The sequence below is a fragment of the Petromyzon marinus genome, chromosome 13, assembly GCF_048934315.1.
Source record: "Petromyzon marinus isolate PM22_M1 ecotype Great Lakes invasive population chromosome 13, UKy_Petmar_22M1.pri1.0, whole genome shotgun sequence".
Lineage (NCBI taxonomy): Eukaryota > Metazoa > Chordata > Hyperoartia > Petromyzontiformes > Petromyzontidae > Petromyzon > Petromyzon marinus.
The window spans coordinates 8,897,692-8,969,780 of NC_133679.1; the positions used below are offsets into that span (position 1 = coordinate 8,897,692).

The following is a 72,089-nucleotide window of genomic DNA, read 5'->3' on the forward strand; positions in this document are numbered from 1 at the left end:
CAGCCTGCTCGAATCAGTGCACTCCTCTTTCTCAATATATTTCCAAGCATGCACTTCTCCATGCTTCTATGTGCAATTTTCAGCTTCCGTAATTTTTTTTCGTGTCACTGTCCACGTTTCTGATCATGGTGCATACATTTTTTTGTTATTATCAAATGCCCATGTAATACAACTTTTAACACACGCCCAACTCTGGCCTTAACCGAAAAGTAAAGCGAAATACAACGCCGGACCAAGGCTAAGAGTGGAACCCTTTGTCTGGAACCCCTGCCAGGCTTCCAACACGTGCACACTCCGCCACACTCCAAGCTTCTCAAATATTTTGCCTGCCGAGAGGAGGGAGTCTCGGCAAAGTGGGATAATGATTTATTCTAGGAAGGACTCTTGGGGCAATCCAAGCCCAGGCAATCGAGTCTCTCGCAGCCTACCAATGCATAATGAGCTTGCGTACAACATTGCTTTTTTGTTTTAAAGAGGACCCCTGTAGTTTAGATGGAGTGTTTTTTTTCCCCAATAACACCAAGCAATCCGACAGTGTACGTTTAGCAAGCCTGACTGCTGATGAGACCCACGAAGGTTGAAACCAGCCCAGAGTTTTCTCACTCAAACAAATGCTTCTAGATAATATAGGTTTGGAAAGACAATTTGCTGATGGACGAAGTCAATTTTTGTTTCCGTAAGTGTAGACGCTGAACCGAGTTCTGCTCATATGTGCTTTCCGCTCTAAGCATTAAACCAACTTTGCCACTCTCAATGTTTTCTCAGCAAACCTCCCGCTTTCCACTTTCTGCCATATCTGCTACCCAATATCTGCAACCCAAATTGATCTACAGGAAATCCTAGTATCTGTAAATTAACTATTCCTTTTCTTCATCGCCATTAGCCACCTTGGTCAATCAACTGCTGGATGGAGGTCTCCACAAGCCACACTGCCACTTCTCAGGATCCTGCGTTTCACGCAAGCTGATTTCATCGCTCCATCTCCTCGGCCAATGAATTATCGGACGTGCTCCATCACTTCGCTGCTGCTCTGCTATTACTCTTGACCTCTCATTTGTGCGTAAGAGTGGAGCAGTGGACCAGCAGCGCGGAGGTCCGTGCATGACTACGCTACGGACCCATCGATCTGGCCGCGAATAACATCAGCAGAGCGTGGTATTTGAACCGGTCCCTGAGTCTTTCATCCCACAGTGGTATTTCTAAAGGACAAGATTAGTCGCCTGTCACCTCCATTTAGCACCTCCCATAGCACGGTTGGCTACGTACGGTGCGAAAGAAGTTCAACATAAATACATTCATCCACGGGTGACCGCACGGATATCAGGAGTTATTTTCCTCATGTGTGTGCGGTAACACCCATCGCCCCCCACCCCGCATCAATGCAGATAAGGGGGAGTTTCACTGTATTGCTTCTGGAATGCCGTCACCTTCAGGAATTCTCCCTCTGGTCTCCATCGCCTCTTTCTATCTGAAGCCCCAAGCATTGTCTGGCCGGACTCCTCCTCACCGGGATAGGGACTGGTCGAGCAGCTTCTGTCCTCATTAACAGAGGCGCCCGTGTAAAAATAAAAACCAACAAAGTTCTGCATTCCTCGTGACGTAGCGAGTGGCACTGTCTCCAATTTAACGTCCGAAAGTATTTAGACGACGACCTTCCTGCGACACATCCTGGCGATGACTGCATTCCTGTTCACCAGGCACGTCAATATTAACCACCCTCCGACGCCGCTCCAACCCAAGTCGATGCATCGTCCAGATTTGGGGGGGGGGGGGGGTCACGATTATATTCAAAGAAGGCATTCTCTTTTTGCGTCTAAATGTTGGCGTCTTGTTTGTATTATTACATGGGAGGTTGTTTCTTTTCGTCTTGTGTTTAGTTTTCTTTACTCCTCTTCGCCTCAATCTAACGTTAACATACTAGTCGTACCTTGACTCTTACACACGCACGCGCGCACACACACACTTCAATACACGTTTCGTGAGTCTCGGTCTACAAAATCGTGAATAATATCGACCAAGTTCAACACAGAGAGAGAGAGAGAGAACCCCGGACCCCACGGGTGGAAGCCACGTGTGGGGAAAACAGTTCAGGGCCGAGACCAGGAGAAGGCGATTGTCTTTTTTTAATATTCGCAGAGAGATGTGGGAGTGTGGAACTGGCTACCCACACAACAAGCTGATTCTCCCGCGACCCCTTGAGAAATGCCTCGATGAGAGTTCTGGAATCGATCGGCGACTGACAAGCGAACGGGTTGGATGTACCGAATGGCCTCCTCTCGTTTGTAAACCTTACGTTCTTACGTTCTTAATTGGAATTGATTTTAGCCGATGAGTCGATCCATCGTTGCCCACGTGACGTGCCTCGCTGTGCATTGTGCAATAACTAGATCGCTCGTTGTGTGCCCTACCTATTACCTGTGAATGCATTTTTTTGTTGGGGTACAACGTTTACCTTTCCACAGCATTTTATAGGAGCTGTCCAAAAAGAGAGATATTTGGTCTCCGTGACAGCAACGATAATAACGATGAGAATAACGACGTTCATGAAAAATCATCACATTTTCTGATGAACTTGATAGTAAAATGTGTTAATTTGGTTTGAATATGCATGACGAACCTGTTATGCTGCTGCATTGTCCTGCTGCTGCCAAAATGAATGAAACCTTTATTCCACAAACCTCGGCTCCTCTGAGCCCTGTGACCATCACAATAAGACTGTGCACAAGATGCATGCGCATGAATGATGATTTCATCAGTGTTTTATAGAGTAACATTCATGCAAAACTGCATCTCACAACGCTGCTTCATCGGCAAGACACAGAGGTGCATATAAAGTGTTTGTATATGTTGAAGAATCCTCTTTTTTTAATATTATGTATGTCTTCCTTGGTTCTTTCGGTAAAGTCATGTAGAATGAGAATAAAATAATAAATTGATAAAATAAAATAACACAATAATTTATTATTTTATTCTCATTCTACGTGACTTTACCGAAAGAACCAAGGAAGATGAATCCTTGCAGTCACGAAAGCTTTAAATCGAAATTATGTATGTATTAGGCTGGATTTACATCGCATATTCTCACCTCAAAGAAGCATTTGGCACATGTCAATGATACAAAAAAACTTTGGGGTTGCCGGGGGGGGTACTTTAATATCAAGTCTGCTTTTGTTATAATTACCCTCACTCAAGTTCATCGATGAGTCAAGGCGAGAGCTATTTGCGACTCTTGTGAAATGGAAACATTTGCCGTAAATGACACCGCTAAGGTGAGGGCGTGTTTGGGTGGCGCGGCGGTTAGCGCGTTGAACTCTGAACCCGGGGACGTGACTCTTGGCAGCTGACATCAAGCGGCGAGTGACATTACTCCCCAACCTGAAGTAACAATGTTGGTGAAGAATGGTCAAACGCGCCCGTGACCGACGCTTTCATTCAGCAGCGGTTTGAGAAACGGCTCTGGATGATTATTGATATTTGATTAAATCCTATTAACAAACAAAAACACAAATATATGAATATTGATGAGGTGGGTTTGCATTGCATTTGGTGGCTCGAGAATGGTTGGAGGTGACTTATTTATTTAAGTCCGTATTTACACGGGTGCATTGTGTCACCTACTTTCCTATTATTAATCTCCTTTCTTGATTCCTTCAGGTATTACCTCACCGCACACAAATTACTAGGTACAAAGGCCCTGTTTTGTTAAATCATAGACATTTGAAAAAGCAAATGTCACAACGCCTTTATTAGTAAAAAAAAATATGAACAAGTTTCTGCTTTGATCGAAACCTGCACGAGGTGAGTTGCACAATGTTTTGCCGAGCCTTCAAGAAGCCCATCGAATGGTGATACGCATCACGGTGTTACACAACATTAGTCAGAATTAAGTTCCCTGCCATATTTATATAGAACTAGGACAAAGAGCCATGAGGTCAATCACTTGCTAAACCGATATTATCTTTTTTTACATATACAGTACTACCTTTGGATTTACAATGGCTGATGATGATCATAATGGTGATGATGATGATGCAGCTGTTGTTGTTCATATTTCTATTTGCTTCATTGCTGTACTTTAATTTATTTAATTGTTTTGCTTTTGTCAGTGTGGCTACGCAGGTCACTCTTACAAAAGAGACTGATCCTGGTTACACAAAGTGCCCCTCCAGCCCGTGGGCCCTGGTGCAGTGGCACCTCGTGCGCACTCCATAGCTACGCTACTGAGTTTTGGGAAGTCTGGGGATACTGAGTGGCCGTTGGCTCCTGTGGGTTTAAGAGACCTGTCGTTATTTTCGAGCGATTGCCACACGCACGGAGCACAAAGGGCTTCTGGCAACACTCGAGCAATGTCTGAAATATGCCATGGGCTGCCCAAGATCGCTCAGCCTATTGTATCATCAGTTCGCAGCTTAGCAAGCGACCCATGGTCTGCTCCCCACCTCCAAGAAAATGCATCGTGAAAAACAAAACAGGTTTCATTAGGAATCTTCTCAGAAAATGTAAAAGAGGTAAATGATATATATTCAGCTGTGTAATTTGTGCATAATAATAGTGTACAGCCCTTTTGTTGATGCGCTGTTGAATGAAGGCTCGTGATTTTTATGGACATTTCAGTTCCTCTGCAGTTTTGCAGAATGAGTCATGAGTAAGCGTGTAATAATTCACCCCCCCCCCATTAATGTGATAAATTGTTTCAGTCACCATTCGATTTAAAAGTCAATAACATTTGACTCATTTTTACCGTCTCGTTTGTACCGTGTCTCATTTGTACAGTCTCGTTACACCCAATTATACGAGTCTAAATATATCGTGGACTTTTCATCACCATATAATGTGCATAAATTGATCATAATCAATTCTCGCACGCACTATGTGCATGCATGGATTGTGATCATAGTAATTGATTTTAATCGATGTTTGTCGTTCCATGGCTCGTCATGAATAAAGTGCTATGAGCTTAAACCTCAAGGGTTTAAGTAAACCGGTTCAGCCCTCCCACGAATTGAGCGCGATACATAATTTTCTACCGCGGTATTGCCAAACGCAACATTGTTAAAATGTATGAATAATTTACGTAATGGCAAATCGGTCAATAATACAATCACTTGCAAGCACTGGGCAAAACTCGTGACGTTAAAAAAAAGATACGTTCCTCAGCAGAAATGCCTCCTTTAAATTCACGAGCCACGCTCCCAGCGATCCTTATCCAAAAGAATATAATTAAAAAAATATTTGTTAAAAACGCCATTATTTTATACATATTGGTGATCAAACTGCACGGAGGCCATCGCCCCAGCGAGAAGCTCGGCGAGAATATTCTCACTTCTTCTGAGAATATTCTCGTACGAGACAGCGTTGAAGGCAAAAAAAAACAGTGGTGGCATCCACCGCGAGACTTCCGTAGCCAAGTCGCTCTGAAACGCGGCTAAGTGCCGGCGCGCGCCAACACTTTGCAAAGGTCCCGATCTCCGGTAGTGCCTTTTGCTTCATGGCCTGCCAAATGAGATTATAATGAGCACGCTGAATTGAGGAATAAAGGGGAACTCAGACCACGCAATTGGCTCAGGGATATTCCATGGATAAAGCCGGCGTCTGGGCATTAGCAGAATACGTCTTTTTAAAATGTATATACGGACTTGCCGCGCCGGATGAAATGCCGAGATGGATGGCATCTGGCAAAATTCATGCCTGGGAGGTGAACTATTAAACTTCTGTCCTCTACCACTAAACATTCTTATCTCCTTCTGGCACAGTCATTTTTTTTTTTTACAAAAGCCAAGATTGTCGAGTCCCCGTGTATCCTACAAGCCACGACTGTGTTTAAAAAAACACGTGAAAAAACGAACATACCCGCCTTTTGGCGTCATCTGGTCCAACACCAGTGGAGACAAGGCTCTAAGAAAAGCCGTCTCGGGTGTGGACCAATCAATTTCAAGGACAGTGCATATTATTATCAGAGTTGTCTCTTTTTGTTTGCATTTTGACTGCTTGTGTTGTGGTTATTGCAAACATGATCCCTTGTATAAAGGTGTCAGTTTTCGTGCCAGATAAAAGGGTACAACCCTATTATTATACCCGAGTGTATTTGTCTTGAAACAATGACCCGCCCTGGAGCATTTGGAATGTGCCAAGCCAGCGGTAGAATTAGTACATGTACTGTATATACGCACGGTGTCCATGGAGGTATCATCATAATCTTTGTTAGCCACGATCTATCCACTGCTCGATGAAGCCCTCCCAAAAGCTATCGCTCTCGTGATCTCGTGATGCAACGCATTCATTGGGCATCCGCAAACAAGCTGATGGCATCGCTCCATCTCCACGTTATAGTTGTACTCCGGGGCGTGTTTCCTCCTTCGGCTGCCATTCCGACGTGAGTCTTGACCACCGGCTATCGTCCCTGCGAGCGTCTTCTTTTCCCCATGCCCCCTTACTTTATAAACAGTCAATATGACGTAATGTTTCACAGTGTGGGGGTGGGGGTATCGTGAATGTACATGGATGCTGATGGTTATTTTGTTTTTAGTTTGTTTTCTTTCCCCCGCACCGCTGGTTAGGACGGTTGGCTACGTACGGCGCGAAAGAAGTTCAACATACATACGTACATCTTGCTTTGTCAGAGTACTGCATGATGAGGGCGTCCCCACGCTTCGAAGTTGGTGGGGGATGGTTTGTCCATACTTCACCACGCTGGTCAGTGTGGATTAATGGTGGGACGCAAATACGTGGTGTCACATACAGTACAGGACAACAATGGATTTTGCTTCACTGCCCTCTGCTGCCCACAACGTAGCTCAGAGTATATAAACCTTGCGGCGGTACCCCGGGTTAACATAGGACCCCGGCTCTCGCATGATGTCCGTGATGCAGTCATGTTTAGTCTGTTGATAGTCGGCGATGCGGCAATCGACTCATCTCGACGAGCTGTACTCACGATGCACCACCACGGTGCGTGCCGCGAGCGTTCAGGGTTTCAGCTCAATCGTTCTCGCTGCGTTTCGACATCGCGGAGTGGCACTGATTTCGGATTGATTGGTACCTCAGTCGCGGAGTTAAGTAACACTCCTGGGAAAAATAGTGTCCCAGAAATAAAATATTTAATTGCCATTTTGTATTAATTGGTACCCCGGAGTACCGCCATAAGGATCATCTATTTAAACTCGAGGGTGACGACGCCTTAAATAGGAAGAAGAGATATCACTAACGAGAGAAACAATATTACCTTCATCCTGGGAAAAAAAATCGAGAGCACTCGTCACCCTCCCTGGGGTGGCCTTACGGAGTGTAACTTTTTCTGGAGGAGATGATGATGATGATGCCTTCCTGTTAATTATAGCCAAGTGACAATTAAGGTCACTAAATTCGGGTCCTCTTGCCAATGGACCCCGTGATACATTGCAAATAATTTGATGACAACTACCGTATATAATGAGAGCGCACCCTATCTCTAAATAGCCAGCGGCTTTCAACACTTGAGTCCATTACTCTTTGTTTTTTTCGGTAAAGTCACTTAGAAAGAAATGAATTAAATTATAGAATACGACGTTTCGACTGCAGCACAAGCAGTCGTCATCAGGCAGAACAAAATTGGAGAGAGAGAGAGACAAAACACAAACACGGAGACACACAAACAGACACACAAGCAGAGAGAGAGACACAACATGACTGCTTGTGTTGCAATCGAAACGTCGCATTATATTTAATTTATTTTCTTTCTACGTGACTTTACCGAAAGAACCAACGAGTAATTCCTGCAGTCACGAAAGCTTCAAATCTAGTTTGACTTGAGTCACGTTGCATGGGAGTCTGGGGTGGCGCTAGCGGATATTTAATCCTCACGCCTCTGCTGGGTTCATTGTGTTGGCTCAAAGCCAGGACGCAGCCCTGATAACACCATCCGTGCGTTATCACCGGTGGTTGGTGACAATGATGTGCGGAGAGGTGCATGCTCGCTCGGACTTCCCGTGAAAGATCGGAAGAGAAACAGATGGCTCAGATTACACACGCCAGTTAAATACGTCACGTGGACTGTCAAATTCTTGCAAATCGCCTGATGAAGCTGATCGTTTTCACAAGCGCAACGCCTTGCTCAAATTGTCAATGTTGCGGCTTTACTCTCCAACGCGCCGGTGTGCTGAAGTAGCAACTAATTGACGCGTTTTGTTTACGTGACAAACCTCACAAATTGGCTGAGTCGGCTTGGGCAGGATAAACGTCGCGAGAAGAGATAATGGTCGGTGGTTGAGACCAACAACGACGGAGTGGAAGCCAAAGCAGGGGACACACTCAAATGGGCACACGCCGCACAGATGGCATGATGGAATCTAAACTCCAAACGAAGCTATTTTTTATTTTGCCGGGTAAGGCCCGCTGAGCTACGTAGCTCGTTTTCAGAAGCGACCTGGCGACAAATGATAGCCCAACAAAGTGACTTATGTGGAAATGTATATCAGCCAAATACCTTAAAAGTATATTTCTTAAATGTGGGGTGGGGTGGGTGGGGGGGACCCAGAGGACCCGGAGAAAAAAATCCACGTGACCACAGGGAGATAGACATGCAAACTTCAAATAAACAGGCGTCAGGGTCGGGATCAAACCCACGACCTCCTGTATACCAGGCGAGGTAGTTAACAGCTCGCCACCGTTGCGCTTGTGTACAGATGCGGGATGGATTTATGCATCGCAGGACCATTCTGGATGGTGACGGCCAGCGAAGTTCTTCATCCAACAGTGGATTGATCATGGCTGCTGCTGATAATAATGAAAAAAACATTGGAGAAAAAAGAAAACGCATGATGCACTAAGGAGATTTATTGGCACAGTACTTAATAAATAAGCATCCAGACACGTTCATATTCGCATACAAACAATTATTTTCTTGTTATTCGTCAACTAATTTGGTGTTCTGAAGTCATGTTTTTCGTAAGAGCATCTGTTAAATCGGGCAAATGTTGGACGCAACTTGGCCTTCTGGGTCTCTGCAGCAGATTTTGTTTCACAAAATCAGTTATCTCACCACTTGGTCTTGTCTAGTTAGTTATTCATTACAATGCATCGGGGGGAATCGGTTCATGCCCATGAGCGATGAGATGATTATGGCATTCCAGGGACCGTTAGAAACGACGGCGAAGGCATGGGTTGAGCCTTCATCATCCAGCAGTGGAAAACAACTGACGAGAATGATGATGATGTTGAACAATGTACAGCTTGCGAACAGGGGATCTCTTTTCAGCCGATACACCGAAATCGGGCCTCCTCGAATCCGATCGGCCACGAATCAAAACAAAAGAGTCGGTTTTTTTTTGCACGCTGACCATTGTTCAATGAACACAAATAAGCAAACATGAATGAGAGGAAGTCTGGATGTGGGGCGGACCCGGCGCTTTCTCCTCCCCACCAGCCACAGAGCTGCGCTCCATCACGTAGCCAAGCCACCTTTGCGAAGCCTCCATCTCCACCACGGTGGCCCCCTGGGTGCCCCCCCCACCACCACCCCTGCCCTCCGCTCCCCCTCCACCCCAACCCCCACCAGCCCTCCCTACCTCCTCTTCTCTGGCTACCCACTCCGCCGCCTCTGTGGGGGCAACAGTCTGGCCATTGCGTCTGTGGCGCCGCATGGGACGGGTCTGGCCCTTTCGGTCGGGGTGTGTGCGCTAGACGCGTTCTCACGCCGGTGACGTGGCCTCTACGCACAAGGCCCCCACAATCACGGTGACTGCTGCACGTACACACGCGGACGCACGCGTTGCTCATACACATGCACGATTATGGTTGGTATTATTGCGATGCTTGTTATATCCAGGAAGACCTCGCCGAATCTCGTGATTTTTTTTTAAGGATCCTGCCAAGTTTTGAGCAGTGATGGAGTGGAGGGGTGATTGCTATGCGTATTCCAATTGAGTCATTTGCGGTTATTTCTTTGCACATGCACGTAAAACCTTAACGGACCGCTGGGGGTAAAGTTATGTCGGCGAGTATCTATAAAGGCTTACACGGCGCACAAGGGGATGTGGGTGGCCAGCACCACTCCCGGCCGCCTTTGTCTCCCGAGTACTGATGTTTACACAATCGACCGGACGCTCATTTAAGTCTCAGTTGACGTATATTCTGAGAGGCCTCGGACAGTTTAATATATTACTCACCACTGACATTAGTCGTTGCTGGGAATCGAACACATATACAAAGACAAAGATCCCCCGCGTGGCCTTGATAAACCAGGGGCAAGTGCTGTTAGCGAGCACCTATGAAGGTACAAGAGGGGGTGGGTGACTAGCACGAACAAACACAAAGACTAAAAAATCCCCCGTATAGCCTTATCATACTTTTGGGGCAAGTGCTGTTAGCGAACACACACACAAACGCACGTGTTTTGTGGTCCGACATCTATTGGCTTCATCCTGTAATCTATTGCATCTGTTCTAAAATGTTGCCATTTTGATGGCTCAGGTGACTCTCACAAACGAGACTCATCTTGGCCTCTCGAGTTTTCAGCCGCGCGGTTCGACAAAACAAACTCAAAACTTGCCACTACGCATCGTGCCCGTGACTCTTTGCGATCAGCACAGCCGACAAAAGCGGGATTCAATGACGTTTGAGATGACCGATTATTTGTGCGCATTATTGCTTGTTGTTGTTACTAAAAATGTAAGCGTCAAATAATTATCCACATCCCACGGGGTATCAAGGCAGGCACGTGAGCACATTGCGTATATCGCGCACATATATGGCCCCATGCAGCGCGCACGTAACCAAACGCACGCCTCGTATTCCCATCACGTAGTCGCTATTAAACTTAGACAAAGGAGACCCCGCTGTCTGCTAACCGCGAGCTCTCAGTTGGTTAAATAATGGCGTCCATTCATTCGTGCCTTTGCTTTTTCCGCAACTTTTCACGGATGCAAACACACAAAGGATTAATTATTGAGAGTTCCACGCAGTTCGGGGTCGGACACAATTTGTTCTTCGCGGCAATGTGCGCTCGAGTATGCGTATTTTGGGCGATGTCTGCCCTCCCATCACCAAGCCTGCATTTACCAGCGTTGTGAAGTATGGTCAAACAAACCCCTTGACCAACACAGTGTGGGGGAGGCCTTGATGCAGCAGTAGGTTTGCAAAAGGGCTGTAAACTATATATTGTCCTGAATTTGGGGTCGTGTGAGAATCGGTGTAAACTTCCCCCAGCCATCCGTGTTGTTGTCTCTCTGCCCCTGTTCAAGCCCAGGCTCAAGGCCTTCCATTCCCCCTCTAGCTATGACAGACCGCCTCTTTCTCAGCGCAGAATAAACATGTCCCACTGTTTCGCTCTGTTGTTTTTTTTTTGCTGGATCGCCTTGTGTATTCCTTCCCCCGCACCTCCGGTTAGCACGGTTGGCTACGCACGGTGAAAAAAAAGGTCACACATACATCTTCACGTGAGGATATGGAACATCCACATTGCATTGTATCATTTAACAGAGATTTCTATGCATTATCTCTGTTCAGAATCGCTTTCAAACCAGCAAATGTGTGTTGTAAATGCTAGCTGGGCAAACCGCACTTCGGGTTCAATCGTGCGTCAATCTTTAATTTATTTTCTAGTCAAGTGAGCTATGCAAAACGTATTTCCCCTTAGCACACGCACACACACACATTCACACACTGTCACGTACATACATACATACACACTGACCAAGAGAGAAAGGTTTTCTTTTACAGGAAAACCAAAAAATTATTTTACAGGATATGGCCTGTCGGATGCTGGACGGGGACCAGAAGCAAAACGAACCCCGTCGAGTAGATCCCGTGAGAAGCTCACAATGGCCGGGGCAAAAATAGCCAGAGATGAAACGATTATGAAATAAAGGATGCATCCGCTAGTCGCTATTATGAATGGCAACGGCGGGCGCACACAATGATACCCCCCTTTTGTAAGAACGGCATCACAAAGTTCGGGCGCAGCATTTTCACTGCATGGGACGCGTGACCCCACGTACCACACTGGCTGGCTCCAGACATCGATATACAAATGCACGAACGCAGAGACGGGAGTGTCACGTCCAACCAAGGTTGCTGCGTCAGCACATTTTGTGAGTAGGGCCCCCCACCCACCCACTCCTCCCCCCACGGTTCAATAGCGAGCTGGGCGTGCAACGTCACTGGGCCGCGTTGTGTGAACGAAAGTGGCTTCAATCGATCGCGGGCCCCAGGACCTCGCCATCAACGTTGTTTCCGCAAGATATAATTACTACGCAGAGTCTCTCTATATATGTGTTAACTTAAGGATTTTTTCCTGGTTACTGATATACATGTACAGGCAATTAAGTGTACAGTCTTGTTCTCCCGTAACGCGGTAGTTGCGTTCCTGTAGAACACCGCGTTATTCAAAAATCGCGTTATAATAAATGATATGAGAAGAAGCACGGTGCGCGATCACACGTGAGATGCGTATGCAGGTTGAACAAAGGGTGGGGCGCGTGCGTAGCATCCAGCAGCATCCCGCCGTGTGCGATGCTATGCCGATGTAGTTTTGTTCACTCAATCGCGTTATGACCAATTCGCATCCACGTTAGGAAAACAAAAAAATGCGTTCCCTAATACATTCATCGCGTTATATCCAATTAGCGTTTTGAAAACGCGCGTTACAAGAGCACAGACTGTATCTATACACATGAGCATAATATCTCCATATATATGAAAGGCAAAGTTGTGATGATGTGTGTCTGTTCAAAATGTTTAGCGTACTTCCCGACATGCAACAAACTTGAAATTTGCCATGTGGGTACTTTCCAGACTGTACACCATGCAAACATTATAAAAATACAAAAAAAATTGGGGGGGGGGGGGAGCTCAATAATGCATTTACTTTCTGCACGGCAAGTGAGCTGTGACGTCAAATTTGTCACGTGACCCGCGCAAGTGGAAGCGTAACGCATTGTAGTGTAGTGGTTAGCGCGCTGTGTATGTGTCTGTGTGTGTGTCTGTGTGTGTCTGTCTGTGTGTGGAAGCGTAACGCATTGTAGTGTAGTGGTTAGCGCGCTGTGTGTGTGTCTGTGTGTATGTCTGTCTGTGTGGAAGCGTAACGCATTGCAGTGTAGTGGTTAGCGCGCTGTGTATGTGTCTGTGTGTGTCTGTCTGTGTATGTGTGTCTGTGTGTTGAAGCGTAACGCATTGTAGTGTAGTGGTTAGCGCTACGCTGCGCTACGAACCCGGCGACCCGAGTTCGATTCCCGCTCACGGCCGCCACCGGTGACGATTATTTGAACCGGCAATTGGCCTCCCCTAGGTCGACTCAGCCTCAAACGAGTAACTGGTGTGCTGTGAGAACACTGGGGAGACAAAGGCGGCCGGGCGTGGTGAATCCAAGTCCCGGGCGAAGCTGGGTAGTAAAGCTAGTTTCATTATATATAGATTGATGTATAATAGTAGAGCGGTCGTGAAAGGGTTAATGATAATTATTCTGGTTATTTCTATTTAATAGAGGCGGCCTTCCTTTACACCGGGACGTCTGAGAGCGCTTCACATCGCATCTCAAACTATTTTTTAAAGGGCACCCCTAGTGGCAGCTGTCCCTGTGCGGCAAGAGGCGTCTCAACACCCGTCCTGCAAACGGGCATTTAGTCTGCCAGCAGAGAGACGGTGATTGCTATGTGCAATACCAAATGAGTAGTTTGCGGATGTTCTGTTGCATTTGGAAAAAATTGAACCCCGAGGCTGCCAGACGATTGTCTACTTGTTTCGAATGACGTCATGGGGGTATTGAACGACCACTGTGAAGCAGTGTGGTTATTACACCCGCAGTAATAACCAGGGCGGCCGCCGATATTGAACGCAGAGGTGAGCACGAGCCTCTGGGCCATGTCACCGCCCATCGCGCACCGTATGCTATGAACCCCTGCTGCCTGAGTTCGATTCCCGGCCTTCGGCTAACATCAGTGGAGAGTGGTGTCTTAACAAGTCTTGGACCCCCCCCTTCACTAAACCGTAGTGACCAAGGTGGTGAAGTATGGTCAAACAGTTCTCATGACTGACATTGCGTGGAGCAGCATTCATTGAGCAGTGGAGTGACATATGAATGTCCATTTATATTGATATTTGTATTATCTCCATATATATAAAATGCAAAGTTGTGAATTTGTGTCCCTGTTCAAAATGTTTAGCGTACTTCCCGACATGCAACAAACTTGAAATTTGCCATGTGGGTACTTTCCAGACTGTACACCATGCTAAAAATATAAAAATACACTTTTTGGGGGGGGGGGGGGCACAATAATGCATAGATTTTTTTGCACAGCAAGTGAGCTGTGACGTCAAATCTGTCACGTGACCCGCGCATGTGGAAGTGTAACGCATTGTAGTTAAGTGGTGAACACACCGCGCTACGAACCCAGCAACCCGAGTTCGATGCCAGCTCACGGCCACCGCCGGTGACGATAATTTTTACCGTTCCTGGGCCTCCCCTAGGTCGACTCAGCAGTAACTGCTCTGCTGTGTAAACATCGCCACTGGGGAGACAAAGGCGGCGGGCGTGGTGAATCCAAGTCCCGGGCGAAGCCGGGTAGTACAACTAGTTTTCAATATATTATTAATAAAATAACAGGGCTTTTATATTTCTCAGGTGGCTGTGATTTCAGATCATCGAACATTATATCCAGGAATTGAAGGAACACTCAGTGTAGGAACGAGTGGGACGATTTGGCGATCTTCGGTGGTTGGGGTCATAATGCAAGTGTAGTCTGTTCTGCTTGTAACAAATAAAACACTCATTAATGTAGTCGGCCAAACATCTCGATTCAGGATAGTGCTGAAAGTGGGTCTTCCTGGGTAAAATACACATTTAATCTTGCCATTGGCATGTTTAAATGCACCATGATTAGCCTGAACTTGAACTAAACATGTATAATAGGGCGCAATAGTTCACACACTGCTCGACGAACCTGGCTCCGACCACGGCTTTCATCAGTGGCGAGTGATTTAACGGAACAAGTCCTGTGGACTCCCCCTTCACCAATCCGCACTGAACCTGCATGGTGAGGTATGGTCAAACACACCCGACGAATGGCATGGGGTGGTTGGAGCCTTCATCCAGCAGGGGATTGACCAAGGGCTGCATATGTGAAAAGTGAATACACTGGCAGTGGACAGTGGTTACAGTATGTAGTTCACTTCGCAGTAGATTTAAATTGGATCGTCTTCTTTAGTTTGGCAATTTGGAATTAGCAACATTTTATATGTGGATATCATGGTTATTAAGTCAGGCAATAGCTTCCGTGGAGGCTTGGGGGATAAAACATGATGATGAAATGTAAACTTACCTGAAATATCAGCCTATGTATACACAGCAACATTCATTTATTACCCGTTCAAAGTCTATGTTTTATTTTCTGCAGCGGGCTGCAACGTCTGTAAATACCTTAATCCAAGACGCTATTTCGCTTACATAAGCACAAATAAAGTGTCATTATTTTCGTCCTTCACAAAAGCCAATAGTAATAATATCAAAGACTTGACTTAATTATCCAATGAACATTAAAAAAAAAATACTTGGCACGTTTACAGGGCGGCTGAAACTTCAAACGCTCTAAGGGTCTCACAGGGCATGGGCCGCGCTCCCAAACTCCACGCGCAGGAGGCGCAGCCCCCGAAAGCGCTCGCTCGCGAGACTGCTGGCGGAAGGGCATCCACTCGAGGGAGCTCCAGAGAGTCCACCTCGACCCTATTCTCCCTCTTCTTCCACGCCGGCCAGATAATCTTGAAAGAGGTTGGGCACCACGGTGGCCAGGAGATGGTTATCTCCCTCGCTTGGTATGCTGGAGAACATAGGTTCGATCCCCGACCCTGACGACGCCCCTTGTATGTTTGGAGTCTGCGTGTTCTCGATCTCTCTCTCTCTCTCTTCCCGTGGTGGTTGTGTGGATTTTTCTCCGAGTCCTCCGGACTTTTGCCCTCCACATTTAGAAACAAGCGTTTAGATTATTTGGCTGCTGCTATATATTCCCAAGTATGATAAGGTATTTTACGAGCTATCATTTGTGGCCAGGTCGCCTCTGAAAAAGAGCTAATAGCTATATGGTTTTAAATTGATACCAACAATAGGTTAGTTTACCCAAACTTTACCCCCCACCAAACTCGAACTACCAATGGATTAACTGTGGTGTATGACGTTTTACAATACAGTTGAGCGGACAGAGAAGCAGGGCGGTTTTTAAAGAAATGTGTTCGTTGTTTTAACTGCCGTGCTGGCGGATCGAATCGAAGCGACGAGCTCTGGATTGCAAGTGTAGTGTGCTAACCGCCATTATACAAGTGTAGAGGAGTATTGTGTGTAACCAATGAGGGGGCGAGTGGAAGGAGGAGAGTCATGCGGGGCAGCGGATGATGTAACGTCACGGGTTACGTAAGGGGCTTTCGGAGAGCACTTTCAGGAAAGTGGGCGGGGCCGAGCTGGGGGGATGAGCCGCCCAAAGGGTTCTTAAGGGGGACTCCGTGACGGGGGCGTGGTCGTCATTGGGGGCCAGGGAAAGGACCGGCTGGAAGAGGGTCTCTCTCCTCGTAGCGGAGCGGTGTTGGCTGATCCCCTGCTCCGGGAAGACGAGTGAGAGAGCCAAAGGGATAGCCGGGGTAGGGTTCAAAATAGATAGAGTGCACCTACACTGGTGTGAGTGTACGATGCTGAGTGAGAAAGTGCTTTAAGAAACTGCAACAGCCCTTATAGTATTCCTCGTCTCCGCGTGGTTGTACTGCACAACACACGTGTAGTGTAATAGCGCCGGCTGGTGGCCAGCAGCGGGAACTGCGGCGGACAAACGGTACACACGCCGGTGAGCATGTGAGCGGGTGTGTCGGCAGGGCGGAGGAACTGGGGCAAGGGTCATGGGGGGCCCCATCTGGAAGCCCCTGGAACCTGCTAGTGGGTTCGAGAAGGGAGGCCCGGCCAGGGTAAAGCCAGGCCGCACTGGAAGCATAAAAGGGGCCGAGAGCGGGAGCTCGAGGCTGCCGATTTTGGAAATGGATCGTCTCGTCGCCATCGTCGCTGCTGTCTTCGCTCGACATTGCGCTGCTAGATAGTTGTTGGCTGTCTCCGTCAGTGCCGGTGTTAGACGGCTAGCGTTGTGTATAGGCTAGCAAACGTAGAGTGTACAGGCGAGATAGTGTGTGTTCAATAAAGAAGGTGCCTCTACGAACCTCGTCTCCGATTCACTGACACTACACATGTATTCGACTGCGTGTAAATTAAAGGGGGCTGTAAGTAACTCGCTCTCGTGTTTTGTCTTGTGTACGATGAATGATGGCTCACGCGTTAAGACGCACATGTTACAATGACCGCCCAGAATTGATGAGGGACGCACAGGCTATATTCTTAGTTCTTTCGGTAAAGTCACGTTGAAGGGAAACAATAAAATAATAAAATACATATAAAACAATAAAAATTCTCACGACGTTTCGACCATAACACAAACGGTCGTCATCAGGTGTGTTATGGTCGAAACGTCGTGAGAATTTTTATTGTTATATATATTTTATTATTTTATTGTTTCCCTTCAACGTGACGTTACCGAAAGAACTAAGAATATGAATTACTGCAGTCACGAAAGCTTTAAATCAAAATTTAAGACGCACAGGCTGTTCGAGCAAAGCATGTTGTTGACGAACAACCACGCCCGGTCGTAATTGTTTCTCCGATTTTTACGTTTTACTCATCAAAACAGGTACTCGTTTCAGGCTAAGTCAACCTGAGGAAGCTCAGAACCGGTTCAGATATTGGCCACTGACGTTAACTGTGAGCGGGGAACTCAGGGTCCCGGGTTTGGTCTCACACCGTTTTGAGACTAGGCTCGAAAGAAAGCTGTCTCTGGTGTGGACCAATCAGTTTCAAAGACAATGCATAAATTATCAGAGTTTGTTTTTTGTTTGCATTCTGACCACAAATATTTTGGTTAATGCAAACATGATTCCTTGTAAAAGGTTTTAGTTTGGTGTTTAACAACTTAACACCTGTTTTGTTGCCAGATAAAAGGGGAAAAACCTATTCTCATATTTTGGTACTGGAAAAGTAGGTCCCATGAGGTGTTAAGATGTTCAAACACCAAATAGAAACCTTCACCTTCAACCTATTCTTATTTTTTTCATAAATGGCTCTTCTTGTTATTTTGGTTACCGATCCCCCCCTCCCCCTTGGCCTCCCCAGTCGCTCACCATCGGCGTGGGTGATCCAGGCGCCACGGTGGCACCATGAGAACAAAGCCGGCGAAGGTCGCAGTCAGCAGGGGCTCCCTCACGCACAGAGAGGTGCCACTCCCAACCACGAGCAATCGCATATTCTTTACCCCCAGTCACTACTCTCACCCACTCACTTCCCAGCCAAGCGAAACACTCTCGACTCTAGAGTCTGCCAGCCAGCCGAACAGCAGCCAATCACAACACTCTCGACTCTAGAGTCTGCCAGCCAGCCCAACAGCAGCCAATCACAACACTCTCGATTCTAGAGTCTGCCAGCCAGCCCAACAGCAGCCAATCACAACACTCTCGACTCTAGAGTCTACCAGCCAACCGAACAGCAGCCAATCACAACACTCTCGACTCTAGAGTCTGCCAGCCAGCCCAACAGTAGCCAATCACAACACTCTCGACTCTAGAGTCTACCAGCCAGCTCAACAGCAGCCAATCACAACACTCTCGACTCTAGAGTCTACCAGCCAGCCTAACAGCAGCCAATCACAACACTCACGACTCTAGAGTCTGTCAGCCAGCCCAACAGCAGCCAATCACAACACTCTCGACTCTAGAGTCTACCAGCCAGTCAGCCCAACAGCAGCCAATCACAACACTCTCGACTCTAGAGTCTACCAGCCAGCCCAACAGCAGCCAATCACAACACTCTCGACTCTAGAGTCTACCAGCCAGCCCAACAGCAGCCAATCACAACACTCTCGACTCTAGAGTCTGACAGACAGCCTAACAGCAGCCAATCACAACACTCTCGACTCTAGAGTCTACCAGCCAGCCCAACAGCAGCCAATCACAACACTCTCGACTCTAGAGTCTGCCAGCCAGCCAGCCCAATAGCAGCCAATCACAACACTCTCGACTCTAGAGTCTACCAGCCAGCCAGCCCAACAGCAGCCAATCACAACACTCTCGACTCTAGAGTCTACCAGCCGGCCAGCCCAACAGCAGTCAATCACAACACTCTAGACTCTAGAGTCTACCAGCCAGCCCAACAGCAGCCAATCACAACACTCTCGACTCTAGAGTCTACCAGCCAGCCCAACAGCAGCCAATCACAACACTCTCGACTCTAGAGTCTGCCAGCCAGCCCAAAAGAAGCCAATCACAACACTCGCGACTCTAGAGTCTGTCAGCCAGCCCAACAGCAGCCAATCACAACACTCTCGACTCTAGAGTCTACCAGCCAGCCCAACAGCAGCCAATCACAACACTCTCGACTATATAGAGTCTACCAGCCAGCCCAACAGCAGCCAATCACAACACTCTAAGACAAACCAATTCACCGTCAGCCTACTAACCCGTAAGCCAGTCAGAGCGAAAGGATGCTTACTGCATGCACGCACGCTCAAAAACCACGACTTCCAAAGCGTATAAATAAGGACTCCTGCCTGCTATGCATGCCATCAGATTCCATCCCCCATCCCATTTACTCTCCACTCCAAAAATCGCAGCTCCTGTTCTGTCCTCTCCCTTTCTCTATCTCTCTTCCTTGAAGCCAGCCCTTGATCCAGGGTTTCAAGAACTCCAGGTCCGAAATGTCATCCGTTAGAATACATTTTTGAAATCGTTACGCGCTGTATGCGCCTTATGATTGTCAAGCATGACCCGCGTGGCGTAGCGAGAGTTGATAACAAAATGCCTTTTGTGTGTGTATGTCAGCTCCATTATATTTGTTTAACCAGGTGAGAACTCACGAGACCAGGATAGTCTCATTTGCAAGCGTCACGAGTCACCAAATTGACATCATCAAAACAAATGAAGTACAATAATAACGTAGTTAGAAATCAGTGCAAAGGCAACCATGTCGCATGGGAAATCGAACATATTGCAGACACATAAACGAATGTTAAATTCCCTGTAGCATAAGTAAGCTCTGGCAGATGATACTTAGATTGATGTATGTATGTATACTGACATTCTTTAGCATCGTACGTAGCCAACTGTGCTAATCGGGGGTGTGGGGGAAAGACAACAAACTAAACACAAAACGCAGTTCGAAATAAATCAGTTTTCAATTTACATTTAAAAGTGCATAGCTGGTCCCAGTACGTGTGCGCTCACGTCACGTGGGACGTGTTTATCAATCATCAGGCACGCGCAACGTGTAACGGCTTCACTTGAGACTGCTGGTAAACGTGGTGGCCGGGACGAGGACAGGAGCTTGTGAAGAATGTCAGCCCAATAATACATCCCCGCCGCACCGCACACACAACCCAACGTGCCTGCTCCTCCAGTCCCCCGTGTGGTTTTTTCGTAATGTTTTTTTAAAATTAATTTCTGGGAGGTCATGAGCGTGACCTTACAGATATGGGTCAGTGAGCACGCTAAGGGTTCTCAACGGAGGGACTCTTAATAACGGTTCATGAAGGCACGATTGCAGAACGCGATGTTTAAATGTGGATGTTACTGTAGCCCTTGCTTGCATGGCTTGAATACAATGGGCAGAATAAAAATGCGTTGAATGCCTTGCATTCTCTCTTCTTAACTGAATAAGACAAGCTACACTCAAACGTGTCTCATGTCTACAACATGCATGTTTATCTGGTGGATTATTACATCTAGACAAGCTACACTCAAACGTGTCTCATATCTACAACATGCATGTTTATCTGGTGGATTATTACATCTAGACAAGCTACACTCAAACGTGTCTCATGTCTACAACATGCATGTTTGTCTGGTGGATTATTACATCTAGACAAGCTACACTCAAACGCGTCTCATATCTACAACATGCATGTTTATCTGGTGGATTATTACATCTAGACAAGCTACACTCAAACGTGTCTCATGTCTACAACATGCATGTTTGTCTGGTGGATTATTACATCTAGACAAGCTACACTCAAACGCGTCTCATATCTACAACATGCATGTTTATCTGGTGGATTATTACATCTAGACAAGCTACACTCAAACATGTCTCATATCTACAACATGCATGTTTGTCTGGTGGACTATTACATCTAGACAAGCTAAACTCAAACGTGTCTCATATCTACAACATGCATGTTTATCTGGTGGATTATTACATCTAGACAAGCTACACTCAAACGTGTCTCATATCTACAACATGCATGTTTGTCTGGTGGATTATTACATCTAGACAAGCTACACTCAAACGCGTCTCATATCTACAACATGCATGTTCATCTGGTGGATTATTACATCTAGACAAGCTACACTCAAACGTGTCTCATATCTACAACATGCATGTTTATCTGGTGGACTATTACATCTAGACAAGCTACACTCAAACGTACCTCATGTCTACAACATGCATGTTTATCTGGTGGATTATTAAGTCTAGACAAGCTAAACTCAAACGTGTCTCATGTCTACAACATGCATGTTTGTCTGGTGGATTATTACATCTAGACAAGCCACACTCAAACGTGTCTCATATCTACAACATGCATGTTTATCTGGTGGATTATTACATCTAGACAAGCTACACTCAAACATGTCTCATGTCTACAACATGCATGTTTATCTGGTGGACTATTACATCTAGACAAGCTACACTCAAACGTGTCTCATATCTACAACATGCATGTTTATCTGGTGGATTATTACATCTAGACAAGCCACACTCAAATGTGTCTCATGTCTACAACATGCATGTTTATCTGGTGGATTATTACATCTAGACAAGCTACACTCAAACGTGTCTCATGTCTACAACATGCATGTTTATCTGGTGGATTATTACATCTAGACAAGCTACACTCAAACGTGTCTCATGTCTACAACATGCATGTTTATCTGGTGGATTATTACATCTTAGGATCGTGAAGGATGGCGGTGGTTTGGGGAGGCCTTCTTCCAGCAGTGGATTGACCATGATGATGAAGGTTAACGTTTGTAAGGGTGCTCCTCCAATGTAAGCGGTGATCTGCATACGGCACTATGAACCCCTTCTACCTGAGTTCGAGTTCCAGCCACGACTAACATCAGTGGTGAGTGATATTGGAACCTGACCGGCTCACCCGGACTGGTACAAATGGTGCAAAAGCAATTCAACATACAAACAATCCCCATGACGGCCGCGGCATCAGGATAACTGCATCCAACAGTGGATTAATAAAGGAGCTGTGAATGCATTTAATTACTTTAAACAAGTGCAATAGATGATAACAGGAAAAAATAATATGTGTTTGGTAACGGCGACGTTACAACAACTGGTAAATGTATTAAGTAAATGTATTAAGTAAATGTATTAAGCGACCCTGCCAAGCCTCTGTTGAATTTGTTTTTATTGGATGGTAAATAAGCTAGCCAGACGAAGACATGCAGTATGTCATTTGTTTGTTTTTTTCCCCGCATAAAACTTTCCAACAGATTGATCACGGCTGATGATGATGAACCAGAGTGAGAGTATGTGTGTGTATGCACGAGTTCGATTCCCGAATATGGTCAATACGATGACGATTTTTTGAACCGGTCCTGGACCTCCGTTGGTTGACTCGGCTTCAAATGAATACCTGGTTCAATGTGCACAAATTTCTACTAGAGCGACAAAGGCGGTCGGGCGTGGTGCTGGTCACCCATCTCGTGTACCGTGCCCGGCTTCATAGGTTCTCGCTAACAGCACTTTCTTCCAGTATGCTAAGGCTATACGGGAGGATCTTTGTCTTGTAGAAATAATGGGAGCGGACTTTGCCTGCTCAATATCTGTTTAAGCTATGAGGCCACTCACTTGGTTCGGTAATTATGGGGATTGTAGAGTTTATTTTCAAGTAGAGTTAGAATGATTGATTAGTCAACCAAGTTGACGGATCGACTACCTTTTATACTGCTTTTTTCTGGTGGAATACAGTATTCAAGTCTCTTTCAAAATGTGTGTCCGCCCCAGACATTCTGCCTCTCGAAGGTGGGAAACCCCCTACAGACCATCATCCCTTTTAAGGCAGGCGTGCCGATAATTGCTTTCTCCACAACGACGCTCGCCATTACGTTGAGTCACATATTACATGATTTTTGCGTCAAACCAGGACCCCGTATCTTAAAGAAGGGGCCCAAGCAAGCCTCACTGCAGTTGACACGCTGTATGTTGAAACCAGTCCAGGGGTTCGTTTCTATTGAATCAATGCTTCTGAAATTATGCACTTCCCCAGAAGGCCGTTGTGGCCTTTGGATTATGTAAGAAATTATTTTACTTTTTTACCCGTGTTCCCCACGAGACACAAAGCAACGTTGAATATGAGGCTGGGCCTGTCCTGTGAGTGAACCACAAATCAACCTCCGACTCATAATATCTGAGAGCCCAAATTAAACATATAATTACTGTTTTTTTTGCGCGTGTGTGTGTTTGCTCTAAGCATTTGGTTGGTCTATATTCCTGCCAAAACTTCACCTTCAAAAGTTATCTCCATAACATCGTTGGAATTGATGTCGGTCCCCGCGCTCACGATCGTCCACGCAGTGGCAATAAGCTACTCGCGTGCAGCCCCAATCCCAGGCACGGGGCGAATCTTCCGCCCCAGTCCCCCTCCACGTCCCGATCGGGCCCCGCTTGCCTGTCACTGTACAACTCAGACACGTGAGACACGGCTAGCGTGCAATTACAGCCCTGCGGAGAGCAATTGTTGGCTCAAGGAGCACAAATGATTGACGCGCAACGCGACGAAACGTCACCTCGCCCCTCACTGCAGCGCCAATGAGGTCACGAAATTGCTGTGTTTTTTTTTAATGACGGTGCGCGCACGATGTTATTAAGACCTTCCTCTTGGGCGCCACAAAACACGGGCCGTGGTGCCACGCAACGTTATTAGTTGAAATTGCGGGTAATGATACAGCACTGCACACTGAATTGACCCGAATACTCCGTGCTGTGTTACCGAGGTGTGTGTGTGTGGAAGTTCTGGACGAGGTATTCGATGACTCTATAGCAGCAAATCTGGCTGTCCGCCTGACGCTAGTTGTAATAACTGGCGAAACGTCGTACTCAGATTGTAAATGTTGTGGATTTGCTCTCCAACACACCGGTGTGCTGTACTAGTAACGAATTGGAATGTTCTGTTTACGTGACAAACCTTACTAGATGGGTGTGTCGGGTAGTGGCGGGTTTAACGACACATTTTATACATTTACGCGATCTAACCCATGAAAACAATATTATATCTATGGCAGTGGTTAGTAACTATGTTAATAAATACACAGGGTTTGGTGAAACAAAGTAGTATTACTTACGTGCCCATGCTTAATTTGTGTTTCGATGATCTACCTTTTAAAAAAATCCGTCATGTTTCGCATCCCCAGAAAGGGCATCTCGTACCCCCCAGTGGGTGCGTGCACCCCAGGTTAAGAACCACTGGTCTATAGCATGGTCTGCAATGTACGCGTGTCACTCTACATTACACCTAGGATATCGGATTGAATTCGTAATCGATTAACGGTCGGATTAATCGCTGGGGGTGGGAGCCTCGCCTTTGTCCCCACGTGTGCTGCTGGACGGGAGGTGATGGGCGGGCCTAGGTGACTCCATCGGCATCTTCTTTGGTTCTTTCGGTAAGGTCACGTAGAATGAGAATAAAATAATAAAATAACACAATAAAATTCTCACGACATTTCGGCCACAACGCAAGCGGCCGTCTTCAGGTGAAAGGTACAGACCTGTCGGGACGACAGAGCTTCATTGAAGTTCATTGAAGACAGGTCTGTACCTTTCACCTGAAGACGGCCGCTTGCGTTGTGGCCGAAACTTCGTGAGAATTTTATTGTGTTATTTTATTATTTTATTCTCATTCTACGTGACCTTACCGAAAGAACCAAAGAAGATGAATCCTTGCAGTCACGACAGCTTTAAATCGAAATCCATCGGCATCTTTTAGCTACATTGCAACAATGTAAGTACCCGTGTCCCACGCAGCGCATCTGCACCGCAGTGGCATTAGCATCTCAATGATGACGCTGGTGGGCGTTGGTGTGGGGGGGGGGTGAGTCGCACACGAAGCGAATTCACCGTAATTCTAGGTTCGTTTTCTCATTTGGAATTACGCAGAAAGAAATCAATCATCGCCCTCCGTACTTTCGAAACCTTGGAAGGACCCTCCTGAAAAAGAGCCATTGGATTTCGCGAGGCTTTCATGGGTAAACAGACGTAATAAATAAAAAATGTTTTACTCAAGATTGTGTATATAGGCATAGTTACAAACACGGTCATGTTGAACGTTGTACGGACTACATTGGGTACAAGTGCAGGGTTAGTTTAGGCATGGCTTAATTTCAACTGTCCGAGGCTGAGCTCCGGAAAATACCCCCCTCTTCCCCCGCTATTGAGTGGGATGGGCGTAGGGGGTATCTGGAGGCTGGGGGCCCCTGAAAAGATGTAATTGTTGACGATGCTAATGACGCCCCACCGCTCATCACCTTCAGTCCAGTGGCACATATGGGAACAGATGAGCTGGTAAACACGCTGAGCTACGAACCCACTACCCGATTTCGATTCCCGCTCACGGCCAACACCAGTGTCGATTATCTAAACCTGTCCTGGGTCTCCCCTAGGTCGACTCCTGGTGCGGCGTGTAATCACTGGCGCTTGGGAGACAAAGGCGGCCGGGCGTGCGTGCTTGCATGGAGCTGGCCACCCACCGCCTCGCGTGCCGTGCCGGCCCGCATAGGTCCTCGCTGACAGCGCGTGCACCCCAACAGTATGTTAAGGTGACACGATTGATCTTCTTCGCCGTTGTCTCTTCGGGGGCTGGGAATGTGACGTGGGTTGCAGAAAGGAGGCGGTGGAGGGGAGTCGTCGTGCAGGATTGGAGGGGAGGATGTGTTGCACCATAAGGGACGGGGAATGTGTGCGTAATGTCGCTGCGAGGTGGGGTTATGTACACACGACACCGCGCAGACCCCTGGGCTCCGTGATTGTAACGCCTGCACTTCGAGTCGCCGTTCTTAGTTGCATAACGTACCGGTGCAGCCCTTTGTCGATCCACTGCTGGGTGACGACCACCCAACGCCGTGCTGGTCGTGGGGCAGAGGTGTGTGTGTGGGGGGAGGGGGGGGGGGCTTGACCATACTTCTCCACGATGGTCAATGCGGTGAGCGTAGACCTGAGAGCCATCGTGGTACAGCACTACAATGGATTTGCTGTATTTTCATCCTTCCTACAACGTGGCGTGGCCCCGGGATGGGCATAATACGAAAACACGAACAATTAAGTCCATTAGAACTTCGAGGATGAACAATGTTTCCCATCAGTATTTGTTTAAGCAGATCACCTATGCAAAGGTTTAGACTTTCTGAGCCTCATCAGTACAGTGTGCCCTGTTGAACGATTGCCATTGGATAGCATTTGGTCATAAAGTTTAATTTTTTTCTGATCTTGACGAAACACTAAATACCGAAATGCAGTTACTAAACTATGCAATAAGGCGTTCAAGAAATAACCCAACAATATAATCATAATGATGAGCATGCTATAGATAGATACACTTTACTTAACCAGCGAAAGCTTAATGGGTACCTCCATTAAACCGTGGCCATCCCTCATTCCATGCAATAATATCGGTTTCTGCACACAACCTGAGCATATGGGTTGCATATAATCTATAATATATGAATGTGGATGCAAACAATCCATATTCGATTTCGTTCGTATTATGTTTGGATCTTATATATGTCGTTTGCATCCACATTGATATGTTTACATTCATATGGATATGCATATGGACGCATACATACATTTCCCTTGCCCAGGAAGACCTGGGAAATAGTTCAAACATATCTGGTGCAAAAATAGCCCGGGAGCCAAAACTTGCAGAATGTTACGAAAATAAAACACGATGGAAATGTAAAATATAACAACATTAAACAGAGAATAAATAGTGTGCTACATCGCACCGACACAACGAGCGTGCAACTACTTGCACGCTCTGCCGAGCACCGCGTATGCACAGTTCGGTAGAACATTCATGGGTTTCCAATTAGAAGCAGAAACAATTACTACGCTTGTGCGGCTCGACGAAGTTTATCCCTGTTCAATCCAACGCATCCTTGAAATACATCTGTTCGACACAGCGTCAATGCCACTGCCACTAAAAGTAAAACCAATATAAAATAGGCGACGTTTCGGGCAGTGGCCCCGCTTCACAAGAGGGAGATGAATGATGCTTCAAGGCACACTGAGCAAGATCTTGCAGATGGGTTCAATAGGCGATTTGGGATACAGCACAGATCCCATAGCAGCATGTAGATCAGTGGCTCTTAACCTGGGGTGCACGCAACCCCCTGGGGGTGCGAGACGTGGCCCAGATTTTTTTTTTGAAGGTAATTCTTCGAAACACAAATTGAGCACGGGCACGTAAGTACAACTACTTTTGTTCGCTCAAACCCTATGTATTTATTAACACTGTAACATGTTTTAATGGTTGAGAATCAAGTGGGTGCAAGGCTGCGGTAAAGAACCACTATTGTGGATGAATAGCTGTGCCGAATACAGAACTGCGGACAATTACCATGACGATCATTGCGACTACCGAGGGAAGCCTTCACCCAACAGCGGATAGACAATGGCTGCAAACTATGAAAGTTCACACACACGTGTGTGTGTGTATGTGTATATGTGACCACAAATACTTGCACCCCCCCCCCCTCCACCGCGTATCCCTCGGCTTTTGCCACCACCCACTTCGTACCAACCCATCACCCACACCCAGCCGCCCCTTCTGCCGTCTCTCTCCCCTCTCTCTCTCTCTCAAGAGGAGACCCCCCTGGGGCGCTTCCCTCCATCATCCGCCCCGTAGCCTCCCTGCCGCCGAGTCGGCGCGACGTATAATTACACGGAGGTGCCTCCACCCCGCCTGCACCCTCCACTCCTCCCCCCTCCGCCTTGCACCCACGACCCCCTTCTGAAGGGGCCGAGGGTGTGGAAGCCCCGACGTTGCCCACGGCGTTGCGCGTATGGGGTGACGGTGGGGGGGTGGATGGGTTGCTGTCCCTTGCTATTGTTGAACATTTTTTCTTGTTGTTTTTGTTGTTGTTTGTTGTTGTCGTTTCGTAGAACGGGTGCCACTGTTGTGTTGCATTGCGCTGCCTTTTTTTTCTGGATGAAGCCCCCCCCTCCTCCTCCTCCGCCCTCCCCACGCTGTGTGGTCACGGGGGTTCATTGACCATACTTCACCACGACGAGCTCGTGCGGGTTGTGGGGAAGGGAGTACGGTCCAATGAATGATATAGACCTTTTTTTTTAAAGACATTCGTCAAAAATACAGCATTATAAGGAAAAGTATATAATAGGCGACGTTTGGGCCAATGTCCCTTCTTCGTAGCACATACGCAGAGGTCACAGAGGAAGATTAACGTCGCCTACTTTATATTTTTCATTTTAAGACCGCGCCGTAATTGACGAATGTGCACCACTGCTAACGCTGCAGCGTTGCCGAATACCTCGGTTCGGTAGAGGTTCAAAAGGGCGGCGCGCTAACCACTGCACCACCGTTCCACTCCACGAACCAACTTCATTTGCTTAATTTCAGTTTTTTTGTGTTTGACAAAAAAAAAAGTGTTCCGTATTTTTTGACTTCTCCACGCGAGCAGACATCAACCACCGGCACAAATCAATGGCTGAAGCGCCAGAAGGGCGCGATCTTGAATGAGCGGCCTTGAAAGAATTCACCTTGGACGGTAATTCACAATGGCTCGCGCATTCAGGTGTAGAGGAGGAGCGTTTGCCGATAAGGCGCGTGGTGGCTTGAGGAGGGCCATTCCCGAGAAATGACATCGCGGGGCGTCTCCTGCTGCCATAAGAGGAGGCATCGACGACGTGGAATTTGTGATGAAATCTGTAAAATCACAGAGTAATAGTGCAGGCCGGAGAGCCACGCGTTTCGAAACAGCACACGCCGCCGCGGTGGCGTGATGTTATCGCTCTCGTCTGGAACGCAGGTCACAATCGGAGTGTGTTTTGATACTGGAGGAATCCGATGAGCTATAAAGGTTTGTTTCACAGACGTCAAAGCAGGGGCGGGTTAGAGCGTTTTTAACAACAAACAATACAAAAGCACGATAGGTGTGAAACGTATAGGGAAGGTAAACAAATCACTGAAAATATACAAATAAAACAACAATTGTTGTTATCTTACCAGGTGAAGCCCACTGATGTATTCACTTATTGTTCAGAAGCGACCTGGCCAGAAATGATCGTTCAACAAAGTGGCTTATCATGTGGACATTCATATCAGCAAAATCATCTAAACGATCTCAATGCATGGTTATAATATGGAGGGAAAAAACGTAGGACCCGGAGATAGAAAATCCACACGACGACGTGGAGACAGACATGCAAACTCCACATAAAGGTCGTGGGCTCGAACCTTACACTGACCATCCCATAGTGGTCGTGTGGGTGTTTTTCGGATGGTTTTCCTGCAACATTCAGAAAGACGCTTTCGTGTGTAGCCAGGTCGCCTCTGGCGGTTTGTGAGCATCCCCACATAGGGGACACGTGCGTTCAGTAAGAACGCATCGATAATTGAGCTTTACACATGCTACCTGCATTTTGTTTCAGCACAACGCGCCACGTGCGGCATCTCGAGACGCGTAGATGCAGTAAAGCCCAGGTGAATTGAAATGTGTAGAAATTACGACGAAACTCCATCGCAATAGAAACGCGAGTGAAGGCTTGCGTAAGCGGGAGTGAAGGGGGGGCGTAGGAAATACATATTTAACAACATCAAAAGGTGTGCATTTCAAGTATAATGGTAATTGCATGATGCAAAAACACCGGTTCAAAAGAACTGCATTGTGGTAATTTGTGGAAAAAATGTGCCATGTTCTATAAAAATATACGTTGAACTTATTTTGCACCGTACATAGCCAACCCGTGCTAATGATTGCATTATTCATGGCCTTGTCTCACCAGTGTTAGGTAAAAAGCTCCCATGGATTTAACTCCTCGACTCCAGCTATAACTGCTCTACTTCATTGTCTTTGTACTGTCCGCCTTTTGGCGTTCTCTGGTCTAACAATGGTGAGACAAGACCATAAAGAAGGCTGTCTCTGGTGTAGGCCAATCAGTTTCAAAGACAATGCCATATATTATCAGAGCATGTTTGTTTGTATGTTTTTCCACAATTATGTGTGGTTGTTGATGCTTTGCAAAAAAAAGGTATCTACTTGGTCTTGATTTGAAGCTTTTGTGACTGCAGGAATCCATACTCTTTGGTTCTTTCGGTAAAGCCACTTCCACAGCCTCAGGCAGACCATCTCCAGCCCTGCCCTCTTACCCTGAGGCTGCACCCATCTCAAGCCTGCATAAGACCTTGTCTCAGTAGCTTTCTCTCTCTCACCTGAAGACGGTCGCTTGTGTTGCGATCGAAACGTCGTGATGGATTATTTTTTCTACCTACCTGACTTTACCGAAAGAACCTCTATTTCGTATTTAAGACATCTGTCTGTTCATCATTCCGGCCCTTCTTTCCTTTCCTCGCTTCTCTGTCCGTCTTCCCTCTCCTTGTCTCTTGGTGTCTTTCTATGCTGGTATGTCCACCCCAGAGGTGAACTCGAAATTTAGCACTCTTCTGAAATTCGTGGTCCGCCAGGTGAGTGTCTCACTGTGTTGTTGGCCTGACTGGTTGTGAATCACATCTTTTATTGGGTTTGTTGAATTCTCGTCTCTCATCTTCTTGTTGTATTTACCTCCGTACAGTTTGACGCTCTCTATGTGTTGCGTTGATGTCGATTTGTTTGTTTTTTACACCTGATGAGGATCGCTTGTATTGCGGTCGAAACGTCGGGATTGATTTATTTTAATATCATTTTAGGATATTGCCACATACGTGACTTTACCGAAAAAACCATTGAGTAATTTATGCAGTCACGAAAGCTTTAATTCTTTAGTATCTACTTGGTGTTTAAACGTCTCCCGCTTAATTGTCAGAAAGAGTTAAGACCTATTGTTCGACCAGTTCCTGTTCGCGGGCCCATTCGGGGTAAGGCGTCACGTGATGGCGATGAGGTATGCGCATCACCGCCACCATGACCTCGTGCCCCAACTGATGTCGGCGTCGACGCTTTCTCGCTTCTCCTAAGGCCCCTAAAATTGTTTTTGTATTTTAGCAGCGTTAAAGGCAAAGTGGAAAACGGCCGAATGTTTAGACGACTAGTCATATCAAATCGACTGATTTTCCCAGCTCCAGTAAGGTGTTTTAACATGTTTCATATACTGTACACGTAACACGTTGGAGGGAAATGAAAAGCAGAATTTGTAAATACAGTACAGTAGTTCATGTGTGGACAGATGAGTTGTTGTGATCAATGTCTTTTTGGGTTAGGCCATGGTAACTGAGTCAACTCATCTCACCTATGCACGTTAACTCTTACAACTCATGAAACGTATTCATATTAACTCAACCAACCTTTCTAACTTGTCCACGTTAACTCATCTAACGTATGGTTAACTCGTCCAAATGATCTAACTTATCCACGTTAACCTACGTTTTAAGTTCGATGAGTTTTGTGTTTGTTTTGCAGGAATTTGTTAATCCACTCATGAGTGAAGGCTTCCCAATGCTGTTTCGATCGTGTGTTTTAACCATACTTGACCACGTTGGTGGCACTTCATGAGGTTTTGCCCGTGTGTTTACACATACTGTGCCAGCGTCACATCTTGACGAATATTAATTTCCTCCAGATTTCTTTGACGGGGGGGGGGGGGAAATGTCGAAGTCTCTCCATCACCAACAATGAATGGCCCTGCATGTTTGACAACACGAAACGTTGTGAGGACGGGTGGTGGGCACACGTGGCGTTTGTTGTATGCGGGACTCTTAGCCACCGACCCCCCTAAGCGGGCCCTGCCCGCTTGCCGTCTGGTTTAAGCGTCGTCACACTCTCGGCGATGATGGGGACCGTGTATCTGTCAGTGTTCAGCACTACACTTGAAGAAATGCAGTCTCTTAAGAAATGCAGTCTCTTAGGCTCTAAGAGACTGCATTTCTTTAAGTGTCGTGCTAAACACTATACGGTCCCCATCGTCTAAGACCGTATAGTGTTTAGCACGACATTTGAAGAAATGCAGTCTCTTAGATATAACTTAAAGCTAAGCCTAGCTGAAGAAAACCAAATTGACGTTCGGATGTATTTTTTTCTGGGGGGGGGGGGGGTGGGAGTCCCAATTATAATGTTTTGGTTTTCCTGATTGACCCCGGGTATTAATCAGGATGAGATATGTTTTCCCATATTCCAGCCTTTTAGCCCTTCTTGAACACGTGCAGTGGGCACCGATGATTGCGTGGGTGACAGGGAAAGCCGACAGGCTTGATGGCACTTAAAATATTTTATTTTGATGCGTAAGAGCCACACGGATGTCTGTTTGATAATACAGTACAGTACCGTACACAACCACCACACATCACCTGTTAGTAGTCTCGTGCACTATTATACAGAACTCTTTCGTCGTAGTAATAATAATTTGCTAGTCGTGTACATGCATTTAATAACACAATCTCAACGTATAAGTAAACAACAGCCCTACGTTGGAAGAGTTATATTATGAGTTATATTATAGGCCACGTGTTGGGCAATGGCCCTTCTCGTGTAAAAGGGTCATTGGCCGAAACGACGCCTGTGGTCGCTGGCAGGCAATGAAGTGTATTGCATGTACAGTACTTGTAAAGTGGCATAGTACTGTACCGTATCGCACAGTCGGCTAAATTAGACAGTAGGCGACGTTTCGGGCAATGGTGCTTGAGTAAGGGCTAATTGTCCGAAACATTCACCAACATTTAACGTACATTTAATGCACATTTTACATGTATAAGAGGAAACGTATATATGCTTTGTACAAAACTGCTTTGAATACAGAAGGTCCATTACCCGAAACGTCGCCTCGATAACTTTTAACCAATCCTTCCTACAGTCTGGCAGCGTGCGAGATGTTAACTCTCTCGCCTGGTGTGCAGGAGGTCGTGGGTTCGACTCTGACCCTGACGCCTGCTGCTGCTGTATATTTGGAGTTTGCGTGTCTCCATCACCCCGTGGTGGTGTGGATTTATCTCCGGGTCCTCCGGTTTTTTTTAACCTCCACATTTAGAATGAACATCACGCGTTTAAAGAGTATTCGGCTGCCGTACATTTCCACGCGATAAGCCACTTCGTTGAGCTATCATTTTGCGGCCACGTCGCTCGCTTCTGAAGACAAAAACAACGCGATACAACCTCAGTGGGCTTTACGTGGTAACATTGAACAAAACATAGTTTCGTTTTAACTTTTACACGGAAAACCACCCTCAAACCTAACAACCATCTCTCTGGGGGGGAAGGGTGGGGGTATTTGTGTGTCATTTCCACCCTCCTTATGGCGATGGTAGTGGTTAGTGGTGGTTGGTGCCGGTGGTAGTGGTTAGTGGTGGTGGTTGGTGGTAGTGATTAGTGGTGGTTAGTAGTGGTGGCGGTTGGTTGATGGCGGTTGGTGCCGGTGGTAGTGGTTAGTGGTGGTGGCGGTTGGTGCCGGTGGTAGTGGTTAGTGGTGGTGGTGGTTGGTGCCGGTGGTAGTGGTTAGTGGTGGTGGTTGGTGGTGGCGGTTGGTGCCGGTGGTAGTGGTTAGTGGTGGTGGTTGGTGATGGCGGTTGGTGCCGGTGGTAGTGGTTAGTGGTGGCGGTTGGTTGATGGCGGTTGGTGCCGGTGGTAGTGGTTAGTGGTGGTTAGTGGTGGTGGCGGTTGGTGCCGGTGGTAGTGGTTAGTGGTGGTTAATAGTGGTGGCGGTTGGTTGATGGCGGTTGGTGCCGGTGGTGGTTGGTGGCGCGCATTCTTTACGCGCAACGCCGAGATAAGCGAAAGCTCTCCGGAATGGCGCGTGGGGTAACGCGATCTCCCTGTTTGCGCAACAATCGCTGCTGCTGCCGCCGCCGCCGCCGCCAGCCCGTCTAGACGGGCACGTGTCTCGCCGAGCGGCCCAATGGAGACCGAGAAAGGGGGGAGGTTGCTTTTGGTCGGCCGGTGCCTGGGCGGAGATGGGGTTGGATGGATGGAGACCGGTGGGTGGATGATGATGCGTGGTTAGCGAAGGGGGGAGGAGGACGAGGGCAGGAACCCTTGGGCAGTGCTCTCTCGCTCCCAGTCGCACGCAGCTACCACCCCCCCCTGCCTGCTCGGCAAGACTCCCCGCATCCAAACCTCGTGCTGTAGCAGTCGCAAGTAGCCGGAGTCGAGGATACATCTCGGCTGCGTTGTCGTCGTCGTGGCTAGAACTTGTCGTCGTCGTTTTCTCGTGTTGAGACGCGCATTAGCCCGGGGTGTAAATTAGATTTAGATGAGCACAGCGAGAGACACACACACAGAAAGTTCAACTCTTACTTACTTGCAGTGGTAGTGGTTGCGGCGTTCAACAACGCGAGGGAAACTCGCTCGCTTTCCCGCTGGGATTTTTAGGTTTTTTTTCTTTAAACAAAAAAAAGTTTTGAATGAAGCTTAGTGACAACCCCACGCTGTGCCGTAGCCTTAGCATAGCACGGGCGCTGTATCTGGTTTACGCGACCGTCTGGTGACGATGGTGATGATGAGGGCGACGGTGATGGTCATCGTTCGCGGACTGCGTTGTGTTGAATTCGGCAGAGCGCTGCGCTAAGCAACGACCCAAGGGGGGGTGGTAGTGGTGGTGGTGGTGAGGTTATAACCACACAGAGGGCGTGCGTAGCGATTCCTCCTTCACACAGCCCATCTCGACAGCCACCAAGCAGGCATCGTCACTGTATCGCACGCATGGATCGGTCGTCGTGACCCACGATATCCGTCGCTTCGGTGAAAAACCCACCGCGACTGCCATCATTATCATCACCACCACCGCCGCCGCCACCACCGCCGCTGCAACAATCACCGCCACCAGCATCATCATTATCAGCAGCAGCAGCGGCAAGCAGCAGCAGCAGCCGGCAGGCAACAGAAGTGCAAGACGCACCGTCGGATACAGCCTCGCTCCGTGCCCTCGCCGGCCCTTGCAGTCTGCATGCCCCGGCCGCGCCTGCCCTGCCGTCCGGCCCTGCCCTTGCCCTCCTCCTCCCCGCGGGTGGCTCCGTTCAGACGCCCCCGCTTCTCCTACATGCGTTTCCCCGGCCGAGCCCGTGCAGTGAGGAGCATCGTCAGCAGCAAGGGCAGCAGCAGCAGCAAGGGCAGCAGCAGCAGCAGCAAGGGCAGCAGTGTCCGGAAAGCCAGCGGCGCATGTTCAGATCTAAACGGTCGGTACTTGTGCGGAGACTGTGGAGAAGTCGAGCTATGGGCTGCGAGGAGGCTGCATCGGCAGAAGCGGCAGCGGCAGCAGCAGCAGCTTTGGTGACAGCAGCTGCTTCATCTTCATCATCATCCTCCTCCTCAACATCATCATCATCCGCATCATCATCGTCGTCGTCGTCATCCGCTGCTACTGCTGCTGTTGTTGCTACGGCAGCGGGCTCCCTATGCAGCGCGTTCTGGCCTCCGTGTGGTGGAGGCGGACGGGAGCGCAGAGACCGAGAGAGGGACAGGGACCCTCCGAATGAACTCAAGGCCCTCACCTTCTCCGTACTCGAGAGGCTCGGCGAGAGACACCTGGAGGCCCTGGCGAGCGCCGTGGAGAGCAAAGGAGCCGCGTCCTCTGGCTGCGTCCACGTGCCCGTCTTACCTGGAGACTTGCAGAGGCAACAACAGCAGCAGCAGCAGCAACAGCAGCTGCAGCAGTTGCAGGTCACCTCGACGGTGCTGTTTCTGTGCCGGCTATTTCGCTGGCCAGATGTGCGGCACCAGAGGGAACTCAAGCGCCTCTGCTGTTGCGATTCGTTCGGGCAGACGGACGCGGAGACCGTTTGCTGCAACCCGTATCACCTGAGCAAGATGTGGCAGCCAGGTGAGGTTTGCATTGCATTGGCGTTTGGGGGACTTTCAATAATAATAATAATTGTGTGTGCGTGTGTTGTTGTCTTGCGTATCATGATGAATACCGACGACGATTCATATACTTTAATAGTTTTCTTTAACCTAGGGACGTCTTGCTGAGTCTCGGGACGATGTTTTGGTAATGTTTGGTTACTCAGGAGGTGCAATGTTTGGTTAATGTGATAGTGATGCACGGCTGGCTTCATGCGGGAAGAAACACCAAGAATCCACCACGCATATGGGGGGCTAACACACTGTCTAATCACCGCGCAGATTCAATAATCCATTGTTGTGCTGCCATCTCTTGGCCACCTCAGCCCAAGCCTTCAACACCTGTTATTAACATGCAATCTCCTATCCAGGCTCAATCTGCGTAGCTTGTGATGTCTGGTGAGACGGGGGGCAATCAGGGCGATTTAGTTATAGGGTTCTGTACTAATCCAAACTCTTATCTCTGACTCCTCACCTGCTATCTAGTTGACTATGGGGTGGTGGAGGGCATAGCAGAGGTCCACGTGATTTTCGGAATCTTTATCCTGGAGAAATCTGATGAGCTATGAAGCTCTTTTTAAACAAATGCCCATTATGGGTGGGTCAGCGAGTTACAAGTTTAGCTTTTTGGGGTGGATGTCAATACATGGTATAATTAATTATTCGAAAGTGTAGGCCATTGCGTGCCAAAGCGGTAGTGAAAATCCAATGGTCTCTGAAAAACGACCTGCTAAATCCATTCTCAGTAAACCATTCTAACTTACCTTCCATGCAATAAAAAGTATTTATATTTTCCTCGCAATATCAACAAGTATTGGTTATCGTCTGGTTAAAGCCTAGTGGATTTAAATATCGAATGAAAATGACATTTATTCAGGAAACCCTTACTGATTCTCAAAGTTATGTTCGCGGAGGGCTCTACTGTGGGACTGTTTGGCCACATGCATGCATTAGTGGTTTTATGCAACTGCACTGCCACCGAACTGACTTCAAATGGTCACTATCGTGACAGTATAATTCTATTTGGGTTTTGACAACTGTTACCACACAGTACGTACTCGAAATGAAGTCTACTCGTGACCGCATTGTTGGGGGCATTGCTAAATTCCTGCTGTGCCTCTTTCACAGTGGCAGTAGTGTGCGTGCTCTCACAGCGGAGCAGTGTTTTTGTTTTCACAAGACATCAATGGGCTGATGGGGCACTACACTGCGGACGTTCATATGTCATCTGTATAGACAGGTGCTACACATAAGTGGTCACCCAAAGATTGACCTACGTGGACCTGAGGCCACTGCCAGGCATGAGAACTCGCAGTGTACAGTGCACGGCATCATCGCGTGTGGAACGGGAGATGGGACTGGCAAATCTATAACCCCCCAACCCCTTCCCTGCATCGTCCTTCCAATGGACAATGCACACAACATGTGATGGACATTGTGGTGAGCACACAGACACCGCCGACCGAGTGTTTCGTATCAGGATTCTCACTGTGCGTCTACAATGTTGGCGATGTTACATTGCCATCACTGCACTTTCTAGGTGCGCTTCTGCGGTCGTCTGGAACGCTCTTCCTTCCAATGTTAGAAAGCCACTGGAGAATATGCACTTTTAAATCTAGAATGAAAACTAAAACAATTTTAGAGCTGCTTTTTGTGTTTAGTTTGTTGTCCGCCCCGCCCGCACCTCCGATTAGCACGGTTGTCTGCGTACGGTGCGAAAGAAGCACAACATACACACATTAAAACAGCTGGATAACTTTGACAGTTTTGAAACTTACGTTGGTATTAAGTTTGTAATCTGCTGCCTATGCTTAGTGTTGGTCATGGGGGGTGGGGGGAGGTCAGTGCTGGGTTGGTGAAAGTTGGGAGACCAGAACTAGTTTGGACATCACTCGCCACTGATGTTAACTGTGGCTGAGAATCAAGCTTAAGTGACTGGATCCGTAGTGCAGTGCGTTAAGCACTGATTACTGCTCCCTCTGCCGTAAGCGTTTACCATTGAGTAATTTGCTCTCCATTAACTTCTAAATCTATACAGCAATTGTTTTTTCGCAAAAGTCCAACACTGGGTACAATTGCTGTTTACAATAAACCAAACTGAGAAGGGTGTAGCCCTGCAATGCCTTGCTCACCCCACTGCCGGTGCAAAGGGCCTTCAGGACAGGCAGCTGACGAGGACCCCACGAGAGAATATATTTGGCCTACTCTTCCACACTGACCACGTGTCTCGGCAGAGGTAGGGTGAGAGTACCCACGCTTTATCTCACCACGCGCGCGAACCTTGCCGATCCGATCGACTAACCGTGGGTGCACACATTAACGCTTCTTGCGTGGACAGAGCTGTGTTGGTGTGGAGATTTTAGAAACCCGATCATTGTTTCAACCGCCGCGGCCGCGAGATATAATCTGGATTTGCAAGTCCAGCGTGTCAAAAAAACAAACAAACAAAAAGGCATCGAATGGACCGACCACTCTTTTTTGCGAAGATACCGAAGACCCCCAACAACTCGGCAATGCATATTCCAAGCCCCACTTGCGGCGGCCAACAGGGGGTGGGGAGGGGGCTCTGTTTGTTCTGAGCACGGGGCAGCCGTGGCGGCGGCTCCCCGGGCCATGCGCGTGTTTCACGTGGGGATTAAGAAAATAAGACACTCCATGGTGAGATTTCGAGCACACACACACACCACAGGCCCCTCCCGCCCCTTCACCGCCCGCCCTGCCAGGGGAAAGTGCAACGAGAAATGCCCGTCCAGCGGTGGCCAAGTCGCGGAGATAAAGCCGCCCCCCCCCCTCCGCGATTCACCTTCTAATCGTACTCCAGTTTCTGTATTTATATAAAAATCAAATGTATATGTCTGCAAACGCACGTTACACGTATGTACAGTATAAACAATTGCTACATTTGTCTTAGTACAAGTAACAAGCTGTGTGTGTGCGTACAGTACAGTCGTTTTTAAGTATTTTTTGTGAATACATTACTGTTGGTAATCGTGGCTCACTTGCAGTGCGATAGACTTATTCTCAACTGCTAACGAATCACCGTTACGTATGTGTGCAATTTCACTTTAAGCAAAGGATATTTTGACATGACAACACATTACTATTCGCGGCGGTGGTTAGCGCGCTGCACTTTAAACCTCCGGCGACCTAAGTTTGATTCTCAGCCACGGCTAACATCAGTGGCGAGTGATATCTGAACCCAGTACTGGGCCATTCCCATTCACTTAACCCATTACTAACCAGCATGGCGAGGTATGGCCTTCATCCAGCAGTGGATTGACTATGGTCTAGTCATTGCAACACTATAGTGGGATCTGTTCATAATTTCAACAACTCTTGAACACGACAAGAGGGATCTATCGCCACATCCACTTGTGGAAAAGTCAGGGCCCCGTGCCCTCACCCTCATCCAGCAGTGGATTGATAAAGGGTTGTATCTAACATTATTCACACATTGAAATAATATCGTGAGTATTGACTCACGGCCTTAATTAGCAATACTCTTATTAACGGGACTTAGTTATGTTCTCTGCATGTGAGTTAGTCCATCGCACCCGGTTGTTTGGATGGGAGTGCCCTTGCCAGAGAGATTTGTTTAACAAGCCTGACTCTGCCGACAAGACCCAGAAAGTCGAACTTGTTCTAGAGTTTATTTGCTCAAACATTCCGCTGGATAAGAGTGGTCTGGAAAGCCAATTGGCCGATTAACCACAGCAAAACATTATTTTTTATTTGTATCTGGAGACACAGGACAGAGGTCTGCTGATGTATGCTTTTAACAATAATCCTCCACAGCATTGCATAATCGATTTATATCTGCATAGTCTAAGAGTAGTGTGGTTCCTAACCTTTTTCGATCCACCGACCACGACCAACCCTTACATTTGTTTCACTGACCACCATGGACCAATAATGCCTTTTTCTAAATTAAAGCTACCCCAAATTAGAATATCTGCAACAGTTCCATGGACCACTTTCCATGGCCTTGAAGACCACCAATTCCTGCAGACCACCAGTAGTTTGCGGGTCATAGTTTGGACACCACTTGCCTAGAGCTTCTAGCCATTGTGTGTGAGGATTCATATCGGCTGGAGGGGGTGGGGGATGGTGGTAGTATCTGGTGCATGAGTGTCCAGGGCCACGCGGCGTTGTTAGCCGCGGGACTGCAATGTGCGTGCTCGGCGCCGTGGCTGGAGGTCGGCTCGGAGCCATATCGGCACGGCTGGCGCCGGCAGGCTCGCGAGCTTATCACCGCCACTTCAGCTCCACATGAGCGATGGGAAGAGGCGGCGAGACGGGGGAAATAATAATGGGGAGGAGTGGGGGGGATCGCCAATTGAACGGCCGGATTGCGCAGAAAATAAATTTGAAAAATCGACGCGCGTCAACAGGGGCACGTCGGCGCAGAGTGCTTCGTTGGCACGGGGTGTCCCTCCTAGCCCCCGTTGCGCCAGCAGCTCGCTGTGTGGCGCGCGGTGTCGTGTGTGGCGCGCGGTGTCGTGTGTGTGCGTGCGTGCGCGTGTGTCCTCTCGGCTCGCAACAAAGGTTCATTGTTCCACTGTGTGTCTCTCTTTCACAGACTCGCCTCCGCCCCCTTATTCAAGATTTCCCCAAGAATCTTCGAAACTACAAGGTGCTTCTTGGATTACATGGCAGATTTTTGAATTTGACAGAATTAATTTTTGTCCAGAAGGCTGAAGTTTTCTGTTTTTACATGAAACATATTTTGGCACGCATTTTCATACACTGATAAAAACAACTTTATATTTCATATAGATGTAATGTGTAATTTATCGTATATTATATGGTAAGTCTGTTTACATTCTTAAAATCTATGAAAGACTGCCATTTATTTTGAAACAAATAGGGAAATAAACAACATTTGGCACACATATTTTGCGTAAAATCAAGGAACTGAAGCCTACTAAACATAAACCCGTGTTTCCCATAAGCTGTTTGCTTCAGTATAGTTTTGTTTTGTTCCACAGAGCTCTCCAACACAACCCTGATGACCACAGAGGCAGAAGGAACAGAGCTTTCCTTGCTCCCCGGCCTAAGAGGTACATTTCATGGCAAACACATTCACTCTACAGCGTAGCTATCTCGAGTATGTAGGCCGTGCAATTGCACCAGGTCCTATGGGCTCGATGAGCCAAGGTGCTGGGATACAAATATTGCGTGCCAAGCACGCAATGTCACTGCATCCAAACACCTATACAGGCAGTCTTCGACTTACGAATGGGTTACGTTCCCATTCATAATTGTGGATGTTCGTAAGTTGTATGTCCGTATCTCGAGGACAACCTTATCTTTTGTCTGTACCTTCCCAAAGCCGAACCACAATGCATTGCCATGCTCAAGCTCACTTAAAATAAGTTGGTTGCACATTCACATTTAAATGTAAAATGGTTTTGTATTAATACGAAAAAATCAAATTAACTAAGTGTATGTGCAAACGCTTCACATGTGTTAAAGAAAATATATAGGGTGTCTGTAAAGGAGTTAGCCATTCGTAAATAATGACTTTCACTGCAGTTTGAACTGCCCAGTTGAAATTTTGCCAACATCTTCATAGATGTACATATATTGTTCGTACGAAACAAATCTCCAGTGATCCTGAGCAACAGATGACCGAAGCGTCCCACACAATCACACCTGAGACATGGACGACACGTGGATGATCAAAGGGATGAGTCTCATCCAATCAAATATTCATACAACCAAGCATTGTTATATATGTATTAACCTAACTCACAGTGCCGTCTGTACTTATTTAACAATGTATAACCACCATGAATAGCCCTGCAGTTTTATGGGTCAAAAAAGGGTTTGGCAAAAAACTCGCGAGCTTGGCAACACATTGACAACAATTTGAAATAGCCTGCAGCATATCTACGATTGACAGTTGGTTTCTATTATGAAACGTCAAATGCTCACGCTGCACAATTTGACATTCGGTCCCGCTGCTTAACACACCTTTAAACGCTTTGCAGTGTACGAGATCATCGTGGTATGATGTGCGTTGGCTCAGGGTTCAAAGCGCTATGGAGCATCGAAGATTCATATGAGCATTTGTAAAATACCATTAGTCATTTCTGACTTTTTTCTTCCATCAAAAACGAGCCGATCGGACACAACGTCAAGAGAAGGGAACATTTTAGGGGAAACTTGGAACAGAATCTACCCCGACCAAAACCTGATTCCTCCTCCGTGCAGATTCCTCTCACCTCCCACCCCACAGCCCCCTGTCACTCCACCACTCACCCCCCCTACGCCACCCTGCCCCTACCCCCCATACAACCCCTTCCAGGCCGACCTCCATAACAACGAGCTTCTGCTCGGTGGGTTTTTTGATAACATCTCTGTGGGCGGTGGGCTTGTCTGGGACGAGGGGCCAAGAAAAGGGATGCGAACGCTAGCTTTGTAGCCTGGGGTTGCAGTAATCACTTACCACAGGGGAGGACTGCCGCTGATTAAGTCCAGCGTTATGAGCGTGATTTTTCATTTTTTTCGGTTTAGTATTCAGAAAGCGGGCCGATATGGTTCCCGCCTCAGCGTTCACCCACCAGATGTGGTGGGGTGGTTTATGTTGAGCTCGATCACAGTAATATAGCCCAGTGGGCCAGTTGCAAGAAGTAGTTTGTTTAAAAGTTTAGCTCTTCCACAATGGCTGTGTAACCAAGGCAAACGCCCCCAACTTCATTAAAGGAGCGAGGCCCTTTGTCCGAGTGTCTGTCTTGTGCGCGCCCTGTTTGTGCTGCACTTAATTGCATCACGGAGAACAAACGCGTCGCAGCGTGATCCGGTGGGGGGGGGGGTGTGGCGATGGTTGTGGGGGGCGGGGGAGGTGGTGGAGGGGGGGGCGGTAGTTGGAGGTAATTCTCCGGGAGGAGCCGTCATGCCTGTCGTAGGACCCCAGTAAGTCACGGCAGTCCCTTTTCACTCGGTGGCATGTGAATGGGGCGAGGTCGCCCGCGCTGCTCCAGTTGCTCTAGGCGATGACCCTGGGGCTCGCCTAAGCGTTGAGAAAGGCGGGGAGAACCGGGACTCTCTTCGCCGCGCGCATGCCTGCGGGGGGCCACGGACGCTTGCACACGCGCCGTTTCAAAACGTTCGTCGCTCCGTCGATCTACGAACCGATCGTAAACTCACTTGAGTTCTTGTCGTTTTCTCACCGGCCCCGGCCACTGCTTTTATCTTATTAAACGGAAAATATGAAACTATGGCTTCAAATTTTGAGCCTTTCTCGGATGACTGAAAACATGGCATGAAAGGCCTTTAGTTTAACTTGGAGTAAATGCGAACCAGATTTTAATATTTTTCAAACTGAAACATTCTTGAGCTCGGAGCTTATGTGCACAATGTTACGTGAAACAGAAGACTGGATGTGTAAACTTTTGAGTTCATCGGCATAATGTAACAACAATAGCCCGAGGGAGAGAACATGTGACAGCCCCACACAGGCACTTGTGAACTTTGCTCTGCGGTGTGAGCCAACTGGTTTCCGCTGTAAGGAAACGGGCACATAATTGATGAGGGAAAAAAAAGGTGGTGATGTAACGTTCATCATCGTGCAAAAGCGCTGTAGACTTTAGGACTGTTTGCAAACCGGGGCTCGGCTTAACAAAATGTGGCAGCGAGAGTGGCGAGCCTGTTGTCTGTTCTCAGGCGTTCAGTGGAAAACGTGAACGCACCTTAGAGGGTGAAAAAAAAAGATGAGTGTGTGTGTGCGCGGGCGTGCACGCGCGCGATCGGTGGTGAGTATGCAGTGTGGTTTTTTTTGCTAATTCATTGGGGGTGAGGATTACAAGTCTGCCTATTGAAGGAGCCTCGGTTGTTTTTTCCTTTTGCGGTTTAATCTTTTCCATTTTTGTAGCTCGACGTTGTTTTCCTAGTGCCACGGTGATTCCATACGACTGCTTGCGCTAATTGAATGCTTGCGCTAATTGCCACCACGCTGCCTAAGATTGGGGCAGCAACTTCGGGCCAGGAACGTCGCATGACGGCGATACTTACTGCCTGATGACCGCACGAGTAAAGCAAAGCATTGCATCTGTGATGCAGGCGACGATGCTACGTGACCGCTGTAATTCCGAGTATTAATTAGCTCTGCGTATCCATTCGCACACGCGTTTGCACGCTCGGGGAATTTTGTCCGTAAAGCTTATTTTAAGGTTACTCTAAAAAAAAAGCGGAAATAAAAATAGATGGCCTATTTTGATACATTCAAATTCAAAAGCTCTAGATATCAAAGGGAATGGAATCATCTCAGCTTTCAGCCTTCGAGCCTTTGACATGAGACCTTGTGGTACCTTTTAATGCTGTTAGTGGTTTTCTTTTTTTTCCATGTCATGAATATGGCTTGCTTGTTTATTCAGAACCTTTCCTGGCCCCTTCGGTTAATGTTAAGATGTGGTTTCTTCAAACCCAAGCTGCAAACGTTTTCCAAAGAAAAAAGCAGGAGGAGTGGGAGGGAATGGTGGTGAGTTTTTTGGGGGGGCGGGGAGGGAGTGAGGGGAGGGAGTGAGGGAGCAGAACGCTGGGCGTCGCTTGGGGGAGCGATGGGGCGAGAGAGGTGGAGGTGGGGGGGGTCGCAGAAGAGAGAGGCAGAATGCATGAAAGACCTTCAGTAGTTGCTTTTAAAGAAGGTTTCCTGTGTTAACATCTCTTAGAGAGGGAGAGAGCCTCCGGACTGAAAGTGAATGATGTAACAGGATAGCAGCTCCGGTCCATCCACCAGTGGCATTCCTGCCGGTCGATAATTGATCCTGTAAAGTTGGATGACAGGATGTCTTGTGTGGAGTCAGGCGGGAGGGAGAGAGGGGAGAGAGAGAGAGAGAGAAAAAAAGGTAGCTTTTATCTCCACCTCTATGGAGAGAGATTGACGGGCGCGCCGTTAAACCCTGCTTAGAACCTGTGCTGCGACATCCTCTTTTGCTGTGAGGTCGAGGTGGGGGATGTTGGGTGGGTGGATGAGGTTAGTGGGGGGGCAGAGTGGGGGGTCGGCTGCACCGCCACACTGGAGCGTACGCCGCTCCCTGCACGAGAACTAATAAACACGTCGATGAGGTGCCGGGTTTGTTTCTGGTCCCTCCTCGCATCCCTGGTGTCCCCGCAGGATGCGGTGGGTGGGGCCAGCTTCCCAGGACTTGCGTAATTTGTGCTGCATCATGCACTGCGCCGAGAGTGGAAGAAGGTTCACGAGGTTTCTTGAGCTGTAGTTGTCTAAGGGTTTTTTTGAGCTCCTCCGTGGACACTCTATCGTAGTCGTCTCCTTGGGTAAATGAATACCAGTCACGGTTGTTCGTGCTTTGTGATAACTCTTAACAGTCCCCCTCCTCCCACTGTACCAACCTGCATTGACCAATGTGGTGAAGTATGGTCATGCAACCCCCATGAGTGACGCAGCAAAGGGAGGCCTTCATTCGGTAGTGGATTGGGAATGATCTGTAAGTTATCTTGCACTCATATGAACGAATATTGATTGTTCAAGGGTTTGACCGGACAGTGCAAGCTGGAGGGTATTACGGAATGCTGCGTGGGATGACAGTGGACGCTCATGTCAGGTGCTACCGATTACCCAATAAACGGACGATGTTGGGCCAACGTTGGTATGTGGTTTGAACAGTTGGACCAACGCTGGCCGAATGTTCCATGTTTTCTGGGTACTCGTTTTGGTGGCGACATTTAAGAACCGGCGGAAATTGTGCCCCAGTAACACTGTCAGAAATCGTTTAATGGGGTCCACCGTAAATAATCCACGCGCTCCGCACAAAGCGGTTGCACTCCTTAACATACGCGGCGCTGCAATATTCATACAAGAGGGCGAGGACACTGATGCCCAGCAGTTGTGCGTGTTCTGTGCCAGCCTGGCGGAGTCTGCACCGCTCCGCCACTGGCTCGGATGCAGAGACTTTTGTCTGCCATTAAAAGGCCCCCCCGGGCGAGAGTTGCAATTTATTATGCGGCAGGAGTTCCTGCTCAGACGAGAGATTAAAGTGTCTCCAGATCCATCGGTGGCCCTCGAAACCGCGGCTTTTCTGCTCGTTAATTAGCTGTGGCTTCGCCGGTATCGACGTTCTTCGGAGCCTTGCAAGGCCTTCGTCCCTGCTGTGTGCGTTGAGTCAAAGTCTGCGCGAGGCTTCGGGGCCCATTCCCATGTACTGCCCCCCTCCCCCTGCCCCATCGTTTGTCCAGCACAAAAATCCCGCTTATCAGCATTCTTTCCCTTCCACTGAAAATACACACGCACACACGCACTGCGTAGTAGCAGACCATACAGGATAGCATCCTCTTCACGTCCAAGTCAACCGTCTGGCAACTCTCGCATTAAGCAATGCTGGCGGACAAATGGCTTGCGCAGCCCTCTTGGTAGTAAATTGCCCCGCGAAAGCACTTTGAGGCCATTTACAGGCACATGGTGGTGCCACGGCGATAGCGAGTGCTGCCCGCGCCGGATTCCACCTCACATTTAAAGCAGAGGCATTTGCGCACTCACGCAAAGAGCTCGATCGCACACACTCGCGGATCCACGCACAAACGAGAAATAAATAGCCGCTAAAATTAGGTAACGTGCGGTTAAAACGAGCTTTATCCCGGTGAGAGGATGCCGCCGCTGCACACTGCCACTCGGGGCATCCTGCGGAGACGATGGGAGGCGACGGTGGCGGTGGGTGGGGAGGGGGTTGGAATCGGAAAGGTCGCCCGGTGATTGACAACCCGCGAGCACCGTTATATTTTTTTAAGGTGCCGCGGCCTGGCGCGACATGCCGGCGAGCACGTCGCTCTGCCGCTGAACCGGCGACCTGCCGTTCCCTCCCCGCGGGTGTCCCGGCCCCATTTCCAAGTGCACGCAGTGCGGCTGAACAGGCGCCAGCGCTCGCCGCATTTTACCATTTCCTCTCCCTTGACATCACCTCATCAAACAGAACACTGCTGCCTCTCGCCAATGGATAATTTTCAATAAATGCTGGGTGGGAAGCTGGGTGGCTAGGTAGAAGATGTTTTTTGTTGTTTAATCTTCACTTTGTTTAGTGTTGTTTTGAAAATTAGGTGGATACTGTGTTTTTTTAATAAGTGGTGGCTGTGCGGTTGGGTGGCTCAGAAGTCGCATCACAGAGTCAGCGTCGCTGAGATCCTGGGTTTTGAATTCAGGTTTTCAGCCACCTGTAATGAGACTGGGTTCTCAAGTGCAGGGAGTTGATTGTCTCAGCAAAGAAAGCCATCGAATAAAATCGTTTTTTTTCACTTAATTTTGCGACATTTCCAGCTCTAAGAGTTTACAAATATATATCAGTTTGACTCTCGTATGATGAACATTGCCCAAAGCAGGGCTTGTGGGAAAGTTTGTCCCCATAGATGTGTGGATAATAAAGGTCACTCGAAGGGTTCTAAGATATAGTTCTCCCATGGGGTGGTGACTCATTGCGAATGGACACTCTGGCTCTCATGACACAACGCCGACAACACAATTGGAATAAAATTGTCCAAAGGGCAACAAAAATAAAACGACGTTTTTTTTTGTGGTATTCCAACTAATTGTCTCAGATTGTTTGGTTGCTTCACACCGACCACACACGCTGCTGGCCTCGTTTTGTCGAGCGTCATGTGGCACACTGCGTGCCACGCTGGTAACGAGCACAGCCAGGGCACGTTCATTTATAGCCCGCAACTGCAGATAAACTCGCCCTGCTTGCTTCGTGCGCACACACTGATATAGCTGTCACGCCATTTAAAGTGCCTAAAATTGCCCTGCCTGTGCATACGAAATGCCTGTCTTTATCGGCTACCGTGAAATTTGCTCCTGGTCAGTGTGCAAAAACCATGCCATAAAATATTTGACGTTCGTTTTTACGTTGCTGCTGCTAAACCCAGAACGTATGTGCACTGGCACCTTGTTTATTAATGCGCATGAGCAAAGGTCCCCTACGAATGCCTGAATTCCTTTAAGGCTGAAACAAACTCGGATGTTTATGTGTGCTGTCTGTTCTTCGGACGAAACGCTCAACTGTTGAAGTGAATGCAGTACTCGCAATTGTACATGAGGTATTGGAGAAATGTAAAAGTGAGACTTATTCTTAAGGATGCTGCTGTGGGCGTAACGGTCAGCACACTGGACTTGCAACCCAATAGTTTGCCATTTCAATCTCTCCTGCCTCAGCAGTTGAAACAATGGGGCAAGGTTTTTAAGTCCCCTTCCTCGCCCCCTCTGTCCACCCAACAGTAGTACAGTAAAACCTTGGATTGCGAGCATAATTAGTTCCGGAACGTGTTTGTAATCCAAAGCACTCGTATATCAAAGCACTCGTATATCAGTTGTGATCACGTGACGCTCGGCAGACAAAGCGTGTACGTACTACTCGTATTGCAAATTAATATTCATTTTAAAATGTTGCTCTTCTTGCAAAACACTCGCAGACCAAGGTTTTACTGTAAATTGTTGCACCACAGCTTGCGTCAATCGGCACGTCGCGTGTCATGGTGTAAAATGTGAGAGATGTTAACTCCCTCGCCTGGTATGCAGGAGGTCGTGGGTTCAATCCCGACCCTGACGCCTATATATTTAGAGTTTGCATGTGGTCGTATTGATTTTTCTCCGGGTCCTCTGATTTTTCTCTCCACATTTAGAAACATGCGTTTAAAGTATTTGGCTGCTATAAATGTCAACATGATAAGCCACTTGATTGAACTATCATTTGTGGCCAGGTCGCTTCTGAAAAAGAGCTATATAGCTTAGTGAGCTTTACCTGGTAAAATAATAGGTAGTTTAGTTTAGAGTACTGCCACCTGCTTCCAAGACGTCTGGTCAGCATGCAGGAGTAGGCCAAACTACCCGTCTAGAGTCGAGAGGAAGGCTGCCCAGAGCTCCCTCTCGTCGAGGCCCTTCTGCCAGCAGGGATGTGAACAAGAAATTGCATGGCTGCACCTTGAACTCCTATTCGTAAGGGGAGCAGGCTTGCTTGTGTCTGCAGAGACTCGAGGGTCTTCCAGCAAACAGCGTGCGCTCGCAGCGACGTTGCACATCTGCTACGGCATGGACACGGTTTGTGGCGCCGCTCGCCCAGCCCGCGCAGTTCCCGATCCCCAGATCATCACGCGGCCCGCCGTACACTTAGCAACAATTCTAACATTTTGAAGATTTCCTTTTGTCCGTTGTTGCAATAATAATAATAATGTTGATTTTCCGAGGACTCGGTGATCTTAAGATACTAAATAAAAAAAATGTGCTTTAGAAAGTTTGGCGGGCGCCATCCTGCATTTCATCTCCACTGTATTTGTCCAGGAATGAACTGGCTTTAAAAGCGGTGAGAGCATTAAGGGCTTGAGTTACGGAGCCCTCGATTCTGCGGCGCAGTCCCGTACACTCTATCATTCAACGAAAAAGCTGAGCTCCTCCGCACACGCTACACTGTTCGCTTTGTTTAGTTAGCTCTATCTGGTCAGAATGGCGAGCCACAGACTGGAAACGGTTAATTGTAACATGGAAGGGGGCTACGGGTGTAGGTTGGGTGACCTCTGCCCTGTAACACAATGCACGCTTGGCAGGGAGAGGGGGGGGGGGCTTGACGGCCCTGTGGGTGGGAGTGGAGATGGGGGTGGGGAGGGAGGGAACGTGGGATGGGGGCGTGGGGGAGGGAGGGAGGGAACGAGGGATGGGGGCGTGGGGGAGGGAGGGAGGTAGGTTGGGCCGAGCCCAACGTAGACCCTGGGCCCTGGCCAAGACGTTCATTCTGCTTCACCGAGTGCCACATTCCAATGGCCGCGGCACAGCCGTCTCCTGCGGCAGCGAGAGCGCAGGGGCATTAAAAAAAATGGAATGGAATGGCAGAGCGGCAGGATGGGGAATGGTCGAGTGGGGAGGGGGGGCGAGGGGGAGGAATGGTGGGCGGGAGCGCGGCTGCCAAAAATAATTTCCAACATGGATTTCCTTAACAGTTTGCACAATTGTTATCAAAGCGATTTAAAAAAAATATATGTGGGTAAACGGCGTTTCGCAAACCTTACCACACCGGAGATTTCATTTCTAATTGAACTAATGTTGTCGCTGCTGCTGCTGCACCATGCTACTGCAGGAGTATGCACGGTTTGTCGTAGCCGTGTGTGTCCGAGTGCCGCTGTTTGTGGAGCTATCGCGGGCCACACGCTCACCGGGCGGTGGTGGTGGCGGGCGGGGGGGGTCGGTGAGGGTAACAGAAGCCGGCAGCCACCGCAGCGGCAGCAGCAGCGCCACTTTACGAGCGCTGGAATGCTGGCCGGCTCAATCACGCTGACGTCTGACACAAACCAGGAGGCTTAGAAATGGTTTTGCAAACCCAAGCCGCCGCCGCCGCCCTCCCCGCCCAACTCCCCCCCCCCCTGCCTTTTGCCCAAACAACACAATTGAAAAAGATGGCCAAGGGTTGTTTTCTGGTGGTAGTCTTTGCTGACCAAACCCAGATCGCCCGATGGTTTAGCAGTGCCCTACAGCAAAGATGGTTGTTGGATTTGTTGGGTTTGATGGGAAAGCCAGCGCTGCATGGGCTCTTCTTGTGTTAGACCTTTCCAAGTAAAACAGCTGTATATCAGCTTTCAAAGGATATGCGTGTGTGTTTTTTCCCCTATCGGTGGTTTCGGCCGTGCGAAGCCAAAATCAATTTACGCGTGCAAATCGTGCAGCGCGAAAATGTTTTCAAGGCGTAAATCCTTCCACGTTATAAATGCGAGCGCAGGTAATCGCGCTCTAGAATCAAGTTTTACTCGGCGCACACTTCGATACCATGTCTTGAGCGAGTTGGAAACATCCGAGGGAGAAAACGAAAAAAATGTAAACGAACCACATGGCAAAAAGAATTGTGTTTAATTGTTTTTGTTTCCAAAGTTCACAGCGTCGTGTCTCTTGGGGAGGGGGAGGTCACACAATAAGCCAGGGTAAAGCCGGGTTATGGCAGTTGCCACGGTTGTGATGGAGTAAATCAATTGGTTTACAGTAACTGCCCGCGGTTATTAAACGCCTGCGATGGCTTTGTTTAGACTGCAGAGGAGTGACGACGAATAACAAGCTGATCGGGAACCCTAGAAAATATTTGGCCTGAACCCCTTCATTCCTCATGGTGTTTTCTTGCACTTCGCAGCAAGCCCGTTCCTCCAGACACCCACCCTCTCCTCCGCCTAAGTTGCATTTGCCTCCAAATATCCTCCAGACACCCACCCTCTCCTCCGCCCAAGTTGCATTTGCCTCCAAATATCCTCCAGACACCCACCCTCTCCTCCGCCTAAGTTGCATTTGCCTCCAAATATGTGGTGTGTTTGTACTCGGGGGAAAAATAAAATGTTGGATAAATGTCCGTTCATTTAATAATCCTAATATAAAAAGTATTATTCAAAGTAATATTACGATTGTTTAGCTGGGAAAAACGTCACCGAGTCTCGAGACTCAATTTCAGGAGAATCCTGCATTTGGATGTTTGGGCAAAGCCATGAACGGGAGGAAACTGGAGAGCACCCAGATTAAACTGACGACAAATACGAGGAAAGTTTCAAGAATATAGACAAACCAAAAAACCCTCCTCCTCCCACATTGTATTGCATGCGCTTAAGATATCTATCAGACGTTAATTGATTTAAAATTGTCTAACTTTTACCGTGAAATTTGAACTGCAACATGCGTTCAGTAAATATCATGACAGTTTCAAAACTGATTTTGGGATAGCGTCATTGCACTGGTCATTTACACAGGGAGACAAACGCGTTCAATTATGAATACTCGATGGCACCGCTGTTGAGAATCTCTTATTGTGCGCTTCCATCAAAACTGAAATTCCCTGATCTTGCAGTTTTTAGGAAGCTTTACTTTGCCATTCGTGCGCGCATTTCTGCGCCCCCACGCTCCCCCAACAATCTGAACGAAGCAGTCTTCTCGATCCATCCTCTCCACCCATCCATCCCTCCCTCCCTCCCCCTACCTACTTTGAGGCCCAGTCCCCGGTACTGCATGCTCAGCCTTGCTCAGATAAGACGGCGTGCTGGAGGCAGATAGCCCTGACGCCAGTCTTAATGGGGGCTGCTGAAGGTTTATGGTAATGGGAGTCTGTTTGAAGTGGAGGAAGCCTCTCTCTCTTAAGAGGATGGGGGAGGGGTGTGGTAGGTGGGGGGGAGGAATTTGGAGTGGGGAATGTGGGTGGGTGTTGGGCGGTAGCATTATAGAAAATTGCCTTCATTTTCTCCTGTAGGCGGCTTGTTTTATGTCGTTATTTTTTGGGACTTTGTTTAGTGTTGTTGTAGTTGCTGCTGCTGCTACGGCGGCGTATATAAGAGCAGAAGCACGCAAAGACCAAGCGTGCATGCAACCTGCTATGATAGTGTATTGGCATTTGACTAGCGCACGACCTTTGTAGGTTTTGTTTGTGGATCGCGAAAAGATAATTGTAATACACGCCCACCTTGCAGGGATACAGGGCAGCCAGCGTATGGCAGTGCAGCAAGTAGGTTACCACATTACGTACCATACGTAGCCAACCGCGCTAATCGGAGGTGCGGGGGAAGGACAACAAACTAAACACAAAATGCAGTTCTAAAGAAATTAGTTTAAAATCTAGATGATTTGAAAGTGCATAGCTCCAGTGGCTTCCTAATATCGGAAGGAAGCGCGTTCCAGATGGCCGCAGAAGCGCATCTGAAAGCACGCGATGCAGTGAGCTTTATTCGATGGTTTAACCAAAAACGTTAACTATCCGCATAGTTAACGTTTTGCGGTTGTCGCCTTCTTGTATGCGCGAGTTGTCTCGGGTCAGTTTCACAGTTTTATCCCACGCGCAACCGATCTCAAAAAGGGGAACGTTGCCCACCGAGGCTTTCCCGACTTGAGGGTGTTGAAAGAAACGATCGTGGCCGTGAGACCGAGCCGGTGTCGATCCGTGGCGTCGCCCGCAGCAGCTCGAGCGCAAACAACGCCCAGGCGGAGTTGAAGACGTGCCCTCCCAACCAAACGCACGCAAGATGGACGCTCGCGTGCCTGCTCGCAAAAGCCGAGAGTTAAAGTTCAAGCTACTGGCTGTGGTCGACTGCCGAACAAAAGGGACGGAAAGTAAATAAAGGGAAGAAGATGCTTCTCTCTTTCGGTCTTTCTCGCCCCCCCCCTCCTCTCCCACACTCTCTCTCTCGGTTCTGGAGAAGAAGCCCTTTTCAAAACAAGTGGGAGGGAAGAGCAATAAATGTTACTCCTCTACAATCTCCTAACGGCTACTTTGATGATCTCCTTGAGTCTGCCTCTGGGCTGCACCCGGCAGTTACAGTGTGTGTTTATACCCCCCCTTACTTACAGGCAATTAATGGCAATTACTGGGGTTTATGGCAGCTGCTTCTGAGTAAACAAATGCTTGGGTCTAATGGCAGCCCAGAGTATGTCTCTCTCTTTCCAGTCGAGAGACATTTCTAATTTACAGCGTATGTTTTCGCGGTTGTTCGGTGTGGCTCTCTTTAGGTGTTTTCGGTTTGTTGATCGCGGTCTTAGACCGGTCTCAGATACCCGCAAAGGCAGTCTAAAATATCTGCAACGGCCGTTATGGCTTTAGAGGCCACAGGTTTTTTTTAACCGAGTGCTGCAATGTAACAGCAGCAAAGGCGTAAAAATAACCGGACCAAAAAGCGGCTTCTCTTAAGCGCACCGCTAAGGCATAACGAACCACGTCGAGACCAACATGTTTTAGGCGCAGTGGCGAGGGCTGCAATAACGCATGTCTGCCGCTGAATGGGAGAACTTTGCATTTCCTATGAAGCACAGCTCGCGTGCAGATTGCAGACGCCAGATAACTGCTCCGACTCAGTTTGGGCAGTAGAGCGTAAAGTGGCAGCCAGATAAGACTTTAAAAAATGGGCTTGCTGGGTAGGGGTGGATGAGTGTGTGGGATGGCCCTGGTGGGAGCAATGTTTTTTATGTTTACGGACTTTGAAGAACATAAAATGTGGTGAATTGGACATTGGGTTACAAGAGTGATACGTTGCTGGTTTTGTGTGGATCCAGCGCTTTGATGACTGTAGATGAGACCTGCAGCACTGTCAGAGAACTCCAGTAAAAAGTATTTGTTTCAAAATGCAGCCCTGCGATTGCTTTGCCGGTGCAGCTGCTGGCAAAAAAGTCCCCTCATCTACAGAGAGTTCTAGAGAGCCTTTCTCGAGAGGAGGCTATATTGGCCTACTCTTCCACGCTGACCAGGCATGATACTTTACCCCACACCAAACGACCTGCCCATTGGCTAAACTGAGGTGTAACAATTTATATTGCTGGGTGGACAAAGGGCGGGGAAAGATTTCAGAAACTTGCCCCACTGTTTCAACTTGTCGCACCAGAGGATGGAATCGAACTGGCTACCTCTGGCTTGTAGGTTCAGTGCGAAAACCATTGCACCACTCACAATGGTAGCATCCCAATACGACAGTGCCGCGTTGAAAACCCAAGCAAAAAACGGTGCGATGGCAGGCATCGCTTTGGCGAGGTTCTCAAACGTCAGGAGCTGCTGCTGCCAATCCATTTAAACCCTGAGTGGGAGAGGTGAACAAACGGGAGGCCCCTTTCGTATGGAGCCGTTGTAGCACACGCAGCAGTATTGTTGGTGGGCTTTTATTTTCTCAGGATATTCCTCAATGTTGTATAAGTTCCTCAATGTTGTATAAGTTATCAGGCTGCAGCTTGAACAAAACATGTACCGTGCCGAATCGTTTTGCTGTCCATGTGCTGGTGAGCAGCAGGGGGCAGTGCAGAAAAATCCACTGCTGGACACATCCACACTTCCATGTCGATGCCTCCCACTGGGTCCAACCCGCATCCACCAGCATGGTGAATCGTGGTAAAATAGCCCCCATGACCCGCAGGGCGTAGGAAGGAGGGCCTCATCCAGCAGTGGATTGACATACGGGGTATGCATGTGGAAAAAAAAATCCACAAGCTCTCGTTCACAAGAACTTGTATTCTAAGCCAGTATCACTGGAGCCAAAACGAAAACAGCGTGCACTGAGGCACTTAACACAATAGTAATATTTAGTTTTTTTAATAGCTTCATTATGCAACTAAATCACACAACGCCGTGCAATCCGCAAACATGGAGGCGATTATTTATATATCAAGATGTTTTCAGCGAATGAGTATTTATATTTGTGGGAGGAAACCGGAGCAGCTGGTGAATAACCACGCGTGCGATGGGGCAACACCCTATCCCATACAGATGGGACAGATGATATCAGTCCGCACTTTCTTCGGGCGAGCCAAGATATGGCACCTGGATGCCCAATGGGGAAAGGACTTTCACAACATTTGTGTGATTCACCAACCTTTAACAGTGCTGGATTATAAAGTGACGTCAATGTGGATAGTAAACAAAATATTTACCCAAGTCCAAATGAAGGCTTTGCATTTAAAATAATTCAGACATTTCTTTGCTGTTCTCAGGGCGCGCATTGTTAATTACTCCCCTCCGTGCGCCTCCGTTCCCCCTCGCTTCTGGGAAATTGGTTTGGTCCAATTGGCTGAGGAGGAGGCTGGGGTATGGCAGTGGTTGGAGGGGGGGTGGGGAGAGCAGCAGAATATGGTACAGCCTAAGCTTTGGGTGAGTTAATGAGGTTTGATGGGTTGAAAGGCCAGGGTCAAAGGTCAAAGAAGTTGCAGGTTTACCGTTATTGAAAATGGCTCCTTTGGAAAGAACGAAGGAATATAAAGGGATCCTGCAGATGGAATTTGTTTTTTTTCTTCCGCTTCGCGAGCAACGTAATCTCTCTTCTATGGCCCCTGCTTCGCTGCTCACAGCCTATCGCCAGAGTTGAGCAACAGCTCGAGCGTGTTCCAAATTGCCGACATCACCGTTTAAGAGTTGCGTCTGTCTGAGCGGGCCGCGCCAGCGTCCTGCTTGCCTAGATTGTAGGCAATTTTGGGATAATGATTACACAGGGCCTCTCGCCACACGGATTTGGTGGGGGGGAGTGAGGTCCTGGGGGGGGGGGGAAGGGCGGTCGGTTAATTATAATTGCCGCTCAGCAGGTGTGTGCGGGCGCAATCGGAATTTTTTTGGTCGCGGCCAAATCAGACGGGTCTTCGTTTTTTTGTCTCAAAGCATCCCCCCTTTTTTGTCGTCGGGCGGCACGTTCTGTCCTCAACGCGAGTCCCCCTTCGCCGCCAAGCCGTTCCGGACGTAGGTTAACCCCATTGCACAATTTGCGTCGGCAGGCACATTCCTGCCCCCGGACGTCCAGAAAGCCAAGCCGTGGTGCACGCTCGCCTACTGGGAGTACAAGAAGCGCCTGGGCCCGCTGCACCACGTTTGCCGCGACACGGTCGGCGTCTACTACGAACTACCTCACCAGGCCTCGCCCAGCAAGGGCAGCGGCGCCGCGGGCGACGGCGAAGACCTGTGCCTCAAGTCGCTGCCGTCGGGGAGCGGCGGCGTCGGCAGCCAGACGGCGCAGCGGAGTCGAGCGCGCGTCGGCGCCGGGCTGCTCGTCAGCTGCGAGCCGGACGGCGTGTGGGCGTACAACCGTGGCGAGCTGCCCGTGTTCGTCAACTCCATGACGTTGGACACAACGGTGGGCCGCGCGCCCGTGTCCCACCGCCTGCCCACGGGACACTCCGTCAAGATCTTCGACCCCGAGCAGGCGCGCTCGATGCAGCGCACGCTCGCGAGGCTGGCGCAGGGCGAGCGGCCGCGGGACCTGTACAGCGTGCGCATCAGCTTCGGCAAGGGCTGGGGGCGGGACTACTCCCGCCAGTGCGTGCTGGACTGCCCCTGCTGGCTGGAGCTGTTTTTCTATAGATGACGGGACCCTTGAGAGAATGAGAAGTAAATATAAAGTATATATTTATATCACACGTATAAGACAAGAATAAAAATACAAACGACAACAACAACAACAAACAGCTCACTTGCGACAGCGGAGGATTTGACATTTCTGCCTTTTTTGGGAAACTTGTTTGTTTTTTGGGCGTCCCAGCTGCTGCGCGGCACGTTTCGAATTGGGCTCGGCTCGACTTCACCGCGTGCGCCTGCATCGTCAAAACTGTGTTCTGAACGAATTGGCTTCGAGGACACAAGAGCCAATGTAAGTCTGTGTGAATGGCCGCAAGCTGAGTGTTTTAGTACTTAATTGGCATCCAGTTACATTTCAACATCCGAAACGCTTCAGACGCACGAGGTGCTCACGCCGTGTATACAATCCTTCAGTGTGCCCGCACTTGCGAAACTGATACATTTGTTTTTGCATAATTGGGAAGATTTGTCCCTCCAGTGGAGGCCCTTCTGCTGGCAGTGGCATTAGTGAGAAAGTGCAGGGCTCCGTCCAGAGGCATCCCTAGGGTACGGCGAATTGGGGCGACTGCCCCGGCCCCCGCGCTTTGGGGGACCCCGCGCTTCGACCAGTTTAGTTTGAAGGCGTCGGGTGGCCCACGCGGTGTGATTTGCCTCGGGCCCGTGCACCCCCCATGTGGACGGCCCTGCCTCCACCTTTACCTTTGTTACTGAAAATATTTGGGCGGTCCAGTTCACCAATTTGTTGACGCTTGGGCAGCTTTTGGCCGAGAAACAGCGTTGGCCGCAAAGTGCCGCTGGCTAACACAGCTCTGGTGTTTGTTTGTTTTCTTACCGGTTGTTTGTCGTCGCTATTTCTCTCCTGGCATTTCACACAACATTCCCTCAAAATGGCAGCGATTGCAAACCCTTCGCCGAGACGTGTGTACACCTCTCTCTCTTTGTGTTAAACCAGCAGACACATGTGGACTGCGGTGTGCGTCCATTGCGTAGGGCCAGGTGCTGGCCTACTTGTCGACAAGCCCCCATGCATGCGATGGACTGAGCTTGTTTTTGTGAACCACAATGGACAAACTTCAAAAGTGCTCGGTGGTGGTAAATAGCAAAAAAAATAGAATTTACATTTGGGTTCAGTTTTTCAGTCAACACCTGAATAACAAAACAGAGGGCAGAGAACCGACTGTCTAACGTTCACAACACTGAGGAGTGGCCTGTCTTATACAACGCAGCCCATGTGATTTGGATAGGAAAATGCAATACTTAAAATGATCATTCACGGCCCTTTTGTCAATCCACTGCTGGCTGAAGGCCTCCACATGCCGTGTCGGTCATGGGGCGTTGTTTGACCATTCTCCATCACGTGGGTTAGCACACGAGTTGGTTCATATGTTTGCTGCTGGTGTTAGCCTTGATGGAAGATCAAACTTGGGCCGCCGGGTTCATTCTCAGTGCGTGAATCACAGCGCTACCCTCTCCACGCAATGAGAAAACATTCGAGGGGTGTTTCTGGAAAAAAACTCGATAACACACAAATCTCATTGTTCAAAGAGCCCATTGACAGTAGACGGGTTGATTGGATAAGTGAATTAAGTTGTTTTCGCTGCCATCTGTATGGAGAAGGTACAATCAAAATGAATTGTATTTTTTACATTGAAATTAGCGTGAATTATTTAAAAAAAATTATAAATGTGAGTTATCAACTTTGTCCATGGTTCCGTAATTAACTTTAATAAATGATTAATCCAAACTGCGTTGACAGCTGCTGATGTTGGCCTCCTTTAGCTAATCTCGGCTGGCCCATTTAAAAACTAAAAAAAAAGCGGACTGAGAATTGACCCCTTGAACTAAATTCCTGGCATTTGGCCCACGAACACTGAAGACAATTTAACACGTAATGTCCATTAGAGCATTCTAAATAGGTGTGGAACACTGCCCAGTAACGGGGTTTCAAGGCATTGGTTTATTGGCCACCTGCATCATCATTCGCTTCGATCGAGTTTTGTTTTGAGCTTCGCACATTTCTCGAGAGATGCGTCGACGATAAACTCTGGGGCCTTGTTTCCCCAGCAGCCCACGCTCGCCAACTAAACACAATCACTGTACAACCACAGAGCTTTCAAGATTCTTATCTGCCTCCACAGAGTCGATTGATATTTTATATACAACACTATATGAATATATATATTGTAATACCTGTAAATATGGAGACGTTTTGTATTTGTACAGTGTAATTATTTATGTACAGTGCAATGCATACGGACAGACGAAAATGTATTATTGTAAATGCACTTTGTTGAAACTTTTAAAAGCTTGATTAAAACCATAAGTGAGTTTTCAATTGACCTCTTGGAGTTTCTGTGCTCTTTTTCGTTGATAATACTGCTCGCAAATGTGGGGCAAATTTAACAGTAGAATTCACACTGGTCTCAGACCTTAAATGAGCAAGGCAAACAGCCTCTCGTTTGCCTTTATCTAAAAAAGGTAAAGCTGAAGCCCTGCAATTCCTTGCTTACTCCACTGCTGGCTGGAAGGACCTCCTCTAGAGGCAGCTGAAAAGAAGCCCCCTGTGCTTCTCATGCATGGTCACACATTGAAAGAGGTGGAGGCACCCACACTTTACTCCCACCATGCACCGCGACCTACACAATTCACTAACCTTGGTGCACCCATCTGTGCTACTGGGGGGCTGGGGTTAAGAAACCTGCCCCATTGCCTTCATTTATCAGCTTAATACCCCGGATGTGCTTCCTCCGTTTGAACCCACGGTTTGAGAATTATTCTCTTCACTCATTAAGTCTAGATAATGATGATCGCTGGGTTAACGGGATTTTTCTGAGCTTTTGTTAAACACCTGAAGATGCTGGTTGTAAAATTTCCGGTGAAACATTGAATATGTTATAAATCGTCACAATTTTGCTCGCTTTTCAACATTCCTCCGGTTTTGCGAGAAGAAAAAAACTAACCAATTGGCATGTTTGCCCATAACGTGATAACATCATTTTATTGGCTCTGTCGGGTGGTGGAGGGTTATGGTTGTAAATTTGCATTATACCCGCAACCGTAAGAATTGCATTGTAACTTCACATTGCCCACTGTGGAGCGATTTCTCTCTTAACTGCCACTCCCGGCGTCGCGTGCTGTGATTTGCGCATCATATTCGCGGTGATGGTGACATCACCGCGGAGCTTTTGCCAGGCTAGGTGCACTTTTACCATAATAAAGACGGCTCTCCCGTATAGTCTACAAAGCTTGTTGGGACAAGTGCTGTGTTTAGCAAGCACCTATGAAGACCGATGCGGTGTTCGCAAATTGTGGCCAGTATCACGCCCGGCCACCTCTGTCTCCCACACACTGCACCAGATGCTCAATTCATCTGGGACGCGAGCAGGATTCGAACTCAGGTGGCCAGGTTCGTAGCGCAGTGCAGTGACCGCTGCACTACCCCTCCCCAATACAAAGGAAAACGATCCCCCGTATTGTTTTTTACAGAGTGTTGGGCCAAGTCCTGTTAGCAACCACCTATGATGGCCGACACGGCACACGAGGGAGGAATGTAGCTCTACACCACGCCCGGCCACCTTTGTCTCCACAGTGCTGATGTCTCTTACCGCACCAGGTACTCATATTAAGGCTGAGTCCACCTAAGTGAGGCCCAACGACCACTAATGTTCACAATTCGCCACGGGAAGTGCGCGGGAATCGAGCTCGACACGCCCGGTTCGTAGCGCTAACCGCTGCGCCACCGCTCCCCGCTAACACTCTGGAGATTTGGAAGCCGCCACCGCCCAGCGGTCGTCACTGCTCTTGCCGGCTGTGTTTGGTTGGCCGGTAGCAGGGGATGCTTACATTTGCAAACAGGGTCACTGCTCACTGCGAGCCCCTGATCTCCAGCTGAGGATTTGAAAGTTGCCAGGACTTCTAGAAAAATGTGAAGAGAGTTGGTGGTGTTGGGGTACGAGGAGTTTTGGGGGAGGGCGGCGAAAAAGGAAGACAAGGCTACATCATGTGTTCCCTATTACTGTCAAATTGCACTGCTCTTGCTTGAGGGAGCGGGGAGGGGCTGTTAGGAGGTAGGATTGGGGAAGGCGAGTGTAAGTCTTGCTTTTTTTGTGTGCTTCTCTTAGCAAGGGCGCTGCGGTGGGCCGAGGAACGTGGGGATGGTGGGACGGTGGCACACACACACCCGTGAGCGTGTGGCTAAGCCCAGCGCGCCCGTGTGTCGAATTGCATTAGCCTGTAAACGCAGTGCAGAAATCTGTGAGATTTGCAGGCATCTATCTCTGCGCGATCCGCTGGGCCGTGAGAGCCGCTGCATGGTGGTGCTTGCGGCGCTTGGGTCGGATCGGCGGAGGATGAGGATCCCATTCTCCGCCAAGCGCCCTGTCTCTCATTGCTCTCCCCCCCCCCCCCCCCCACTGTGTGTGATTGACAGCTGGGGCCGACGGCAGACGCCTCAAGTCGCAGTAAATTTTAATGGCGGCGCAGAACGCGGTGGCTTTGATGTCTCTCCCCCCACCTCCCCCAACACTTTACGGTTTGCGTCAAATCTTGATTTGAAGCTTTCGTGACTGCAGGAATTCATACTCTCCGGTTCTTTCGGTAAAGTCACGTAGATAGAAAAAAATAATAAAAGAATACGACGTTTCGGTCGCAACACAAGCAACAGCAGATCATTCTTTCTCATCCGATGACGGACACGTGTGTTGCCACCGGGCGGCTCTGCCGAAATTGTGCGCGTGCCCCCATCGCGGGCCCTTTCTCGCGCGCGGGGGTCAGGTGTGGCGTTGTTGCAGAATATTTGTTTTGTTTACTTATTTTTTTATACATATAAATCAAGGCGAGATGACAAACCGTCTTATTTAACTGTCCATGTGCGAGGAGGTGCTGCAGCACTGCAACTGTGTATGCCACTTTGGTGATGTGCTTGTTCAATGGTTACGCTGCAACGATCCATGGCAAATATTACCCTTTGGCTAAGAAAAAACGGGCCCGAAATGGAATGCCAAGAATCGGATTTGAAATGTTTCGAAATGTATTAATCTTCATAAAAGTTTTTGGGTTAAATCGCGTTATTTATAAAATGTGTCGTAACCCTCCACCACCCGACACGGCCAATCAGCCACAAAGTGTCACGTTGACAAAAGACAATTAGTTCACTACTTTAGCCCACCGGTGTGTTGAAGAGTGAATCCACAACATTTACGGTTTGAGTACGACGTTTCGCTGGTAATTACATCCAGCGTCATCGGGCTTTTGTGACTGCATGTATTTATCTTATTTATTGAAAATATATTTGCAACACTTTGTCAAGCCACTGCTGGATGGCCTCCCCCATTGTGCGTTAGTCATGGAGTTGTTTTAGCCATACTTCAGCACGCTGGTTCAGGAGAGATTCAGGTCTCTCGCCACTGATTTAATCCATGACTGAGAATCCAACAAATTTCGCCGACAAGGTGCCACCCAACTTTTCAAGGGGCTCACAGATTCAAAGGTGTGATTCGAATACTTAACTCGCGATGCCTGAATAACATCGAATTGTATGCTACAGTTACTCGATGCGACACAATGCTCCACCGAGTTAGAATAATTATAATTTGTCCGGTTTGCCTGACATTTTCGATGCCCCTGGTAATGCCGTCCAGAGCGTCAGGATGATGTTGCAATGTATGATGTGAGAGAGGATGTCGAATAATTTGTTTTGTTAAAAAAAATTGTCACCGATTTGTTTATGGAATCACGACCACAAGTCGTGGCAATTCATCGAATATTGAGGGGCTAGTGGGGGCGGCAAGGGGGGGGGGGTGCGAATCGTTACTGGCCTCAACTTGTTCACACGCATTGTAGTTGAACTTGAATCTGACCGAGGCTGATTACGTCTGCTTCAGAGCCGCCGAGTTGAAGGCGTGAGCCGGGTTGCCACGCCACCACAGGTGTCCCGCTCGGCCACAAAGAGGAGAAACCCCGTTCTGCCACAGCAAGCCCATGTTTAAAGTGCACCACGGGCGCGCACAGTGTGTGCGGGACCCACAATCACACGGGGAAACCCGAGATGCTTTAAGTTGAGGGAGCAAAAGAGCATCGGAGCTTTGTAACCCTGAACGGGCTGTATAATACCGCTTCAATTCAGAGAGGGCTTTGTGAAACGAGCCAGCCTCTATGTTTCATCACAGGCCTTTATGTATTTATGTGTGTGTGTACGTACTGAGTGTGAGTGTGTATGTACTCATGGTGACACTCCACCCTCAACTCCCTACGAGTGATGGGCTAGTTGCGGAGAGAGTTGAGGAATTCCCATACCTGAGCAATGTGCTTATAGCCAGCTCCGGTTTGGCAGCAGAGGTCTTACTCCGAATAAGTCGAGCGGCGTTATTGTTTTCATCGTCAGCGTAACGCTGTGGAAGCGACCTGGCCTATCGCTCCACACGAAGCCCCATGTATCGTCGACCACAGTTATGCTCCCTCTTCTGTATATGCTTGCGAAACCTGGACCCCTCTAAAATAACATCTGCGTAGGTTTGGAAAAGGACGCTACTGGGCTGTCGGAGGCAGTTGCCCTCCAGTAACAGGGCAGAGGAGCGATGCTCACAGGCATAAATAGCAAGTGAGCCCATGAACGGTTCCGATTATCACTCGCCACCGATGTTAGCTCTGACCAAGAATCCAACTCATGTCATAGGGGTTTCATAACACGGTGCGCTAACCATTGTCCCACCAATCCCCTCCACACACCCCCCGCCCCGCTCACCATATACCATATAAACACAGCCATGCTGTGTATAATGCAGTCTACACAACTCAACACGACACAACATTATTAAAAAGCTTTTGGCATAAAAACAAAGCGTTTGGAGTAATCAGATACACATGGCAAGTGTGCGCGCGCGTGCGTGCGCGCGCGTGTGTTTGTGTGTACCGGGGGTGCCGCTGTGTCCGGCGTGCGAGGACGCTGCAACATCAGAGCCGTTCGTGCTGCACGCACGCCTACGAACGGGGGGCTCGTTTGGACACGCAGCACCCAAACGTGTTCAAACTAAAACTGCATTTCCACGCAGTAAACGTGCAATTATCAACTGTCAATTTGATGCGCAGTAATGATAATAATTTTACTGTGTTTGTTTACCCGGGGACAGCCCCGCTGAGTTTCGATGCTTTCGGGACGCAGGTGGCAGTCACTGTGGTTTTGTGGGTGTCTGGTTACCCCCAACATGTTTAGATATGGCTGAGATACCCCCCCCCCCCAGGCCATGGGCCCCCTCCACCCGCCCCCCACAAATATTATTGTAAAAAAATCCTGGCATTTTTTAAGTCTAAGAGATTATTTTTTCCGACCAACAAGGCGACAATTGTCGATTATGCTGATGGCGGACAATAGGGTCATGGATAATCGATCCATGGATAAGAAGAGATATCTACGTATCTACTGGCTACCGACTCGGTACTGAACCCTGCTGCGCGCGCTGCTGCTGCGGTGTATTTAAGAGGCTCCATCGTCAGTACAATCAGAATATTTACGTCCCCTTGCTGAAAGGGAAAAAAACATGGACTCAAAAATTCCTGGACATTTTTGTCCACAAAACCAAACATGATCGGGGTGTCTGGAGTAGAGTTTTCGCCAGCATTGGTTTTCCCCAAGACGCCCTCTTTTTTAAGGTAGCTTTTCTTGGAAATGTGTAAGTCTTCCTGGCACATTAAACGTCCAATTTCTCTTTGTCAGCTTGCATAATAACAATAATAATAATACATGACTCATGTCAACGATTTGCATGTAGTTCCCCTTTTATTTGGTATTGTGAGATATTCTTCTTGTACCTCAGAGGTGGCAGCCCTCCCGAGTCTGTGGACAACCACAACTCAAGTGGCGCTGCGCATTGAGCCCAGATTCAGCTGCAAACATGTTTGGATCGTGCGCGGCGCTAACGCTGGGTTTCTGTCTCGCACGCCTTAGCTTCTGTCTGGTCGCGGGCGACTTGCAGGCCTCGTAATTACTGGGTCCAAAGCATTTCCTCCTCGCCTGATTTTCTCGGGAAAGTGCTGAAACCGTTCACATCAAGCCAAATCAGAAACTTTGCCTTCCCCCCAGCCTTCTTTCAACCTCTCCCCCCGCCACCATCGCCGCCACCACCACCGCTGCCCCACCACCCTCCCACTGCACTCCTCCCACTCGGTATCCTTCTCTGTTCTCTGCCTCAAAAAAACGCACGCGTGGCTTCTTGTTGCCAGAAAGGCCCCCCCCCCGGGCAAAAGCGAGGAGCGTGCATGCGGAGACCGCGCCAAGACAGCGCACCGCAGTCGTTGCGAGCGAGAGAGAGGCCCTGGGGCCGGAACGTTAATGGCCATAATTACGGGAGGTATGACGTTCCTGCCGTCAACAAAAGTCACCAGGGCCCATCATCACACGGGCTCCCCTTGCGTTTCCTGCGAAAGATCCGACCGAGCATCTTAGCAAAAGCAAATAAATAAATGAGCCAAGCAGGGAAGGAGTTAAATTTTGATTTAAAGCTTTCGTGACTGCAGGGATTCATATTCTTGGTTCTTTCGGTAAAGTCGCGTAGAAGGGAAACAATAAAATAATACAAATATATTTTAAAACGCCACTTTTTTCAAATGTTCTTGCTGTGGTCTTCACACCTGATGATGATTGCTTGTGTTGCAGTCGAAACGTCGTGATAATTTTATTGTTTTATATTTGTATTATTTTATTGTTTCCCTTCTGCGTGACTTTACCGAAAGAACCAAGAATATGAATCCTTGCAGTCACGAAAGCTTTAAATCAAAATAGGGAAGGAGTTATTAAATAAATAACGCATCAAGACCTTCCTCGGAATTACAGTATTTTAACAGCAGTGGCCGTTTCTCTCTCACTCTCTCTCTCACAAAACTTGTACACACAGACATTTGCAACTATTAAATCAAGTGGTCTCTGCCTGGGGTGCTAACTTGATACGGAGCCTTTTAAAGGAAGAACTCTTTGAAAAGTATGCATGTTGAGGCCGTTTCGGGTGAATTATATGTTACAGATAAAAGTGTGGCTATCAGCATCTGGTAAAACAACAGCTGTAATCAAAGTCAAGATACATAAAATGGAAACAGCACAAGCTGGGTTTCTTGCCCATAAAAAAAACTACAAGCTTTGAACAAGCAACTTGAAATGGATCTAAAGGTCTCATTCGCCCGTGATAAATCCTCGCAACTCCACTTCTGAAAAGCAAGACAAAAAGCAATAAACATCTTCCCCATGTCCACGTATGAGGATTGTCATCCAATATTCATGTCTGCTGTTAGTATAGATAGCCTTAATTTGTTTTTTTTTTCACCTTCATATCTGCCGGACTAGCAGTGTGTGCGTTTTATGTAGGCAACGGTGGTTAGCGCACTGCGACCTGAGTTTGACTCCGGGCCATTGTCACTGACCAGCATGGGAAAGTGTGGTCAACCAACCCCCACGACCAGCACAGCATGTGGAGGCCTTCATCCAGCTGGAGATTAACAAAGTGATTTCGTTTTTTTTTGTGTAAATAAAACTCATCTCAGTCACTCACTGGCGGTCAGTCGCCCCATTAACACTCTTCCATTGCTACTTGTTCACGCGCATTGTTGCTGTTCTTATGAATGAACTCGTTAGTTCCTCCACGCGTGTCTGCGAGACCGCTGTGCCTCATCCACAGTGCAAGACACTCGCTCGGACTCCTCCGCTCTGGAATTACCTCCCATTGCGTTCTTGCGTCAAGTTCCCATAAACCAGGTTCCAATTCAAGAAGCGTATTGACTTGTATTCATCACACCTTCGCGAGTTGCTGGATATTGCTGGCGCACTTTGGCACGACGTTGGTTTCGTTGGGGCCTATGCTCGGCGAACCGTGATGAAAACTAAAAAAAAACTGCGAGAAGAGTTGAGTTATCTTCAGAGAAATGTCAGTTAGCATGAACACGACAGACATCCTCCCCCCACATGATCACCCTCCACTTAGACGCACACCCCTTATCCCAGTGCCCCACAACAGCTTGCAGGCGCCAACAGCACAGACATCCTGTTCATTGCGCAATTTGTACTGACAAATCGGGCGCATACTACAGGTTATAGAAAATATTTTTTTGGAGAAATATATTTGCTTATCAAAACACAACCCCCCTCCAAATAGATAAAGCGGGCAAAGGAAGGGACAGTAGAATTCATCTTTAACACGCAGGCTTTCGCGACCAATATCATCCATAGTACAGGTGTTTGGGGTTACATCGCGTAAACATATCGCTCAACGAAGCCAACACATCCGGTTAGTGCTGTACCAGTAACGAATTGGCACGTTCTGTTTACGTGACAAACCTTACTAATTGGCTGTGTCGGGTGGTGGCGGGTTTAACAACCGATTTATATATTTACGCGATCTGACTCCCCCCCCCCCCCCAAAAAAAAAAAACCTGTATTGTGGAGAATTAATCTTGGCCGAGGTTTTGGGCACTTCCTCGCGAGCAGGTGCGGTCTAAATCTGTAATTGAAGATCGTGCGCTTTTGTTCTGTTGGAACAACGGAGAGTGCGCACGCTTCAATCACCTTGCTTTGGCCACACCTGTTGAGAGAGATGTGAAAACCCCGTCGTGGGGTAACTCGCACACTCCCCCCTCCCCACACCCGCAAAGGTGCTTGCTCATATGTCCAGATGTCACGGTGTCATCGTTATCATCATCATCATCATCATCACATTACTTTCGTACACTTGTATTTGTGTCATTCTTATCGCGCAAAGGCTATTGATAAAGGTGCAATGTTTGCAGACGGATATATTCTGCTAACAGGAGGTGCTGTTGCTATGCTGGTTTTATCCAGTCATGTGATTCGTCTTGTGCGGTAATTGATCACATTTGGCGAATTGAGACTGTGATGCTGCCACACATAAACAACTGTGTTTCTTCATATTTGTAATTATATTAATTTATTACATTGGGTATCCGCGCCGTTCTTCGAGCACACGACTGACGTGAACGCACTGTTTCACAAACGGCTTCACTATGCCAGAAGGAGACGATGCTCCTCTTGTTTTGCCCAATTAAGTAATTTGCAGATAATCTTTCGAATTAAACAATTGTTGAAAATGACGCTGGCATAGACACGGCCTCCTCTATTTTTTTTAAATAACGTCTGTTTTTTTTAAATATATATAATGTCTGGATCTTTAACGTCTGTTGTCAATCACACGGCGCATATTTTTGGCTAATACACCGACAGTATTTACCAGGACGGTCTCTGGGATCGAACCGCGAACCTCTGAAAACGAGAGGAAAACGCACTATTACGCTCGGTCACGTCGCCATGTGAATGCAGAACGCCCCCCCACCAACCCCACCCACCCTGGACATCCTGCTCTCTGGGAACAGGGATCGGCGCTGCGTGTATGTCCGCCTGCCATGTGTGACTTCAGACGGCCGCCTTTGCCACCCACACAAAGCGGCGATACCGTCCCGCGGACTTGCGGTCACCGTGATGAAAACGCACGCATCACGGAAGACATAACGACACTCTTTAGACTCATTGGCAGTTGGCAGGGGTGATGTTCCTGTTGTTTGTGCTGTTTGTTAGATAACAGTCGATTTGAAATAAATTATTATTCTGTGCACACAGTCTGGATCCGGAGAACAGAGGGGCTCTCTGTGAGTCGCTCCCCTTAAATTCATTAGGTTACTGATACGAAGGAAGATTTGGGCTCAGTCCGAGCAGCGGTGTTTGGCTCCTTGCCAGAGTCACAGCGGGGGGCTGGGGGCTGGGGGCGGGGGGCTTGCAGCCAAGTGGTTTAGCAATCGCGTCTGGGAGAAGCGACGCGCGTCCTCAGCACCACCTGTGCCTCTGGAGAAACCAGTTTTTGGGGTGCAAATCCACCGACCGGCGAGCTGACGCCAAACAGCCCCCAACTTGTCGCTTGACGCCCTCCAAAAGAGGCTGCTCTGAAACATTCGGTGAAGTGCCCCTTTATTCTGTGGCCATGTGCCGGGGCTAGTATGTGTTTATCTGCAGGAATTCCACTATATATCGCTCTCTGGCCTCTCTATGTATGTGCGATGAAGTAGGGCCATTGTCCGAAACGTCGCCTATGATATATCGTTTTCTTCCCTTGAAGGTGACAGTGTTATTGACGAATGTTGTCGAGTTGTTCTGTGTGCTTGTGTTCCAGTACCGATGCAGGATCACCATGTAATTTTCTCGTGCATCTTTCTGTGGATAACCGTGCATAATACAGGATAAATGTAGGGCTTCCGGGGGGCACAATCTGGGTGACTCCTATCTGTGAATGAATTCATATAATTGGATTGACTTGATGCCACTTTCGTCTGACTCATGAAGGATAATACAATGAATGTTACACTTCCGGTAGGCAATTTATGAAATTACTCATTTCAGGTAAAATGCGGACATGTGATTATTTGCCAACACTTGGAATTGACTCCTCTCGTCCGTGAAACGCTGCGAACGAACGGGAAACACCGATGACGACGGGAGTGTACATCCACCCTCCAGTGTCACCCATCAGGGTCCCTCCTGGCAAAGCCCCAAGTGAGCTCCCTTCCTCTCACAAGTATCAAACTGCAACGGACACTGGGTCTGTGCTGGCGAGATGTTAACTCCCTCGCCTGGTATACAAGAGGACGTGGGTTCGATCCCCGTGGTCGTGGGGATTTTTCTCCGGGTCCTCCAGATTTTTGGTCCTGATTTTTGGTCCACATTTAGAAATGTGCATTTAGAGTGTTTGGCTACTAGACATTTCCACATCATAAGCCACTATGTTGGACTATCATTTATGGCCAGGTCGCTTCTGAAAAAGAGCTATATATCTCAGTGGGTCTTACCTGGTAAATCATCTAATACAAATTGCTTATCGTAATAGATTAATAGTTTAGTCTTCCTCCTTCTGTAGCCGTGAGATTATCTACCACAGAGGACCCGATGGGTAGGGTCAACCAAGGGAAGATGAGCCAAAAACCTCAAACCCCATCTTAGTTTCTTGCTGCAGACGATGGCCAAACACAAAGTCATCCCATTGGTACTTTAGGATTCTGAGAAGAGCCTTGGTAACAGAGGAGTCCAGTCATGCCCTGAATGATCCCCTGAGCTTCCACGTCTCAGACAGGAACCACAAGAACCCTTGACCACATGGAGCTTTGTCCTTCCGCTAAGATAACGGCAGTGCCAATCACTGTGATCGATTGGGATGTGGATTATAGGAGTAGCGTGTAATGAGACTGGAGCTGCCCTATGGGGTAATGTATTTGCTTAACCGCAGGCTGTCTGGGATCAAAATTATGAAATAGAGGCGCGCAAGAGCAGGTTTGCGTGCTTTTAGAAAGCTGAATTTAATAATAATGAAAAGCAATATACACCGAGTTGCCACAAATGAAAACTATTTATTCAGTGCATATTTCTGGCTATGAAGAATAAATCAGAAATGAGGACGCGGACAAAGAAAATGGAAACTGAAGCTGAAAAGTGTGAAAAGAAGCACGGATCAGAGCACAATGCCAATCAGGGACATCGTAGCTTATATAAGGTGATGGCCGATGAATGACACTGGTGCAGGAATGGCAACCAAAGGAAGGAACACATTCGAGAAGATTACCACCCCACGCACCTCAAGAGATGGCGACGTCACGGGGAGGCTTTCATCCAGCAGTGCACAGATAATGGCTGATGATAATGATGATAAATGGTCTTTGTGGATGAAGGGAATTTTTGGACAGAGGAGTTCGCGTAAAACCCCTCTGCACCAGCAATATTTTCTATCCACAAACAAGACCCCTCACATCAGCAAATAGACGTAAATGGAGCTGTGGTGTACAGGACTACAATTTGATGAAACATAATTGCAGTGTCCATACGCGTACATACAAAAATAACAGAATACTCTGCAATTGACAAAATGTGGTCTCGATGGAACCAGACCGACCCTGGAATTGTTACAGAACGATGGGACTGGCTTGTTTCACCGTAGACCATCGGCGATTACAGATGTTTGCTAGAGAATCCACAGAGTTAACAACTTCAAATATTACAACAAAGATGATTGGACCACCCAGCATTGTATTTTTTGGAAGTTTTAGGTCATGGAATTGATCGCTTTCTCGTAAAGTAAAGAAATAAGGTAAAGGTTTAGCCCTGCAATGTATTGGTCATGCCAGCCGACAGAAGGGTTTTAGAATGTCCCCGCAGAGTGTGGAGGGTATTTTGGTCGAAAATTCCACGCTGGTCAGACGTCCTGGAAGAGGCAGGAGTACCCACACATTTACCCCACCACACACGACCCCCCCCCCCCCTTGCTGGGTGTCAAACAGAGGCGGTACGGAAGATTTAAGAAACGCGCACCATCGGCTTCCAACTGCCGCGCCATGGAGGTCGAATCGAACGCGCGACCTCCAGATTGCAAGTCCAGTGTGCAGACCACGACAACACTGTGGCAGCGCCCCCCCCCCCCCTCTCTCTCCCCGCACGTGGTGGATCGAGGAGCGTTGACGCGAGCGCAGCGGCAACAGGCGTGGGGAGCCGGGAGAATGTGGACGTGTCGAGACGACGCCTGCCACGGCGAAGGCGGTCGTCGCTCGACTGCAAGGCATAGCTGTGTAATTGGTGGGAGCCACAGACAGACGGGCTTTTGAAACCTTCCAACTTCTGCCGTGGTCCCTCTTGCCCCAGACATAATTGAGGCGCCCCGTTGTGTGTGTGGTTTTTTTTTACTCTTTCTTTTCCACGGTAAGTTTCAAACAACAAAGAGAAACGCGTACAAGAAGCGCTCGGCCCTCTGCGCTCTATGTCGAAAGAAGCCACCAAAAGAACTGCATTGTGGTCCTTCATAGTCTCCGGTCACCGTCGCAATAAATGTGAGCCAAAGTGACCGACTGATAGACAGCAGTGAGACGGAGACACTCTTCTTCCCCCGGCTTTCGTCCTTATTAAGACTCGTCGGTCGAGCGCATAGTCACCAAAGCTCACTGCAGTCTGTTGCCATTTTTTTCGACGGGGTTTTTTATCGTCTATAGACGTGATTCTTCACCCGCAACGCCAATAGTTCTTGAACCAAACGTGGCCCATTATTCGTCGTCACCTCGACGCTCTGCACCTCCCCACACCCCCACGGCCGCCGAGTGGAGGGCGCTCGGGAACTGTGGCCGCTTAACTGACCTCATTCGCTGGCGTTCCTGGAATTGTATTTGCCGGGGGGAAAACTTGAGAGCCGTTCGATCAAAGCTGCAAACCGGCGGCGCTGCCAACGAGCCGGGGCTATTCGCGCGACGTTGCGCCGC

At 48.2% G+C, this 72,089-nt stretch overlaps 1 protein-coding gene and 1 long non-coding RNA gene across 2 annotated transcripts; both read left to right on the forward strand.

Annotated features, from left to right (window-relative positions):
- Positions 1 to 17,335: 17,335 nt before the first annotated feature.
- Positions 17,336 to 22,546, forward strand: LOC142924427 (uncharacterized). The gene is made up of 2 exons (XR_012941644.1): positions 17,336 to 18,264; positions 20,296 to 22,546. It is a non-coding gene; the product is annotated as an uncharacterized LOC142924427 (long non-coding RNA).
- An 11,246-nt stretch (positions 22,547 to 33,792) lies between these two features.
- On the forward strand, positions 33,793 to 59,152 carry LOC116941965 (mothers against decapentaplegic homolog 7-like). Its single transcript, XM_032953401.2, has 4 exons — positions 33,793 to 36,025; positions 40,625 to 40,678; positions 41,034 to 41,105; positions 56,237 to 59,152. The coding sequence occupies exons 1-4, from the start codon at positions 35,365 to 35,367 to the stop codon at positions 56,821 to 56,823; spliced, it is 1,374 nt and encodes a 457-aa protein (XP_032809292.2). The 5' UTR covers positions 33,793 to 35,364; the 3' UTR covers positions 56,824 to 59,152.
- Positions 59,153 to 72,089: the final 12,937 nt, after the last annotated feature.

Bases quoted from the DNA above. Each gene is read 5' to 3' on its own strand.
- LOC116941965 (XM_032953401.2), top strand. From the start codon at position 35,365: ATGTTCAGATCTAAACGGTCGGTACTTGTGCGGAGACTGTGGAGAAGT. The intron at 36,026-40,624 runs GTGAGGTTTGCA...TCTCTTTCACAG, and splicing joins GAGCAAGATGTGGCAGCCAG to ACTCGCCTCCGCCCCCTTAT. The intron at 41,106-56,236 runs GTACATTTCATG...TTGCGTCGGCAG, and splicing joins CTTGCTCCCCGGCCTAAGAG to GCACATTCCTGCCCCCGGAC.